Source organism: Malus domestica, chromosome 10 (genome assembly GCF_042453785.1).
Source record: "Malus domestica chromosome 10, GDT2T_hap1".
NCBI lineage: Eukaryota > Viridiplantae > Streptophyta > Magnoliopsida > Rosales > Rosaceae > Malus > Malus domestica.
This window is the reverse complement of record NC_091670.1, coordinates 5,491,414-5,563,502: the sequence shown is the minus strand read 5'-3', so window position 1 is coordinate 5,563,502 and position 72,089 is coordinate 5,491,414. Positions and strand designations below refer to the sequence as shown.

General features: G+C 38.7%; 2 protein-coding genes and 1 long non-coding RNA gene across 7 annotated transcripts; 1 reads left to right on the top strand and 2 right to left on the bottom strand.

Annotated features, from left to right (window-relative positions):
• The first annotated feature begins 24,009 nt into the window (after positions 1–24,009).
• On the top strand, positions 24,010–24,785 carry LOC103443942 (uncharacterized). The gene is made up of 2 exons (XM_017334475.3): positions 24,010–24,370; positions 24,576–24,785. The coding sequence occupies exons 1-2, from the start codon at positions 24,101–24,103 to the stop codon at positions 24,672–24,674; spliced, it is 369 nt and encodes a 122-aa protein (XP_017189964.2). The 5' UTR covers positions 24,010–24,100; the 3' UTR covers positions 24,675–24,785.
• A 7,840-nt stretch (positions 24,786–32,625) lies between these two features.
• On the bottom strand, positions 32,626–34,661 carry LOC114827250 (uncharacterized). 5 transcript variants are annotated; one of them, XR_011571716.1, is made up of 4 exons: positions 34,448–34,661; positions 33,901–34,313; positions 33,736–33,817; positions 32,626–32,881 (listed from the first exon to the last, which is right to left on the bottom strand). It is a non-coding gene; the product is annotated as an uncharacterized lncRNA (long non-coding RNA). The 5 variants fall into 5 exon arrangements; XR_011571715.1 differs by having other exon boundaries at positions 33,736–33,802; positions 34,448–34,660; XR_011571717.1 differs by having other exon boundaries at positions 33,969–34,313; positions 34,448–34,658.
• A 24,817-nt stretch (positions 34,662–59,478) lies between these two features.
• On the bottom strand, positions 59,479–65,578 carry LOC139188511 (uncharacterized). Its single transcript, XM_070806097.1, has 4 exons — positions 64,986–65,578; positions 64,664–64,823; positions 61,277–62,287; positions 59,479–59,508 (listed from the first exon to the last, which is right to left on the bottom strand). The coding sequence occupies exons 1-4, from the start codon at positions 65,576–65,578 to the stop codon at positions 59,479–59,481; spliced, it is 1,794 nt and encodes a 597-aa protein (XP_070662198.1).
• Positions 65,579–72,089: the final 6,511 nt, after the last annotated feature.

Below are 72,089 nucleotides of genomic sequence, written 5' to 3'. Positions count from 1 at the left end.
GAACAGTCTATGGTGAGATCTCAGCTGCCCTACACCTTCCTTGTGGCCAATCTCAAAGAAGTACCAGAACTCATTAATGGTCAAGCCAAGATAAAAAAAAACATGCTCAAGTTCGAGAATCTGACCATCGTACGAACTGCATTTAGAGAGCACTGAGCAGGCTCGCATTTCATGGAGTAGATCACCTCTTGGAAAAGACGCGGTATAGGAAAAGTGAATCCCAACACAAAGTAATACGGGTGAATTTGATAGCTCTCTTCCTAGCAGAAGCACTATTTCCACATGGTTCATGGCCACTATCATCTTTCACCTGCTTGACGTGAACCCCAGACGGAATCGCATGCTTGAACGCCTCAAGAAAATCTCGAAACAGCTCATCATAATTGATCTTGACATGCGTAGCCTTAAAGTAACCCACCTTGCCAGAAGAACCACATTGACGATAAAAATGTGGAGGATATTTGTCACTTTTGCGATTGGAGGAAGACATCTCAAAGTCTCTACAAAAAAAGGACGAAGGAAAAATACTTAAAAGGAGGCTAAAAAAAAAAAGCAAAAAGATTCATGCATATATATGCCCAAGGAAAGCAGATGCGGCCCAGGAGAAAGGGAAGCCCGTTCCCCCTTCCTCTTTTTCTTTCACGCCTCAGGAACCTAGTCGCAGGCCAAGCCCTACGGCCCAGGCCCAGCTCTCACTCTCCCTCGCGCCTTTCACGTGGCTAGCTCCACTCCAGCCCAGCATGGAGGAGGCCTACGCCTCCTTCCTTGTCTCCTTTAGCGCCCCCGCGCACTCCAAGCGGGCCTTGAGGTCTCTCAGCCAGTCCCCTTTGTTCTCTCTCTCCTGCAATTGAATGCCTGCACTTGTTGTGCCTAGCTTGGCCCCTGCTAAGCAAATTCAAAAGGGCTAGAGCCTCACGGCTCGCCTAGCTCAGCGCCTCTGCGCACCTACAACACCGTGGCCTTCTTGTCACATGCCACACACCACCTCAACTCTCGCCGAGCCAATTTATCAAGCCCTAAGGATCCCAAAAATTCAAGAAGAAAAAATTCAAATTTTTCTTACCTTGGCACGGCTCGGAGAAGAAGAATGACAACAAGAAACTACTCTTTGCAAGGGCAAGAAAAGAAGAACGCTAGGGGATGGGGAAGAAAAAATATCCTCCAGCTTCTCTTTCTTGTTGGAATAATGATTGTTCTCCAAGTTTATTTATTCCCCTGCTTAAGGCAGAATTAAATAGGTATTGGGGGCAATTATTTTCCTTTTCCTAGAAGAAATCTATCTCCCAATCAAGGAAGAAGATCAAGTTCAAATTGGGAAACAACTCTACAAGCCCAAGCAGCTTGGGATTTCTACACCTACTACCCTTTCCATGTGAGCAACACAATAGGTGTGGGGGGAATTTGTGGAGCCAAAAATAATCCCAAAAATTCTGGTGGCGACACGTGGACTTTTATTCAAGAAAGATAAGATTGCCCTTAATAAATGGGCATGCTTCTCAGATTCTCCCATGCGCAGCTCACATCCCTGAAGGACTCAGCAGCTGGACACCACTGCCCATAGCTCACCTGCCCATGGCAAAGAATTAAAGATAAGGATTAATTACCCAAATCCTATCTTTAATACATTCCTAATTAAAGATTGACTCCAAACAAGTAAGTAATCCTAATTTAAACAAATTAAGGATTATTACCCTATTATCTCTAGATATTATCTCCTATTAAATATTTTGGGAATATTTAGAGAATATTTTATCCATTAAACCCTATATGGCCGGCCCTAGCCCTATAAATACTCCATATTCTACCAATTTCTAAGAGCTTTTAACAACCCTAAAAAGCCTCAAAACACTTTACTCTCTCAGAGAAACTAACTTAGGCATCAGAGATCCGTTGACCTAACCCCCACCTCATGGATGCATGAGGCTTAGGTCTTTGATCAAAGGTGTTAATTGTTTTGCAGGTGCATTTTCATCAAGACTGAAGACGGTGGAAATTTGCATCCACAATACTGGTATGAAAGTAGTTGTATTGATGCTTACAATCCCGATATCCTTGTAGCTCATTCCTTGAAGCAGCAATACGAGCTCTTTTCAAGTGTTTCGGTGCATGAGAAGATAAAACAAGTTGCAGATTGCCCAGCTAAAACAACAGCAGCCCTTGTTGCAGATACTCCAGTTTCCGATGATCCACCGGCAAATCCAGAAGCTGCTTGCTCCTACTCCTCCCGTTGAAACAAACCCGGAAAGCTCGGTACGTCTTTCTCTCTCTCTCTCTCTCTCTCTCTCTCTCTCTCTCTCTTTCTCTCTCTCTCTCTCTCTCTCCTGTTCAAATATTGTTCTAATTAATTATGTATTATACACAGGAAGTTCCTATTGTTACAAGTAGGCTAGGCCTAATGGATTGACGAGCTGCAGCCTGCTACGTATAACCCCAGAGCCTGGTGGTAAGATTAACTAGACTTCCAGCTAGAGCTAGCTATATATTTGATATTCAAATGGATTGACGAGCTGCAGCCTGCTACATATAAATTAATCGATTACGTACTTAATAGAATATTAGAGAAATTATGTAGACAGTAGACATTATGTATCTATATATCTATCAACAATAAATTTTCTTTCTGCATTTGTCTTTCTTGATTTATGTACTCCTTCTTTTCGGAGGAGGATTCTCTCATCTCCTAATTTTTCTCTCCTTCTCTTCCCTCCTATTTGATCAGTTACGATTAAGCTACGTCAACATCTAAGACTGATTTTTTTATATTTTATTTTTTATGGAGTGATGCGTAAAATTACTTGACACACAAATTAAACCCTCTTTTTGACAATTGTAGTATAGATGTAAGTAGGGTATCGTTCTAGGCCGGGGATTAGGAGGGATTGCTAATCTATTAAATTAACTTAAAAATATTAAATAAGACTCAAGGACACAAAACTAGGCTAAAAACTCTAATAACTCGAAACACACTTAAAATGACTCAAAATAATGAAAACAATTAAATTAAACACTAGGAACTGAAATGGACGGAAATTAAATTAAAAGACTAACAATAAAGAAAACTAAATAAATAATATAATTTAATAATGGATGGGTGTTTGGTTTTGATGAAAAGTAAATTAAACTTAATTAAATTACAGAATTGACAAAAACATAAAATTAAGGTAAAATGATAAATGACGGACTAGCTAGAGGGTTCTTCTCCACACATGTTATACTTGCATACAAAATGATTTCCAGTTGTTCATTTAATAAATTGTGAATCTCAATACTCCAGATTAACCGTGAACAGCACTTTTTTAATCTTCAAGTTTTCCTTAAGTTATTGAATTGGACGGAAAAACGCATACAACAATTCAAAATATTCTTCAAAAGTCCCCTACGTGAAAAGCACAATAGCGATACAATCAAAGATCATTAAACTTTGTGAAAACTATAAGCATTGACGAGGCATTCGTAACTATGAAAAGCATGATACTCTTGCCAAGAATTTACTTAACGTGATTGTGACTAGCAACCTTTACTACTTGTGAAAATAAGTTCATAACGATTAGGTGAAATTCACTTATATTCTAGCATCAAATTCATGCATGTAAATTAAGCGTGCACTCTCAACCAACATACACAAATCAGTTTTTATACGAACGGATAAGTAAATTGAAATCACAACTTATGAAATCACAACCGAAGGTAATCAATTCATATTACAAATATATTCATGGTTTTGAATTAACCTCTAGCCAAAATAAAATTTAATTACACATTATTAAAACAGAAATAAAATATAGATTTAGAAAGATTTAACCGAGAGAGAGGAGAGTGCTTGCTGCTTCTGCCCTCGGTGCTGCCAAGAGCAGCGCACCCTTCTTTCGGTTTTGCTCCAGCTGCAAGGGCAGCCTTCTTCCCCAGCTGCGCTGGCAGCTCCCTCAAATCAAGTCTGCCCTCCCCTGACCTCTCTCCTCTCTGTTTCTCACGCTGCCCAAAGGGCAGCCCTCTGCCTTCCACCAATTCTTTCCTTCACGTTTGACCTCTCTGCTCCTTTATGCCGTCTCAATGCACTAACTCTTTCCTTTTTTTTATTTTTCTTCCAATCCGTGTCCTCCCGTAGCTGTCTCACAGCTGCCAAAGGCAGCCCACTCCTCTTCTTCTATTATTTTCCCTTTTTTTCCTTGCGACTGACTCCCATGTGGACTCCTGCTTTTTCTTTCTCTTCTTTTTTTTTTTTTTTTTTTTTTTTTTATCTTTTCCTTTATACTCTCTCCAGCTCACGCGTCATCTCCTTGTGCTGCAAAGGCAGCTTTTTACTTCTCTCCCTCTGACTTCTGTCTTTATTTCCTTATTCTTCTTGCTCTCTGCACTGCTGTCCACTTCCTCTTCTTTTCTTCTTTTAATCCGTCAGTGCCCCACCTCTCTGACCTACTCTCCCTCTTATTCTTCTTTCATCTATTTTTTATTCCTTTCCTTTTTTTTTATTCCTTTCTTTTCTTCTTCTCCATCCGTTCCTTTCTTTTCTTCTACAAAACAAAACCATCATGATGATGTTTCAAACATCATCATGACTTATCATTATTATATTTTTTTTTAATTTAATTTAAAAGCTGATCTACACAGACAGTTTTGACGAATTTATTACATAAAATTTCACTTGTTCTATTTTTATTTTCTTTGCATAACAAATCCTATAAACACAAAAATAACGTAAATAGCTCAAAAATATAAGGAACTAACTAAGAAAAGACGAGTGAATTCAAAGTAAAAATATATATAAATATGATCCGATCAAATACCCCCACACTTAACTTTTGCTAGTCCTCAAGCAAAACAAAGAAAACTAGAACAAGCAGTAACAAAAAAAAATATATATATATATATTAGCTTCCCCCTATGTGACCCTCATAGAATTTCATTCGAGAAAACAAATCATCAAGAACCATGGCTAGCACCAAACAAATTAATCCAAGTTCACCTTCCTTATTCAAATATTAGCAGTAATCTTTGAATCATCCTTGAAGTGTAGTGTGTGAGATAGCCATGCTAATGCAATTTCAAGTTTTTATTTTTAAAATCATCATATGCAAACTAGTGACCTTCTCACGGGATATGCACTCAATCACACATGTGTTTAGTTTTAATGTGTTTCGCTCAAAGAAACAAATGTGAAATTTCTACCATAAGCTTGCATAAAGATCACTTCTCCACAGTCATAATTGCAAAACTTAAATCAAGAGGACTTTTATTGGATGTAATGAGGCTTAGGGATAGGGTTATTGAAATGAAAGAATAGGAAAACACAAGTTCCAAGCTATATTGCAAGCAATTCTTTTGTTTAGATTTATAAGAACTCAATCTTTCCAGCGATTCTTCTAGCACCTCTAACCATACCCTTAACTGAAACTTGAAAAACTTTTTATTTTCTTAGTATACAATCTTTCTTTTTCTTTTCTCTTTTTTTTTTTTTTTTTTTTTTTTTTTTTTTTTTTTAATACAAACATGAAATACCCCCACACTTAATCTTTTGCTAAACATCTTCACAGTACTTCACAAACGTTTCTCATAAAACAATCTCACATTGCTCACTAGCTTGCTTGGAAAAGGTAAGGAAAAATGTTTCAGGTATAAGGGTAGACATATCTGGTGATAAGAAATAAAAGGCTCAACATACATGACTCAAATTGGCAATCTAATGATATCATTTTTCTTTGGGAAACATGGTTATTTGGGCCATAGTGGTAAACCTAATGCCTCTATCATTTCCAAGTTCATGCAATCAATGACAAACATTTCGAAAGATCGTTACGCAAGTTCTAGAGATGTATCTCACATAAGTTCATCACACATGAAAGAATAGGAGTGTATGAAAAATGCACACACTTTCAATAGGCTCAAAAACTCACATAGGATGTATATGGTCACTAAATTCACATATAAAGCTTTAAGTCATGCTTTAGTTTCACATTAACAAGGCTATGTGCATTTGGTTTTTCAAAGATGATCAAACATGTACAAAACTAACAAAAGAATTAGGAATTTCACAAAACACATGTTAACTAAGTTCTTGATGATCATGGTTCAAATTTGATCCAATTATATCATTGGGTAGGGAAACTAACAAAAAATCTAATTCAAAACAATAAGGGAAACAAGACAATATTTTTGGATTTTTTAAATTTTCCGAAATTTTTTTAATTTAATTTTTTTTTTTAAAAGAAAACAAAACTAATTAAGAACACAAAAAACAACAACACAGTTTTTTTTTTTTTTTTTTTTTTTAAAAGAAAACAAAACTAATTAAGAACACAAAAAAAAAAAAAAAAAAAAAACAACAACACAGAGACAAATGAAATTCTGGAGATTTCTACCCCCACACTTAAACTTGACATTGTCCCCAATGTCAGAAAACACTATAATGCAAATAAAAATAAAATAAATAAATAATAAGAAACAAAATAAAACAATTGGACTGAAAACTTCCCTAATTTGCAGTAAAATCAAGCGATGACCCCCAAGCTAAAATTCTGCAATCAACTTCAAGGGTGGAAATAACCAAAAGTTCCTGCAAAGAAAAGGAAAAATTCAGTTAAGTACGCAAGAAAATTAATTAAAAAAAATTGCAAACGAAAAATTGAAAATTACGATAAAAGATAATGAATAAAACTAATAAGTAATCATTGGTCGTGCTTGTTGACTTTCCACAGCTTTCCTCTTGAACAGGGTGACACTTAGCTTTTCACTTGCAAGTGATGATTTTATGCTATTGTACTGCAAGGCTTTGCTCTTTGGGAATGTTGCAGTTCCTTATTTGTTCTCCAAGCAGATGTGGCAGCTTCTCTTGTTCTTCATCTCAGACTCTTTCCGCTGGGATGATTGCGCAAGCTGCATTCTTCTTTGCTTGTTTCCTCTGCATGGCGGGCAGGCACGAGGGAGAGGTGTTGGTCTGTTTCTTTCTTCAATCTTTCCAAGTGCCCACCTCTTGCTCTCTTTCTCCTTGTCCCTAGCTGAGGATGAATCAGCACGTTGTCTCCACATGCTTCGAGGAATCATCATCACTTCCCTTATACGTGAGAGACGAAGCGGAAACATAAGATGATGAGTACTCGAGAGCAGGTGCTGGCTGGAGAAAGGACAGGGAGAAAGCATGATATGAGATACTCTTGCTTTCAACCTTCATGATATGAAATACTTTTGCTTTGAATGGGTTGTTCGCAGGAGTATCCCAAGGAATGAGGAACACAGAGTGACTCGAGAGGGTTCTTTGGGAATGCATTCTCGGAGATGAAGAAGTGCTGAGAGGGTGTGCCTTTGCTGTGGAAGGCGAAGGTAGAAACTTATAGGACTTGTCTTCACAACCGGAACTGTTCTCTCACTCATTGTCGGCAGCCGGTGGATGGATGAATAGTACAAATTACGCGCTTTCTGACAAAGCTGCCCGTAATTTCCGCAAAGCTGTGACGAGTGACAACACGTCTGGACAAATTTATCTTTTGAAATCCGGGGTTCGACTCGTGGGTTCTGAGCAAGCCCATAATTTCGAGAAATAAAACGCCTCTTTTGAGAAAAGAATCCGGCTTTTGAGAAAGGAAACTCCTCTTTTGAGAAAAGAATCAGGCGTTTTGAGAACGGAGCCCCGACTCTTCGATTTGCGAGAGGACGCCTCTTCAATTTCTGAGGAGCGCGTCTCCGATTTCTTCTTTTTATAGAGGCGCTAATTTTGTTCCACAACACACTTGAGCACCCTCCTGTAAACACTCCCTTCTTGCACTTGTTTAATCTTGATCATTCCGACTCTCTTCTTTCTTCACCACCTTCAGAAAATGGCAGGCCCTTCTGATCGACGTTTTGACTTGAACATTCGTGAAGAGGTAGCTCCGCCTTCACCAGACAATATATGGCGCCCATCCTTCATATCCCCCACCGGTCCCCTTACCGTGGGGGATTCGGTGATGAAAAATGACATGACTGCTGCGGTGGTGGCCCGGAACCTTGTCACCCCCAGAGATAACAGACTGCTCGCTAGGCGGTCTGATGAATTGGCGGTTAAGGAGTCTCTGGCTCTTAGCGTGCAGTGTGCGGGTTCTGTATCCAACATGGCCCAACGCCTATTTGCTCGAACCCGTCACGTTGAATCGTTGGTGGCTGAAATACAGAGTCTCAAAGAGGAGATTAGAGGACTCAAGCATGAAAATAAACAATTGCACAAGCTTGCACACAATTATGCCACCAGCATGAAGAGAAAGATTGACCAGATGCAGGACACCGATGGTCAAATTTTACTTGATCATCGGAGGTTTGTGGGTTTGTTCCAACCGCATCTGCCTTCGTCTTCTGGAGCGGCACCGCGTAGTGAAGCTCCAACTGATCAACCTCTGCTGCCTCCTCCTTCTGTGGCCCCGCCGACTGCTGAAGCCCCGCCTACTACCGAAGCACCACCCGACCAATGAATACTATTAGTTTACATTATTGTAAAATATTTGTACTTTTTTTTTTTTTTTTTTAAATTTTTTTTTTTTTTAAATTTTTAAATTTTTTTTATCATTAATTTTAAATTTTATCTTTTTTTTTTTTTTTTTTTTCTTTTTAAATGTAAATTAATGTAAAGAGACTTTGGTTAATCTTCCCCCACACTTAAACTAAATAACACAAACTCACAGAAATCAACCAAATAACACAACTAACTAAACAAAACAAAATGAAAGCAGTAAAGATAAGGGTGGAAGAATGCAAAGCTGATTGGGTTAGTGATTCCAAAGTTTCCCTTCGTTGAATGCTTGGGTTGCCTCCCAAGAAGCGCTTGATTTAACGTCTTTAGCCGGACGCATCTTTCCTTTAAATTTCCCTCGGCTCCATTTGAACCTAAAATCAAAGAAAGAAAAATAAATCAAATATCAAAAGTAAAATACACAAACACCAATATAAACATAAACAAAAACAAAAATAAAAGGATTAGCAAAGTTGCTAATCCCCGGCAACGGCGCCAAAATTTGATGCGTAAAATTACTTGACACACAAATTAAACCCTCTTTTTGACAATTGTAGTATAGATGTAAGTAGGGTATCGTTCTAGGCCGGGGATTAGGAGGGATTGCTAATCTATTAAATTAACTTAAAAATATTAAATAAGACTCAAGGACACAAAACTAGGCTAAAAACTCTAATAACTCGAAACACACTTAAAATGACTCAAAATAATGAAAACAATTAAATTAAACACTAGGAACTGAAATGGACGGAAATTAAATTAAAAGACTAACAATAAAGAAAACTAAATAAATAATATAATTTAATAATGGATGGGTGTTTGGTTTTGATGAAAAGTAAATTAAACTTAATTAAATTACAGAATTGACAAAAACATAAAATTAAGGTAAAATGATAAATGACGGACTAGCTAGAGGGTTCTTCTCCACACATGTTATACTTGCATACAAAATGATTTCCAGTTGTTCATTTAATAAATTGTGAATCTCAATACTCCAGATTAACCGTGAACAGCACTTTTTTAATCTTCAAGTTTTCCTTAAGTTATTGAATTGGACGGAAAAACGCATACAACAATTCAAAATATTCTTCAAAAGTCCCCTACGTGAAAAGCACAATAGCGATACAATCAAAGATCATTAAACTTTGTGAAAACTATAAGCATTGACGAGGCATTCGTAACTATGAAAAGCATGATACTCTTGCCAAGAATTTACTTAACGTGATTGTGACTAGCAACCTTTACTACTTGTGAAAATAAGTTCATAACGATTAGGTGAAATTCACTTATATTCTAGCATCAAATTCATGCATGTAAATTAAGCGTGCACTCTCAACCAACATACACAAATCAGTTTTTATACGAACGGATAAGTAAATTGAAATCACAACTTATGAAATCACAACCGAAGGTAATCAATTCATATTACAAATATATTCATGGTTTTGAATTAACCTCTAGCCAAAATAAAATTTAATTACACATTATTAAAACAGAAATAAAATATAGATTTAGAAAGATTTAACCGAGAGAGAGGAGAGTGCTTGCTGCTTCTGCCCTCGGTGCTGCCAAGAGCAGCGCACCCTTCTTTCGGTTTTGCTCCAGCTGCAAGGGCAGCCTTCTTCCCCAGCTGCAAGGGCAGCCTTCTTCCCCAGCTGCGCTGGCAGCTCCCTCAAATCAAGTCTGCCCTCCCCTGACCTCTCTCCTCTCTGTTTCTCACGCTGCCCAAAGGGCAGCCCTCTGCCTTCCACCAATTCTTTCCTTCACGTTTGACCTCTCTGCTCCTTTATGCCGTCTCAATGCACTAACTCTTTCCTTTTTTTTATTTTTCTTCCAATCCGTGTCCTCCCGTAGCTGTCTCACAGCTGCCAAAGGCAGCCCACTCCTCTTCTTCTATTATTTTCCCTTTTTTTCCTTGCGACTGACTCCCATGTGGACTCCTGCTTTTTCTTTCTCTTCTTTTTTTTTTTTTTTTTTTTTTTTTATCTTTTCCTTTATACTCTCTCCAGCTCACGCGTCATCTCCTTGTGCTGCAAAGGCAGCTTTTTACTTCTCTCCCTCTGACTTCTGTCTTTATTTCCTTATTCTTCTTGCTCTCTGCACTGCTGTCCACTTCCTCTTCTTTTCTTCTTTTAATCCGTCAGTGCCCCACCTCTCTGACCTACTCTCCCTCTTATTCTTCTTTCATCTATTTTTTATTCCTTTCCTTTTTTTTTATTCCTTTCTTTTCTTCTTCTCCATCCGTTCCTTTCTTTTCTTCTACAAAACAAAACCATCATGATGATGTTTCAAACATCATCATGACTTATCATTATTATATTTTTTTTTAATTTAATTTAAAAGCTGATCTACACAGACAGTTTTGACGAATTTATTACATAAAATTTCACTTGTTCTATTTTTATTTTCTTTGCATAACAAATCCTATAAACACAAAAATAACGTAAATAGCTCAAAAATATAAGGAACTAACTAAGAAAAGACGAGTGAATTCAAAGTAAAAATATATATAAATATGATCCGATCATGGAGACAATAAGATAAAAAGTAAAGTGTGTGAGAGAAGGGGAGGAAAAAAGATGATAATAGGAGAGATAATCTTACTCCCTTCATTTCATGTACTCGAGTAAGGAGTGCATTAATAAGTTTGAACAAGGCATCATTATGAAATGGGATGTGTTGATTTGTTTAGTTACAGAATAAAAGAAATTAAGGGAGGCTTGAGATTTAATATTAAATCATAATTATTTTCATTTTAAATATTAATGAAAAGTCACACAAGAAACTAGTATAGGGTTCATTTGGAAATACTTTTAAAATGACTAAAAGCGCTTTCAAAGATTTTTTTTTTTTTTTTTTTTTGTTCCAAAAGCATTTCCAAAAACGTTTTTTTTTACTAAAAATTGGTTTCATAAATATTTTCACGTTAAATGCTACTAGTTAGATCTCATTATTTTGTCACCCATACAGTTGCATATACATATCATGTGTAAAATAAAGTTGTGAACGAATATAGGAGTGCATGGCAACGTCCAACATTGGGAAAATATTATGAAGTAAAAAAATAAAAGGAGTCACTTAGTACTACGGTCGAGTGGTATTCCTCTTCACTTGTAAGTGAAGAGAAATTTGAACCTCATTATTGCAAGCTTATTTGAACCACATTATTGCAACTTATTGTGAGGCTAAACGCATCCCCCTCCCTATTAGTGTAGATAATATCGTTTGTTAAAAAAAAAAAAAAAAAAAAAGAGAGGGCAGAATTGTAAATCACAACTAAGATCTCAAGTGCTTACACATACGTACAGCAAAGAGTTTCAAGTTGTAAGCAAAACGGAACATGAAGTTTCAATTTAGGCTAATTACATTTCACTCTTTAAATTTTGGGTATATTTTAAAATGACAATGAGGTTTTTAATTTTTAATCTTTAATTTTGCACCCTAAATTATAAATTGTATCAACTTTTACTTTTGATCTGATTGATTGTTTGATCATTATTAATTTGATGGCATAGTGTGAGATTCATATATGGACAAACATATAAGCTACATTGCACTATATTGACAACGATAATTCATCAATCGGAGGATTGGACGTTCAAGGAGACAAAATGTCTAAATTGAAACAATTTCAAAACCTTCGGGTGCAATGTGAGAAAGTTAAAACTTCATGGCCCATTTTGAAAGCCAAATGAAACCTAAAGGATGTATAATATAGTTAGCTCTGGTGACGAATGCAGCAAGGGATAAAAGGGGTCACTTAACCCTTTGAGCGTTGAAATCTTGCCCATTGAAGCTGCATAGTGACATCTTAGAGTCCCCTAAAAGATGCCCTCCTCTTTGACAAAGTGACGCAATATGCTACCTCTTGCGAGTTGGCTACCATCTCATGCATGCTAGATGTTGTGCGATGCCTACCTCATTTACTTGAGCGAAAACAGAACCCCAATCCCTCTGATCTTCGGCCCTGCACGTCTGATAAACCCAAGAGTTTAGTATTCAAAGAGGAGGAGGTGGTTGTAGAGGTGGCAATTTCAGTATTCAAATAATTGGCGCATATTTCTTGCAAAGAAGTATCTTCTGAAGTTAAAATAATAATTTATTATTTGATTAACTCAACGTTCATAATTGATTATATTGATATTGATTTAATTTATTGGACAAGTTAGTTTTGTTCATATATATATATATATATATACCTGGATTGGTTATAAATAGGTAAAAGTTAGAGAGATAACCTTTACTAGTAACAAGAGCAAAGCAGGTGTAAATTATCATATTGTAACTATAACACAAGGGGATGACAAATAAAAGAGGGAGGGATAGATACTGATATTATTGATTTTTCTTGTTCTTTTTGTATATCTTGATAGTAGTTGGAGCGCTCTATTTATAGAGTAACTCCAAACAAATGTGTTATTACATTTTGAAATTTACAGCACACACCTTTTGAAAATACGATCTCCTTCATTTCCAAAGTCCACATTACTGTGTGGGTATTGAAAATATGTGTGGGCATTCATTAATCTGCCAAATATTTTCAACACTACCAATGTTTTCAACACTCCCCATTGGATGCCCACATATCAACATCAGTTGTCTCGTTAAAATCTTGCTTGGAAAAACCGAGTGGGAAAAAACCATAGCAAAGGAAAAAGAGTATAACTTTACCTGGATTGTTGATATAGTGTTAGGTATGCTTATGTTGCCTCGTTAAAACCTTGATAGGAAAAATCCTAATCGAAGGAAAAAGAGTACAACATGCATGTATCATGGATGCTCTCCTTGATATATATCTCTCCCTGATTCTGCATTCTCCAAATTTATCTGATTGGTAAGTTGACTTAATCTGATACTTTGCACTATCTTCTGAAACGTGCATTTTGGTAGAGATTTGGTGAACAAGTCTGCCAGATTTTCATTGGAACGGATTTGTCTGACTGCAATAACTTTAGCCTTCTGAAGCTCATGTGCACTGAAAAACTTTGGAGATATGTGTTTAGTTTTATCGCCCTTGATGAATCTTTCTTTCATTTGGGCAACACATGCTGCATTATCTTCATGTATGACAGTTGGAGTGTCTGTCTTTAAGGGTAGACCATATGAATTCCGAATATAATGGATCAATGATCTTAACCAAGAACATTCACGACTTGCTTCATGCAAAGCAAGTATTTCTGAATGATTTGAAGATGTAGCAACTAATGTTTGTTTTGTTGAGCGTCAAGAGATTGTTGTATCTCCATTCTTGAACACATATCCAATTGGTGAGCGGGCTTTATGGGGATCAGAGATAAAACTAGCATCTGCATATCCAACAAGGACCTGGTCATTTTTGGATTTCTTTTAGTAGAAGAGACTCATGTCTGCTGTCCCACGAAGGTATCGCAATACATCTTTGACTCCATTCCAATGACGAATTGTTGGATCTGAGCTATACCTTACTAACAAGTTGATTGAAAAAGCTCTATTTGGTCTAGTACATAGTGCTAAATACAATAAAGCACTTATTGCACTCAAATATGGTACTTCTGGACCAATGACCAGTTCATCATCTTCTTTTGGACGTAATGGATCTTTCTTAACGTCCAAAGAACGAACGACCATTGGCGTGCTTAATGGATAAGCCTTGTCTATGCCAAATCGCTTCAGGATTTTTTCAATATAAGTTGATTGGTGGACCAAAATTCCACTAGCATAATGCTTGATCTGCAGACCGAGACAATATTTTGTTTTTCCAAGGTCTTTCATTTCAAATTCGCTTTTCAGATATTCAACAGTTTTATTGAGTTCTTCAGGGGTTCCAGCTAGGTCCATATCATCGACATATACTGCCACTATAGCAAATGCAAAGTTGGATTTCTTAATGAACACAAAAGGGCAAATGACATTGTTGGTATACCCTTTTTTGATCAAATACTCACTGAGACGATTATACCACATTCATTCAGATTGTTTCAGCCCATACAATGATCGTCTTAATTTGATTGAGAGCATACCTCATGGTTTGTTATTTGTTTTAGGCAACTTAAGTCATTCTGGGACTTTCATATATATGTCAGTATCTAATTCTCCATATAGATACGCGGTGATGACATCCATAAGTCGCATGTCAAGTTTTTCTGAAACCACTAAAACTATTAAGTATCGGAACGTAATTGTGTCCATTACAAGAGAGTATTTCTCCTCATAATCAATTCCAGGTCTTTGCGAAAAGCCTTGTGCAATGAGTCGTGCTTTATATCTTGTAATCTCATTTTTCTCATTGCGTTTCTTTGTGAATATCCATTTGTACCCCACAGGGTTTACACCAGGCAGGGTTTGGACTACTGGTCCATAAACATTTCGCACTTTCTAAGGAATTTAATTTTGCCTGGATTGTATATTTCCACTTAGGCCAATCTTGTATCTGTTTGCATTCATCAACAGATCGGGGCTCAAGATCATCACTTAATATGATTTCAGTAGCTACTGAGAATGCGAACATGTCGTCGATGATTATTTCATTCTGATCCCACAATTCATTAGTACAAGCATAATTTATGGAGATTTCTTTGCTTTCATGTACCTCTGTTTCTTCAGGTACATGTGTCTCATCAAGGACATTTTCTTTTTCTGAAAGTACAGAATCATGAATTGTGGATTTGTCATTCATTTTCTCTTCTTGAATGATTTCATTTGGATTCAGTTATGCCCTTGTCTTTCTCTTTCGAGGGGCTGAATCTTTTGAATCTGGAGGTCTACCACGCTCTAAGCATGCACCAGATGAATCATTCGCTGCCACTTTATTTTGTCCAACAGGGACATCAATTCTTGCATGTGCATTTGCAGCTGGTATATGTGATTTTATCACTTTCATAGCATCATTAAATGCATTTGGCATTCGATTGGCAATACTTTGAAGATGAACGATCCTTTTTACTTCATTTTCACATTAAATGCTTTGAAGATCAAAATGAGATAAGGTGGGAACAACCCATATCAGCTCTTATCGTTCTTCTAGAACGGTCTTTTCTACCCTTAATGATGGGAAGATTATCTCATCAAAGTGACAATCAACAAAACGAGCTGTAAACATATCACATGTCAAGGGTTCCAAATATCTAATGATAGATGGTGAATCAAAACCCACATAAATTCCCAGTCTGCGTTGAGGTCCCATTTTAATGCGTTGTGGTGGTGTAATAGACACATAAACAGCACAACAAAAACTTGTAAATGTGAAATGTTTGGCTGATACCCAAACACGAGTGGCACTGAGAAGTATTGGTGGTTGGCTATAGGTCTCAATCGAACTAATGATGTAGCATGTAAGATGGTATGTCCCCATGCAGAAACTGGCAATTTTGTTTTCATGAACAAAGTGCGAGCTATTAACTGAAGCTGCTTGATCAATGCTTCTGCTAAACCATTTTGAGTATGGACATAAGGAACAGGGTGTTCAACATCAATGCCCAATGTCATGCAGTAATCATCAAAGGTTTGGGATGTAAATTCACCAGTGTTATCAAGTCGGATTGACTTAATGGGGTAATCTGGGAACTGTGCTTGCAACTTAATTATCTGAGCAAGAAGTCTTGCAAAAGCTACATTTCAAGTAGATAAGAGACAAACATGTGACCATCGAGTAGATGCATTAACCAAAACCATAAAATATCATAATGGTCCACAAGATGGTTGAATAGGCCCACAAATATCCCCTTGAATTCTTTGCATAAATGATTGGGATTCAGCATCAACCTTTAGTTGTGATGGTTTAATTACCAACTTCCCTTGAGAACAAGGCTTGCAAGGGTTATCATTTGAGATAGCAATGTGTCTGCTCAATAATGGATGTCCATTAGAGTTGGTAATGATTCTACGCATCATGGTCGATCCTGGGTGACCCAGACGTTCATGCCAAAACATGTAAACTTTTGAATCAATGAACTTTTGGTTCATGACAGTATGTGATTCAACTGTCTTTAAGTATGTATAATACAATCCACTTGTCAAACCATGCAACTTTTCTAAGATACGCTTCTGATTATCATTGGAGGTAATGCATATATACTCCACATTTTCTGCACTTTTTGTTTCAATGTGGTATCCATTTAAACGCATGTCTTTAAAACTTAACAAATTTCGAGTAGATCGAGTAGCGTACAATGCATTCTGTATGGACAATATTGTTCCATTTGGTAACATAATTTAGGCTTTCCCTAAGCCTTAAATTACATCTGATTGGCCTGATATTGTTGTTACCCTTACTTTTTTAAGCATCAATCTTGAGAAATACTTTTGATCTCGAAGTATTGTATGCGTGGTTGCGCTATCTGCAAGACAAATATCTTCGCCATTTCTCATGTTTTGAGAATGACCATAGTTTTTATCCATACTTTCTGAGTAAAGGGAATCATGGTTAAAAGCAATTTATAACAAGAAATTTAAATGCCACTTTTATTGAATTTGAAATGCTAGTTTTAAACTACAAGTTAGTACATTAAACATAAAAGATTCAGTCGGACCGGTATACTTCATTCCTCTTTTCCACAATGAAGTATGAGACATCTAGGTGGGTTGTGTTCAACTGCCCTGATAAGTCACACACTGGATCGTGTATATGCATTGGTTTAGCTTGGCCGAGAAAATTGATCTCGACACCCTTCTCCTTGATGAAGGCTTGATAAAGATCCAACAGATGTTTTGGGGTACGACAAGTACGTGCCCAGTGCCTATTGCCACCACACCTATGGCAGGCTTCTTCAGAGTTTTTGGGAACATTGTTCATATGATTTTTGCCTTTGTGGCGATTCACATTTTTGAATCTCGGGCCTGAATTATGCCTTGGAACCTTGTTGTGAAACTGGACACCATGATTCTTGCCTTTCCATTTCCACCGTCCTCTCCTATGGCCACATCCTCATTTATGATTATTGCCACTAGAAGATGTGGCGTTCACTTCGAGGGAAACAACATTCATTTCTGGGCATGGTGAAGATCTAATAGGTCGGGGCTAATGATTTTTCAGCAGGAGCTCATTGTGTTGTTCAGCAATCAGGAACACAGATATTAGTTGGTTGTATTCAGTGAAACCTCGCTCTCTATAATGATGCTGCAGGAGTACATTTGAGGCATGAAAGGTGCTGAAAGTCTTTTCTAGCATAACTTCCTCAGAATTGTACTCAGCCACTAACTTGAACTACTGGATCCTTAGGTGAGTCCACTCATAACGAGCTCTTTGAAGAATCACTATTTTCTGGTGATTGTATCTGTTTCTCAATGCCTTACAGAAAGCTAACGGATCTTCAACCGTTAGGTACTTGCTCTTTAGTTTTTCATCAAGGTGGTGACGGATGAAGATCATGGTTTTCGCCCGATCTTGAGAAGATGCATTGTTCTCCTCCTTGATTGTTTCTCCAAGATTCACTGCCTCCAAATGGATCTTGGCATCCACTATCCAGGTAAGGTAGTTTTTCCCAGTAATGTCTATGGCAACAAAATCAAGTTTTGCCAAGTTCGTCATTTTCTTTTCTGAAAGAAAACTGAGATGTATAAGAACTTTACAATAATATGTACTCTGGAGGTATGTAGTGTTAGAACTTTTGGTTCTTACAAATTTTTCATTTTGATTTTCAGGCCAAAATGATAAGCACTTGAAACTTCAGGCTCAAGATTTTCAGGATGAATGAGGAGGGCGATTATACTGCACCATTCTCATAACATAGGATGGGCGATTATTCCACACCACTCAAGTAGCAGGAAAATTTATATACGCAAAGCAGGATGGGCGATCATACCGCACCACCTAAAATTGCAATAAAATTAAACAGCAGACAGATTTAAATATGCAGGGTAGGGTGAGTGATTATACCACTCCACCTAAAACTTGTAGTAAAATTAGATCTGCAGTCCAAGATAGGCGATGATATCACACCATCTTGGATTGCAGTAAGATTAAATTTGCAGTTCAAGATGGGTGATTGTACCGCACCATCTTGGATTGCAGTAAAATTAACATAAATAAACACTGGGTTAGTAGTCAGGAGCTACACCAAACAAGAAATCAAAGATATAAGTAATTTTTAGGTTGAGAACTAGGAGCAGGCATGGTGCACACAGTTCTTCGCGAGGGTATATCCAGCAGTTGTGGTGGAGGAAAAAGAAGAATAGTAAAATCCTTAGAGGAAACATTTTTTTTCTTTCGGCGAAGAGAAATGAGAGAATGATTAGAGAGTCGTGCTGATAACGTGTTATAAATAGGTAAAAGTTAGAGAGATAACCTTTACTAGTGACAGGAGCGAAGCGGGTGTAAAGTATCATATTGTAACTATAACACAAGAGGATGCCAAAAAAGAGAGGGAGGGATAGATAATGATGTTATTGATCTTTCTTGTTCTTTTTGTATATCTGGATAGTAGTTGGAACACTCTATTTATAGAGTAACTCCAAACAAACGTATTATTACATTTTGAAATTTACAACACACAACTTTTGAAAATACGATCTCCTTCATTTCCAAAGTCCACATTACTGTGTGGGTATTGAAAATCTGTGTGAGCATTCATTAACCTGCCAAATATTTTCAACACTGCCAATGTTTTCAACATGATTTTTATTTTGAAACTTTTTCATACAACCTCTCAGAGATTAAAAATAAATAAATAAATAAAAAATCATGGATCCGCCACTGATTAGCTCTAATAATTTATAGAGGCTAACTTTCGAATATAAATTGTAAATTTTCGGTTTGAAGATCAATAACCAAAAGTAGGACCGAACTGTTCTATCAGGACACTTCTCTATTTAAGGGATTGTGGGCTTGAAGCTTTAAACCTAAAGGGCTCGTTCTCCAGCATTGACTTTATCTCCATTGCAGTCAATTCATGCATGCTAGAGAACCAGTCCTCTCTCCTCGTGCTTACATCTTTAAAACTTAGTTGAAATTTTGATCCTTCAATCCTTTAAAATATAGAACAATCTATAGGCTAAATTTCAAGTTTAGATGTCAGGTTCCATATCCCACTGTCACTGGTCGTATACTTTGTTCTTCCAGCGTGAAACTGTATTCCAGTCAATAGGTGAGCCTAATCTCAATGAAACGACAACATTACCCCACATGCATCATGCATGCATAAACTTACCAAGATATTGACCAAAACCCATAATTTTAATAGGAAAATTTCAAAACCAATCATCTGGTGCCAATGGTATACAACATTAAATAGGATATGCACCAAACTTAGTTGGCCAACTACTTCTGCAAGGTTTGTATGAATGTATATGGAAATTTGTTCTGCTTGTACTAGTTGGTTAATAGTATTTGACATTTACAGAAGTCCGCGACTACCTCTTAGATCGTTGTATAAAAAAAAATAATAGAGAGAGACAGAATCACGAGTATATTTAATGAGATACTGGGGGGAGCAGGGTAGAAGAAATTAAAGGATGATAAATAATAAAATGGAAGAGTACTCATCATCAACAACATTAAAAGAGAAGATATTGGATGTTTACAATAAGAAGCCATGCCGCAAGTTCTTTGAAGAAACAGTGAGGGCACTTTTCAAGTGTTTGGGTGTTGAGGCTTCTTCTTCACCTGCAGAAACCTCGGTGATTAATCTCCCCCTCTAATATATATATATATATATATATATATAAAGTATGTGTGCAATTAGGTAATACTCTCATGTTGTATATTTGCATGCAGCGCGGAATCGTATGTGCGGAAAACCCACCTTTAAGCACAGGGAGTGGTGGTCAAATTAATTGATCAACTCTTAATTACCACAAGCCTGCATGATACGGAGTATGGACAATCTGGAAGCCAGAGTTTTCAATCATGTTTGTCAAAAGTTTTATTTTTCACAAATTACAACAGTGAAGAGAACTAGTCCATTATACCATGTCTGTAATATAGATTCGACCATCAATGCAAAGAGATCTTACTTCTATATGAGAAATGATACAATAGGATCAAACATCTTCTTTTCATATAAAAAAATGCGAGTCATGTCACCAAATTTAATTTTTCTCTTATTCAAATAAATTAAAAGTTCTTTTGTGAGAAATATTTATATCAAACTACAAAATAATACAAACTAAAAAAAATTTAAAAGTTCCTCCTCCATTGCACATGCATGTGAACAGTTGCTAGTTAAATCAGTAAACTAAACCACATCAAAATAGACCGAGGTCCGACAACCGAAACGATACATGAAGAACGACGTCTGTCTGTTAACATATGCTTGAGCCAGATTTATAATAAGACTAAACTGGACAACAATCGATCCCAAAAACAAAGTTCATCTTCATGTAAGATGTTTCATGCATGATCCATGAGGTCCCCCTACAACTAAGGAGTTCCAAGTTCATATGTAGAACAGATTAGAAACATGATTGAAGATCAGCTCAACAAGTGCCAAAATAGAAAAATCTTGTGTAGAATCGGGCCCCAAGCTCGGAACCAGTCCATGGTATATATATGTCGTACCGAAGAGAACAACTAGACGAATGCAACCCACTTCTTTCCTATGACCTATAACCATCCTTAGATATTCCGATGCAAAATATGCAAAACAAGTGTTTTATGTTTTCTGATTATTTTTTTAATTATGTTAATTTCATTATTTGCTTCCGATTGGGGTGCCTAGTGGCTAGTGATGTTAGGGTTGTTTAATTAGGTATAAAAGGGCAACATTAGCGTTGCTTCTTGGATGATATTCATATTTTGTATCCAATAAGGGTTGAGGTATTTCCTTTGAGCTTGTTACGATGCCGTCAGTAAGCGTCTAGCTATACTGAAGAGGAAGCTCCTTGAGTATCTATACAGAAGCATATATTTTCCCACTCAAGTTCTAACCCAGCAACTCTCGAAATAAAAACCGCTCACCGTGAATGTTCTAACCCAGACATGTAAATTTTTGTAATTCCAACTTCCACGCTGAATTATTGTTCGGTAAAAATGAATTAATCATGTCTTAATCCATGGTATTTGAGAACACGTGTTCTTAAATTTGTGTTATATAAGTGAAATGTCGTAAGTTTTTTATCTAAATGATGAATGCAACAAATTAAAATGAGTACTCTAAGGTTTCGTTTAGTCTATAAAATTGGATTGTATTGGATTGAATAATTCGCGATGAAAAAATAAAAAATAGTTACGTTTACCTTGAAAGTAGAAGATGAATTACTTATTAAAGACACTTATCGTTTTCAATTCCCTACCCTCCCAAATGATAAAAGAAAAAGAACACATTTCCTTTATGTCTAATCCCTCCTATGTTCCCAATTGGGCCAATCCGATGACGTAACATACGTGGCCTACACACCGACGCAAATTAGTGGATTAATCAAAGAAAATCTCAGTTGAACATGAGATTAGGTGACAAAAGACAAGTAGATATGTCCGTACAGAGGTATATTCCTTTGACAACATACATAGTCCAAGAGTTAGTAGTGTCGCTGTTATGGCTATTTATAAATTTAATACCTAATACAGGGGTGCTAAAATGGCAGTTATGGTGTTGGCCGTCATTCAGAATGCAAAGGCTAAGTTATGGTGACAATGATCTTTCTTCTTTGCACTATACTACAGATTGAAAATGTTATCAGATGTCGAGTTTGGATGTTCAATTTGTCATTTATCAATTCACAATGATGATGATGTTTCGGATTAGAAGCTCTACCCCTTCCATTGATAATATAAGGTGCAACAGTATTAGTTTTCCTAGTTGCCTCTTATATTTCTAATGTCTGGTGGTATCTTTCTTTTTTACTTGGCTTAAAATTCTTAAGACTTGAAAGTCCCTCACCCGAACATAACTTTAGAGCATTAAAGATTTAAGTTGAGCAATCAAACATATTTTTCCTAAGAGTAAGTAAGTTTTATATAAACATATTGAACTAACTCCAAATGATTAATTTGGATACGACTATTCACTATGTTGAAAGCATATTGAAGGAATAAATAGATGACAACTTTCATATTTTGCCAAAGCTGAAGATTGTTCATGAGGAAAAGATATCCCTACTTTTTTTTGGGCAAAAAAAAAAAAATCCACAAAAATAGTAGGATTAAGGGACATTTTTCTTTCATGGTTAACCTTCAACTTGAACAAAATAAGGAAATTGTCATTCATTTTTTTTTCTTCCAAAAGTGGTGTGTTGTCATTGAAGTATTGGACTATCGAAGGGAAAAAAATAAATTAAAACAGGTAATTATCGTCAAATTCTAGGTTTGTTTTGGTCAAAAACTAATTAGCAGATCTACATGTTTGCAAAGGAAGTTAAATTACATTAATTGTTGTTAATCAAACGAAGCTTGAAATATTTGTCCCATTTATGAGAAGCAAGTTCTAATGCACTTGGATGGTATGCAAAAAATACCACAAAATGGTCAGAATTGAAAAGGATGGTACTATTTATGCACATATTTTATCCTTTACATACTTTTATTTTTTATTTTTGACCATTCAATGGAATAAATTGAACAAAATCAAAGTATATAAATTAACAAAAGAGTATGAAAAATGAAAAAATGAGTGTAAATAGCACCAACCAACTTAAAAATGATGGCACCCAATGGAGTCACTCCAGTGGCACATAGCTGCCCCTAAAAGCATCTCTTATAGAGTTGGCAAATGAATAGCCAAATTTTTTGTGATGATGCTCTAATAGAGTAGTCAATTTATAATAAGGAAAATTAATAAAAACAGTTTGAAAATTTTGAGTCTTAATGATAAGGACAAAATAAAGAGTAAAATAAATAGTATTATAATTGATTTTTTAGTGTAAAAATATGATTTTTTATTAAAATGAACAGTATTAAAAAATTTTCATTAAAATTCCTTTTATAATAAAGTATTGTATGTGAGAGGAAGAAGACAAAAAAAATAAAAATAATAGATAAGTAAATATCAAGGATGAAAGAAAATAATAAAATATAATTTTACTTACTTGGTTCTCGCAACATGACACGTCAACCATAATAGTACAATATTGCATTTAATATTTGCCTACATCATTGCAAATGCTCTAAACCGTATACAATGGAGATTTTTGAGATGGACTTGGATTGTCTGCCCTCCCATTTCGATGCTCTTTCTGTGCTCTTCTGTTTTGTGTGATCACGGTTAAACTACGTTAATATTTTATATTGTTTTTCTATAAAAATAATAAAACAAAAAGAAATAGTAATATAAAATGTTGACGTGACTTAACCGTGATCACACAAATAGAAGAGCACGAGAAAAATACCGAAATGAGAGGGCAGACAATCCAAGTCCTTTTGAGATAGACATGTTTGAACTGTAGATTGAGGGAAAAAACTATTTATGAAAACAATTCGATATTTTTATGTAACAAGTACATTGCTATTATTGTGTTTCGGGCCACTAAATACAAGCTATGTAAAGCGAATTCAAAGCTTTACCATCATCGCAGTCAACTTGTTGCATGTAAGGTTTTTTCGTGTAATTGAAGAGGAAAGAGAAGGGCAATTATGTACATTTATGAAAACATAAAAGAGGAGTTATTAAAGCGATATCCAGAGGGAGAGCAGAACCATTTAAGAGGGTAGTTAAAGTAGTAGGTGAAGCTGGTTCAAAGACTCACAGGAAGAAGAAGAAGACGAAGATATTTGTTGAAATGGAGTACTCACAGTCAAGCAAAGTATTAGCTGATGATGAGGAGGAGTTGATGGAGAAGAGAAGTTACCATATATTTCCATGCCACTTCCTTGAAGAAGCAGTCAGGGCTTTCTTCAAGTGTTTGGGTATTGAGACTAAATCTCAGGAGGACAACGAAAACCCCAAGAGAGCTACTCCTGCTTCAACCCCAGAACAGAATGATGCAGATCCATCACTTCCGACGACGGACGAAGATCCTCCATCTTCATCAGCTACAACAGGAACCACAGTTAGTCTCTCTTTCTCACGTACATATTCTTTAGACATGGTTGTTTGTATTTGTTTATTTTATTTGAAGGATTAACTCCAGAGCGGAATTTGAACTTGAGACCTCTTTCGACATTGAAGAGAGAAATACCACTACACCGGGTCTGAATTATACAGATCAAGTTATGGTAATGAACAAAATATGGTGTTTTTTTTTTTATGTGCAGGACGAAGTTGCTGCAGATACAAGGACAAATTTGAGCGCTCGTGCAAGACCAGGACTAAGCGTAGGGGGAGGTGGGAGAATTAATTCATCAAACAATTAACCTCAGTTCATCTTGTTTAAACACCCCCTCCATGTTCTGTGGAGATATCTATGGTTAACAAGTCTGTTAATTAAATATCTATGTATATAGGTAATCTCCTGCGTTTTTTTAGTTCTTTTTCCTCCCTTTTTTTTTTTGGTCTGTTTTTAATTTTGTATGAGATATTGCATCGTGTGATTGTGTTAAATGAAAGGAAACTCTTTCTGACAAAAATTCAACTTATGCTGTAGAGTGACATGCAAAAAAATAGTCTCAGAAAAGTTAATATGCACCGCCTTGCACGTTTCTGTTAGCAGTGGCATGCAGTGGTAGAGTCAGGAATTATCGCAGGAGGTGTGAAATTTTTTTTTCTTCAAATAAATGATATTATCTATACTAAGAGAGAAATGAATGGGCTAAACTTGATAATGAGCTAGTAATAATATGGTTTAAATTTGACTTTGACGAGAATCAAACCTAAGTTCTTTCACTTACAAGTGAAGCTAAATATCACTATATCATAGCACTTGTGGCGGGTTGGGGCGAACTTAAAAGAGTAAGGTTAAAAAAGATTAGCTAATATTTCATCAAACTCAATGTTCTCACTTTGTTAGGAACTACTCGGAATAGTCTAAGAGGACTACCTAAAATATTTAAAGGATGACCACTTGGAATATTTGGAGGAAGGTATAAGCATTGTTTGTTATAGTATCATTTCATTACGCAATTGTATACTATGAAAAAAAAAGTCTTAGATTCTTAATCCATACCAATATAATATAAATTATTCATTAAACAAAATTCAATTCAATTAATCAATATCAATGAGATAATCAAGAATTCAAATTTTACTTTAAATAACAAGTTTATTCATCAATAATTATAAGATTTCATATTCATATTCAATAATTAATAACCATATTGATTAATTACTCTATAATTCTGCGTCAAATAAACAAAATTTCAAATTAAATAAGCAATTAGGCGCATACGTTAAAGTTTTTCTTTTTCTTATTTTTTTGTCTTCCTGTCTCTGGAAGCCTCTCCTCTTGTCTCCTAATCTTTCTTTTTTCATCGCTCTCTCCCCTTTGCTCCCTCCAATTTTCTCATAGTCTCTCTCTCCTAATCTTTACGAAGTCTCTCGCCCTTTTCGCCATGACCATGACCAATAGCTGCTAATCACAGGGGTTTTGTACCCACTGGCTTCGTCAGGCCGAGGCTTCATTCTCCGGCCCATTCGTCCCACCGCCGCTGCCGGAGAGGGCCAACACAGGAGCTGGGTACCCATCTCAGCCCCTCTCAATTTTCCACCTTAGAAGTCCTCGTTGTTAAACTCGAGGATGAAACGGCGGTTCGCCGAGAGGCACGACTCAAACCACTAGGGCGCCGAGTCAGTCAATTAATGCCCGTGTGCTTAGTCTGGAGATATTTTTGTAATCGGCAATGAAAAATTTTATAACTTAAAAAATAAAATTTTATACCATTTACATAAAAACATGGAATATACTACAGTGTTCCTATTACAATGAAAAATTTCTCCTTATTCTGGCTGTGCTGAGCGCCCTTGTAGCCCGACTAATTGGGCTGGGGTGGAGAGAGCATTTTGTATTTTGGTGGAATGAATTTGCCCAATTGCCAAAGCAATTGGTTAGCGGTGGACTTGCAGTTAGTAGACTAGCAGTGGGTTAGAATATTAATTAAGGGTGTGATATTTACACATATTTTTTTATTTCTTTCACACTTTTTTAGTTTTCGGCATTCGGATCAAATAAATTGAAGAAGATCAACGGATAGAAATTAACAAATGGTGTGTGAGAAGTAAAAATTGATGTATGGATAGCACTTCCCAATTAATTAATTGTCAAAAAATTTTGGGTCATTTTCACTGCTAATGGTCAAAAAGTTTTTCTTAGCCTTTTGGGCCATTTTTTCACCTAAGTCACTTCTCGTGACTTTGAAGCAAGGCCATTGTTCGGAATCCAATAAGCCTCCGAAACCCGAAATTATTTGAAGGCCTAAAATTAGTGGCTAATTATCAATATAATTAATTAATTATTGCGCAATACTACATTTTATTAGTATTTTTTCATTTGTAAGTAAGAAGTTTTATATTTGATTTTCGTCAAAAATGAATTTAAACAACATTTGCGAGCTCATTGTGAGACTTACCGTTTGTTAAAAAAAATTAATTAAATAAGATTATGTAATTAATCTTATTAATTAATTTCATCATCCCCTTTCGAGTATTTATTATTTACAGCAAATATTTAACCTCCAAAATTGAAAATCTTAGGTTTTATTTAATCTTTTATATGGCCCAATACTGAAGTCAGTTGACCAAAAGCACCCTCAAAGTTAAAAACCAAACACCATAAGCAAATGAGCTTATTTGACCAAAAAAAAAAAAAAAGTTTGACAGAAAAAAAAAAGAAGAAAAGAAAAGCAAATGTGCTTCTTTTTTCTTGTTCTTTGTATTTTTAGGGTTTTGATTAGTTTACATATCCCAATCCGAGAAAGCACAAAGAAAGGATAGAGACCATGATGAATTTTTTTGGGGGCAACTTTTGTATATTCTTGTGTAATAGTATTTTTTATTTTTTATTTATTTATTTTTATCATGATCAGCATTGTAAATTTCATAAAACTACTTATGCATATTTTAAAGGGAGTTTTAACTAAAAGCCCACGATACTGTTCACTTTAACGAAAAACCATATTTTTACACTAAAAAGTCAATTCCGGTACTATTCACTTTACCCTTTATTTTGTCCTTATCATTAAAACTCAAAGTTTTCAAACCCTTTTCATTAGTTTTCCTTATTTTAAAAGGGGTGTGATATCCACACACTTCATTTTACTTCTTACACACCTTTTTAATTTTCAGCCATCGGATCAAATAAATTAAAAAAGATCAATGGACAGAAATTATCAAGGGTTGTGTGAGAAGTAAAATGGGGTGTGTGGATAGCAAACCCCTTTTAAAATAGTATTATTCAAAATGGAAATTGCCAGTACGAACTTATGGCATTGTGCAACTCCCTGGCCTCCTTGGATATGTTTTGAGGGAAATTGGGTCTATTTTAAGTGGATTATTGGCCATATTTCATTTTGGGTAAATTACATAGTAACCCTTCAGGTTTAAGGTCTATTACAAGCCCATACAACATGTTTAAAACATTTCACTTTCATACCTCACGTACTATTTTATTTCAAAATAATACATCCGTTAGATTTTCCATCCATTGATCCGTTAAGCGCTGACATGACTGCCACATTTGTCCCGCGTAGCTGCCAAATGTGTGCCACGTGGCAAAAATAATTTTTTTAATTTTTTTTTAAACCTGAATCTTCTTAAAAAAAAATCAAAAGCTAAAAGAAAACCCCCACCCCCGTAACCCCCCAAACCAAAAACACCCAGAAAAGTCCCCACCCCCTGCCCCAAACAAAATCAAACGCAAAAAGGACCCCACCCCACAAAATCGGATCTGGAAAGGACACCCTCCCTCCCTGACTACCCACCTAACCCAGAACCCAAAAACCTACAACAAGAAGAAGAAGAAGAAGAAAAAAAAAAAAAAAATTCCCAGAACCCTTCCCCCCCCCCCACCCTGCCGTGACCCGCGACCCACCTCCCTTCCCCCCGCCACGACCCGCAACCCGCCTCTTTTCCCCCCGCCACTAGGATCTTGTGATTTTCAGTGTGGGTGAGTTTTGAAAATACTTTTGAGTTTGAGATGATTTTTGGACTGGTTTTGTGGTAGATCCATCTAATCTCGGGTGGAATTTTTGGGGTGGGTGATGGGGGATTTTTTGGGGGGGCGGGGGGGGGGGGGTGATGGGGATGGGAGAAAGGGGTGGCTCGGGTGGGAAGAACTGGGGTTTTTTTTTTCTCCCTCTTTTCTTCTTTTTCTTGCTGGTTTTGGGGGTGGACGAACTGGGACTTTTTTTTTTCTCCCTCTTCTTCTTCTTGTTGTTGCAGGTTTTGGAGGGCTTCTTATTCTTCTTCTTCGACGAACTGGGGTGGGTGGGGTGGGGGGTACGGGGATTGGTTAATTAACCTTTTTTTTTTATAGAAGATTTAGGTTTAAAAAAAAAAATTTAATTTTTTTGCCACGTGGCAGACACGTGGTAGACACGTCAGCACTTAACGGATTAATGGATGAAAAATGTAACGGATTAATGGATGAAAAATGTAACGGATGTATTATTTTGAAATAAAATGGTATGTGATGTATGAAAGTGAAATGTTTTAAAGATGTTGTATGGGTTTGTGCAAGACGTCAAACCTGAGGGATTACTGTGTAATTTACTCTTTGATTTTTTTTTTTAAATATAAAAACTTGCATTTATGAATTCATGTTTTAAATTTGGCTAAAACGATAAAAACTTTGTAATTTCATCAAAGATGTTTGAGGTTATGCATAATCTATATGGTTTCTTGCTGGCATGTAATCAATTAAACTACATCCAATAATTTAGCGTTCAATGTACTTTCTTTTTGTTGAGAACTTACACCCTTATCTCAGTGTCCTAACATGAATGTCTGGAGACTACCCATTCTCTTAATTGAGCACACATAATGTATATTAATTTCTTTTTCCGATTATCAATGTGTTTTTGATAATCCTACGACTTAAAAACAAACTAAGATATGATAGGGAGAAAGTCTCTTGAATCTAACATTTTTAGATTACTTCAACATCGATGGACCCAATATTAAGGCATGTAACGATTAATGGGACGATCATTAATAGGGATTTTTCCCTCTGATTAAATTAGTAAATTAATAATTTGTATTATCCTAAATTTGCATCTTTATAATTGACTTTTTGGATATATATCCAACAATATATCCAAGAATCTCTCAAGTGAACCACAACCACTCAGAGCGTGGGACGTGGATTGATGATTATAGTTTCATAATGACGAAGTTACCCTAACAACGTGATCGCATAGTAGAATCTCACTCAACCTAATGAGCTAAGCAAACCAACCTAAGGAAGAAGGATGTCTAAAACTATGAGGCCCCGAGGCTCAAATCACTTGCCAAGCACTCTAGCATGATACTTGTCCCATAACCAGACACCACTCCCCTCCCAAGAGGAGTGGTCAACTGCACCATCGCAGCTCAGCCCTCGGGGCACTTGAGCAAGCAGGGGAAGCTCCACTGAGTCCTAGATAAGGTCAAACAATGTCCTACACAACTCCATGTTAAATACTACCTCTTACATGGAAAGTTCTCATGCCGAGTAACCACCAAGGGAAATACTCTTCCACTGGTCGAGGAGTGTCAGGAGACTGCATCCACATTTCAACATGCGTAGTAGATGACTGTTGGACTTCTCCTTTATAAATAGCTAGCCAAGTCATTGCCTACATTTGGTAGTTCAAAACTCTACAGACTTTTCAATTTTTCTAGAACTCTCTCCGCCTTAAGGCATTAGACTGATTAGAGGCCCTTTGGCAAACACCACATTAAGTTAGTCCATGAATTTCGATTTATCTTTTTGTAGGTTTCCTAGTCAATTTGCTTCAGCATAAATTTGCATCTACAATAAATACTATAAATTTTGTCGTCATTTACCCTTGAGATGTTTATAAGAAGTTTGTTTTGTGAAGATTTTGAATAAAAAAAAATGTAGGGCAATGAAATGTACTCTAAGCTTATTTCTTTAGAAAACAACTCACACGTTAGTACCAGACAAACAAAAGACTTCTACACCATAAAGAAATTTGGAGAAAGCATATCATATCATACCGATTCCATATTGCAAAAATCAACAAAAAGAATTCGCTTTGTAGTTGCACAGAAGAAAAAAGTTGCTTTTTTTTTAATTGTGTAGGGTTTTTAATTGATAAGGGAGAGGTTGTTCATTTGTGCCGTTGTATGTTGATGGGAGAAAATGAAAAGCAAATTCTAACAAGGATTTCTTTCAAAAGAAAAAGAACACAGGGTTGGACTTTTAAAGACGTACGTGTCCAAATTGCGGGGGTAGGTACCTTCAATAAATTTTAGGGTGGTGATAACATAACACTTTTGAAAATCAACCCGCAATTAAGTTAATTCTCCATCTAATTTACGTGTTTTTCTTTAAATTTAGAAATTTTAACTTCATGGCAAGTATTGGGCAAGGGAATAAATAGAGAAGTGAACATGTTCAGGTGATGTAGTACATTTTTTGTACTACACAAACGTGGTACACTATAAAACACAATCCTTCTCACTATCCTTCCATGACCAAGCAGATGATGCTCCCTTTGTCGTAAGATCAGCTCCACAGGTGCTCCCACTGCCTGGGCATTTGGGTTTAATTGCCGCTAACTCAACAAAATCATCTCCAGGGTTCAAAATATGGCAGTAACTGAAGCAAGGGCAGCAGCCCGTTGGACTGCCTAGACAAGAACTGCCGGGCCTTGAGCCTGCTGGCTAGGGATGACAAGGCTGAGACGTCAGGCAGCAGAAGGTGCCATCCCCATGACAGTTGAATTTCTGATGGTAAAAAAGTTGAAAATAATGTTGTTGTGATGTGTGGCACAATTTGGCTAATCTGCTTTGATTTTTTTTTGGAACTCAACGGTCAAAATTAATCAAATGCTAAAAAATCTCAAAAAATTACAAAAAGTACCCCATTTTTTTTTATAAATACCAAACAATCTTCTTCATTTTCCACACCACAACTCAATTATTATTAATATATTTCAAATCTAATTAACATGTATTATTTGACACTTAAGTAATTAAAAGTTATATATTCTCTTCTATTGGTGTCTGATGCTATAATATTATAAGCTGGATGATGTGGATATACTGCGAAGGTATTGTCAAAGTTCATCATTTGGTAAAATTTCTACATCAAAAAGCTTCATTAAATTCAGATTAGTATATGGGAGATTACATACTTTTTTGTGGTTCAACTGCAACATGCATAGGGAGTTCATAATTGTTTGCATCTGGTTCCATGTGCATGCATATTTTATTGCAAAAAAGTCATTCATGTAGACATGTAGAAAAGCATTTGTATATAAAATTAAGGAAGTTTTAATGAAAAAGGTTTGGATTAAGTTCATATTAATAAAAAAAAATTTACTAACTTTATTTAATGTAAAGATCATGAAATTTAAAGAAAAAGGACAAAATTAAAGCCTCACAAGTAATTGGAGAAATAAAAAAAAAATTGGAGAAATAAAAAAAAAATCTGTTATTTTTGTTTTCCGTCCATCAAGAAGAAGAAGAGAGTGAGAAAGGTTGATGAAGAGAGAGAAAATATTATTTTATATTTAAAAAAGTTAATAAAGAGAGAGAAAATATTATTTTATATTATTTTAAGGAGAATTGATGGAGATAGAAGAAATTCACATGGACGGATGGAGATCCCCTTATACTTGATTTTTGAGTCTAGATAATATACTGTGAGTTATTTTACTGTAGTCTTAAAAATAGTATTTATTTTGTTTTTTTTTAGAAATAATATAGGTTATTTTGGTTCGTTTTTTAGATATAGTGTTGGGTAACTTTGCTGTAGTTTAAAAAATAATGTGAGTAATTTTGCCATAGTTTAAAAAATAGCGTGGTAATTTTGCTGTAATTTCAGAAATAATGTGAGTAATTTTGTTGTAATTTCATAAATAGTGTGATAATTTGCTGTAGTTTTAGAAATAATGTAAGTACTTTTGCTGTAGTTTAAAAAATAGTGGTAATTTTGCTATAATTTCATAAATAGTGTGGTAATTTGCTATAGCTTCAGAAATAATGTGAGAAATTTTGTTGTAGTTTCATAAATAGTGTGGTAATTTTTCTGTAGTTTCATAAATAATGTGGTAATTTTGCTATAGTTTCAAAAATAGTGTGAGTACTTTTGATGTAGTTTTGTAAATAGTGTGGTAATTTTGTTGTAGTTTAAAAAATAAGTGAGTAATTTTTGTTGTAGTTTCATAAATGGTGTGGTAATTTGCTGTAGTTCCAGAAATAATGTGAGTAATTTTGCTGTAGTTTCATAAATAGTGTCGTAATTTTGTTGTAGTTTCATAAATAGTGTGGTTGACACATCCCGTCCCGAAAGAGGGCATGTTGGCCGTCACGTGAGAGTGACGTAACCATTTACACAGTTCGGAAGCTTTAAAGAATACAATTACTAAGATATAACATCCGAGGGTGAATCCTACTTTTGTGAATTCTGTCAGAACACCGTTGGATTCCTTGTGGCCACCAAAGCTCTGCTAACTTGAACCTGGAGGGGCGCAAAACAAAGATGAGTGGGTCAGCAAAACAAAGCTTTTCGAAAACCTTTCATTTAAAACATTTCTAACCTCTCGTCGTAAAACCTGTATACTTTCCCAGAAAAAAAAAGATATAAACATATATATATCATCAAAAGCTCAAATCACAATCCTTCAACGCTTTTCAGAAAGAATATACCATGCCATGCCATATGCCAAAATATAATATGAAAGCATCAATATAAATCAGGTGAAATAATAAATCAACTGGAGACCCTACAGTGGTCCTGTACGGTTGATTCTATAGCTCAATATCCCATACAGCCGGAGTCACCAACTGTGACTTGTACGGCCCTGTCGGAGTTACCAACTGTCACATGTACGGCACTACACTGCACATAAGTCGGAACTACCTATAGTAGTCTGTACGACTAAGATGGTGAAATAATACGCTCTAGTGCTTTTCTCATCAATCATCTGTGTACATAATCTAAGGTCACCTACCAGTTGGAACCCCTCTAATGGTTTGTACGACTGGCATGTCGGAACCACCTCTAGTGGTCTGTACGACATCCACCTACTTGGATCCAAGGCGAGCGTGCGGTGTGGTGAATAATATAAGCACTAACACCTAGGGTGCAGGTTATGAGCTTCCAATGCAATTCACATAAAATAAATCGTATGAATAATGTAAAAACTCACCTGTGCGTTAACAGCGTCAATTCACATATATATGCATCAATTATCAATTCAAATATCTCATTGATTGCATGCATGGCATTTTAAAACATATTTTCATATAATTGCATTTTCTGGGAAAAAACAGTAGTATATAGGTAATACGAAAACAAAATTGCCCACTCACTGATAAGTCGATGGGTCGTAACCCCCATGACGTCCCTGGATGCGCTCGTCCTCGAGATAGGTGTCACCTATATGCGAAACAACTATAAAAACGTTAATTTAAACACATAACCAACAATTCGAAATAACTTCTCATACGATGCTCAATTTGGGTATATGAAGATACCACATCGACCTACTCGACGTCACGGACGTCAAGGAATTTTTAGAAAAATTTTTAGGCTTGCCACGCACCCTCACGCGCCGTGGGTGGCACGGACCTACGCGTCCCCACGTGCGTCTTCTTCCTCAGCCAGTCGCCAGACTGGTTTTTCCGGTGGCCAGATTCCGGCGAATTTTGTAATTGCTTGGTCTCCTTCGTTTCTCAACCGTTTTCTTCGAATTTTATGTCAATTTGAAGCCCTCAACATGTAGAATCACGATGGACTAGTTTCAAGGTCTAAAATTCACTAGATTTTACCTGGGGAAACACGATAATTCGGCAAAAAGTGAAACTTCGTTCTATGGCTCCTCGACGTCCAAAATACCTCAACGTTGCACTTCGAGCATCATGAGGACGTTCTAAAGCTCACTATAGCCCTGAAATTCAAAGAAAACCCTCCGTTTAAAAGTTGATGAATAGTGACCAACTCGGGGATTCGATTTTCCGGGGTTTTCTCACGTTAAACTTCAACCAAAATCATGCCAAATGACTAAGGAAAGAGACTTGTTACCTTTCTGAACCTCAAAATGGCGTGAAACCTCGACGATCAAATCGGTGCTACAGTGCTTCGACGGAACCCTCGTGGTTTCTGGGTTTATCGAAGATAATTCAACCAACCAAGGGTATGGTTGAATTCGTATTCTTGCAAGAAATATGATGGGGGGTCTTGGGAGCTTGATCCGTGAAGGAATGGGGTCAACGGACTACGTCCATACGATTTGTAGAGAAAGGGAGAGTTCGAAGGGAGGAGAGAGAGAGACACGGGGAAGGGAAAAGGAAGGAGGGCTTGTATGTGTGGTCCAACATCAATCCTCACCATCCATTCTCATCTTAGTTCCCTAACCACACAAACAATCCAACATAAGATAATTCCAAAATTTATAAAGTTTAAGTCTAAATAATGTCACATACACACATACCTTAATACCCGTCAAGGGTAATCCCGTCATTTCACGTTCCCGATATAAAAATCTCGGGACGGGCTGTGACAGTGGTAGTTTTGCTGTAGTTTCATAAATAGTGTTTGAATTTGCTTTGGTTTCAGAAATAATGTGAGAAATTTTGTTGTAGTTTCAGAAATAATGTGGTAATTTGTTGTAGTTTCAGAAAAACCAATACTTCATTTGATAAAGCTCAAAAAGCCAAATAACACTAAACCACACATTAATTTTTAACTTAGAAAACAAAACTCATATATCCAAATTTAGTAACACCACAAATTCTAATATCAGAAAACCCAGTTCATGTCCATCACTGGAAACAAAACTCAGAGTACATGAAGCTTTCTGAGTTCAACATCAACACTCCTTGCAACCCTGAAGGCGTTCATTGCCGATAACCAATCTAATGTGCAGAGCAACCTTCACACAACAATTCTCTGATGCCTCCATTGAATTGCAATCAATCACAAAAAAAAAGAAAAAAAAGAAGCAATTTGAAGCGAAAAAAAGAAAGAAGAGGTTTTGCAAATGAAAACAACCATCATGATTTGCTGCAATATGATGACCATAAACATTGTCTTGTAAAGTACCCAGCTAACGGGGCACTATGGGGACGGATTTGGTTCCAAGAAAGAGAAAAGTAAGTTCACTGCAATCACAAAATAAGCATCTATCAAAACTAGACAAGATTTTACACATCAAATTCCTTATTTAAGATTAAAATTTGATCAGGAATACCTCCTCTTCATTCACCAGTCTGTAATATAACATCAATTTCACAAGTAAAAACTTCATAAGCAATGAAGGGAACCGAAAGATCATGAGGAAAAAAAAAACATTTACTCAAATAATCAAAAGCAAAACTCAAAATATAAAATTCTCAAACATTTTGGCGAGAAACTTATGAGTAATAAAAATTGTCAAAACTAATTCTTATTTAAGATGAAATAATACTTGAAGGCTTGTTTGCTTTCAGAATCCTCAGGAGATTTTCCAACAATATAACGCAATAATTGCTCCACCTGGGCTCTATCCCGTAAACTGAGAACATAAACTTACACAAGGGGATCAATTATTCATCCACAATCAAGTTCCCTATTATACAAGATTTTATCTACGTATAATTCCTCCAAAATTCCCAAAAACTGTAAGGAAGGACAACAAATTCTGGTATTAAATTTAATATATATACAAGAGGGAACTTTGATAATATCAGTAGCAGTTAGGGGTGAGCACTTGAAACCTAAAATCGAAACTGAAACACAAATCAAACCGAACCGCACCGAACGGTTTGGTTTTGCTGTTTTGAAATGGTTTCGGTTTGAAACCGAACCCCAGTGAAAGAAAACGGTTTGGTTTTGGTTTCAGCATTTTGAAACCGAACCAAAACCGAACCGCATCATAAAAAATAAAATATTTAATTAAATATCCATATTAGGTGTTGTGTTATAATTGATTGTTTGTTAAAGTCTATACATTTAGTATGGACTCGACCATGCTAGAAATTCATCTTTATCCTAGTCTTCGACTCTCGGTCACTCATCCAAGCATTTCCAATCATTTTTTCTATCCTAACTCTCATATGTTCTTCACACCTTACACAAACAAAATCTTCAAATCAATTTGTCTCCCACTCACTGCACAACAACTTTGATTCTTGGAGGCTAAACCCCCCACCCCCAAACAATGAACCACTGTAAGCTTGGGTAACCGTAACCAACGCAGGTGAATGTGATATATTCCATAAGTGGTGGCACACCCATATCTAAATCTTCCAACAGGGCCATGAAAAATAGTGAACGAGCTTTAAGGTCTGGCCACTAAGTGTTTCACGTGGAAGACATCAGGGGAGGTAAGTATTAAAAGCCTAACTGGGATCCAATATGTTTCTACCCTGAGGAAGAAAAATGTATCATCTACCCTCACAACGACCCATTGATTGTGGAAGCTCACATAGCCAACTTTGAAGTACGACGAATCTTGGTAGACATGGGGGCTTCGGTCAATATCATATTTACTGAAGCTTTCAGGGCACTTAATGTAGCTGAACACTTGCTCGATCGCTTGATTTCCCCTCTAATAAGCTTATCCGGTGATAGCATGCAACCTTTGGGGAGCATACACTTACCTTTCACCATTGGTACATGCCCTTACACAGCTACCATTACCACTAACTTCCTGGTGGTTGATTGCCCAACGGCATACAATGTCATCTTCGGATGCACATGCATCAATGATCTCAAGGCCATGGTATCCACACATATGTTGTTGATGAAATTTCCAACCCTCTATGGAAATGGTTACATCATATGAGATCAACTTAGTGCACGATCATGTTACAACACTTCAGTCAAGCAACAACACCTGCCTGTGCCCAAGGAAACCCTTTCTATACATGACCAAGTCATAAAGACCAGCCCAGACGAAGCCAGCTTGGATCTTCACGGTGGCAACAGTCAACCCGACGATCCTCGAGATGACTCTTTCACCTAGCAAGCACAACCCGCTGAAGAGTTGGAGAAGGTCTCTATTTCAAAAGATTATCTGGATCGCATGGTGAAGATTGACACCACCTTGTCACACCCATTCGGTTGGCATTGATCTCTTTTTTGCAAGAGAACACTGAGGTCTTTGCCTGGTCATACGAGGACATGCCAGGCATCTCTCCCGATATCATCTGTCATCGCTTAAGTATTGACCCTAACCAAGCCAGTGAGACAGAAACGAAGATCTTATGCCGCTGAACGGTACAAGTCAATGAAGGCAGAAGTTGAAAAAATCAAAGGCATAGGTTTCGTCTGCGAAGTCAATTATCCAACGTGGGTAGCAAATGTGATCCTTGTTAAGAAGAATCCGACCATGGAAAGTCTCCTGCTCTAAAAAGTCTTGTGGAGAATGTGTGTCGATTACACCAACCTAAACAAAAGATGTTCGAAGTATAGCTTTCCTCTTTCTCGCATAGACAGACTTATAGACTCTACGGCAAGGTGTGAATTTCTGAGCTTCATGGATGCTTACTCAGGATACAACCAAATCCTCATGAACCCTCCAGACCAAGAACACACAGCCTTCATTACTGACAGGCGACTATATTGCTATAAAGTCATGCCCTTCAGCCTAAAGAATGCAGGAGCAACTTATCAGAGACTGGTCAATTCAGTGTTTGCCGAAGAAGAGCATGGAAGTTTACGTTGATGATATGCTAGTCAAGAGCAAACATGCTGACCAACACATCACCAACCTATCTGAAACTTTCACCATTCTGAAGAGGTATCGAATGAGGTTGAACCCCAACAAATGTGCCTTCGGCGTAGGCGGCGTAGGCTCTGGTAAATTCTTAGCTTTATGATAAGCCAACGAGGCATTGAGGCTAATCCCGATTATGGTAATGTCGAACGACCTATCTATTACGCTAGCAAAGCCTTACAAGATGCAGAGACACGATACTCCAACATTGAGAAATTGGCTCTAGCATTATTCATGTTTGCTCGAAAACTTCGCTCTTACTTCCAAGCACACTCCATCATCGTGCTTACCAATCATCCTCTTCGACAGATACTCCAAAGTCCTGACACTTCCGGGCGAATTATCAAATGGGCGATAACATTGGGTGAGTTTGACATCTCATACCAACCAAAGCCAGCTGAGAATGGCCAAGCAGTGGTAGACTTCACGCCGATTTCACATATCCTGTTGACGTTGTTTCTACGCCTAAAGAAGTGGTTTCATTACCCTCGGAAGCTCAGAAAATAGAACCAACAGCCCCAGCATGGAGTCTATATGTTGATGGCTTGTCCAACCAATAGGGTTGTGGAGCAGGACTAGTCCTTACGACCCCTGTTAAAATGGCGATGGAGTATGCTCTTCGTTTCAAATTCAAGGCGTTGAACAATGAGGTCGAATATGAAGCCCTTCTAGCAGGCTTACGTTTGGCCAAACACCTTGGGGTTAAACGAATTGATATCTTCATTGACTCCCAATTAGTGGTTAACTAGGTCACCAACCACTTTGACACTAAGGATAGCTCCATGGCAGCATATCTGGCACAAACACAATTGTTGCTCAAGCACTTCAACTACCAGATCACCCAAATTCCTCGAGCGGCAAACAATCATGCAGATGCTTTGGCTCGCCCCACCTTAGCGGTGGAAGAAATGTACAACCCGTAGTCCCCTTCATGCCACCAACCAGGTGATGAAATGTACAACCCGTACTCTAATATCATTTCGCAACTTGCCACTCATGCCACCAACCAGGTGAAGAAGGAACTCATCTTTAAGCCACCAACCAGGTGATGAAATGTACAACCCGTACTCTAATATCATTTGGCAACTTGCCATTCATTCCACCAACCAGGTGAAGAAGGAACTCATCCTCATGCCACCAACCGGGTGATGAAATGTGATGAAAGGTGATGAAAGCAAGTGATGAAAGCAACTTACCATTTATTCCACCCACCAGAAGACGAGTGGTACAAGTTGTACATGTGAACTCCTAGCATTCACAAATAATCAGAAACCTTCAAGCTTGACAACTCAACTAGGGGAGTACTTATGCCCAACAAGAGTTATAGTCACCAACAAAGTCCTATTGCAAGCCAACAACAACTTCAGTGCATGGCATACGAAGATCAAGCTATTCAACCTTTTTGCATCTGCTTCAGACATTTCTCCTCTGTAACAATGCAAACACTACAACTCGTAGAAAGCTTCACACATTCTTGATCAAGATAGTGTAAAGCAAAACCAATTTATGGTGCCAACAAAAGCTTCATCAATGGAGGGCAACCACAATTCTCAAAAGCTTCACACACTCTTGATCAAGATAGTGTGAATCAAAACCAATTTATGGTGCCAACAAGAGGTTCATCAATGGAGGGCAACCACAATTCTCAAAAGCTTCACACACTCTTGATCAAGACAGTGTGAAGCAAAACCAATTTATGGTGCCAATAAGAGCTTCATCAAAGGAGTTCAACCATAATTCTCAAAAGCTTTACACACTCTTGATCAAGACAGTGTGAAGCAAAACAAATTTATAGTGCCAACAAGAGCTTCATCAAAGGAGTTCAACCACAATTCTCAAAAGCTTCACACACTCTTGATCAAGACAGTGTGAAACAAAACCAATTTATGATGCCAATAAGAGCTTCATCAATAGAGTTCAACCACAATTCTTAAAAGCTTCACACACTCTTGATCAAGACAGTGTGAAGCAAAACCAATTTATGGTACCAACAAGAGCTTCATCAAAGGAGTTCAACCACAATTCTCAAAAGTTTCACACACTCTCGATCAAGACAGTGTGAAGCAAAATCAATTTATGGTGCCAACAAGAGCTTCATCAATGGAGGGGAACCACAATTCTCAAAAGCTTCACACACTCTTGATTAAGACAATGTGAAGCAAAACCAATTTATGGTGCCAATAAGAGCTTCATCAAAGGAGTTCAACCACAATTCTCAAAAGCTTCACACACTCTTGATCAAGACAGTGTGAAGCAAACCAATTTATGGTGCCAACAAAAGCTTCATCAATGAAGGGCAACTACAAGTCGTAGAAAGCTTCACACACTCTTGATCAAGATTGTTCGAAGCAAATTCAATTTATATGGTTCATCCAAACCTTCGACTACTATAAGGTGTGGCTTGTATCACAATCTCTTGCTCAACAGTGTGGAAGAAAATTTTGTATATGTTGTCTCTCCCACATTTTCAAATTTCTAGTTTCCCAAAAAAAAAAATTGGGAAATTCAACAAAATTCTAGTTTTCCAAAAAAAAAAGAAAAAAAAAAAGGGGAAATTCAACAAAGCTTCATCAATGGAGGACAACTACAAATTCTCAAAAGCTTCACACTATCTTAATCAAGATAGTGTGAAGCAAAATCAATTCATGGTACCCAACAAAGCTTCACCTATAAAGCTTAATATATATATATATATATATATATATATTCTGAAATTTGAAAATTCAAAAATTCGAAAATTCGAAAATTCAGAAATTCGAAAATTCGAAAATTTGAAAATTCAAAAAAAAAAAAAATTGTCTAGCCCTCCTCTTCTTTTGGCTTAACAACTTTCATAACATATATATATATGAATGAGGAGTTTTGCGCTACCACTTAGAAAGGAAAATAGTGAAGTTTTGTTACTTTGGAAACTTGGCTACTAGCAAGACACCTCCTTCGTCAACTCCCTTGACATTGCCTTTGTAGAAGGGAGGGGCTATCCAACACTCCTTTTACTTCTCATACATTCTTTTTAATTTCCGGCTTTTGGATCGAATAAATTGAAGAAGATCAAAGGACAAAAATTAACAAATAATGTTTAGAAGGTAAAATAGGTATGTGGATAGCACCATCTTTGTAGAAAAAAAATATAAGTTAAAGAGAGACGACTATCTTTTCTCGTTAATTAAAGAGGAAAAAAAAAAAGCTATTTGCCAGTAGAGGAATGATAGCAAATCTTCATAATTAAAGATTAATTATGTAACAAATTAACTATATTGAAAATTTCTTACTTAAAACACTAAAATTTTGACATCGTTAATTGAAGGATTGCATAATTTCTGATTTGGTTGATTTTTTACAAAATTAATTTTTAAAGTGTAATCTAGAATGTAAAGAATCGGATCATCAAGCAACATTAAAAATGCAAAGAAAAGCAGAAACTAGAAGGTTGCTAGCATCCTATTTTGAAACCCATTGTAATGACCTCATCTCGTCTCACACCACTCCGATGGTCCACCACTTTCGGGTTTCTTACACAGGAATTTCTCCAAAACATGGGCCGTAGTGGTCCGACCTCAAATCAGGGGATGGTGGGTTATGACAAATTTTGAGTTTAAACCGAACGAGTCAGGTGGTGGATTTCCGGACCTAAGACTTTCTCCTCTCCTGGGCACTGGAATATAATTGTAATCGCTGCAACTTTTCAAGAAAGACAAAATCACAAAAACCCGATTCTTTGTACTTGGAAACCCAAATGAAAATGCAAAATCCCATGTTCTAGATTTTTAGCGTTGAGAGCATATGGAGGTGATGACAAGCATGCATATATCTATATTATTAAAATTTGAATTTTCTAACACCTGGTTTACGAATAGCTGTAAAACATCATGGTAGTACTTGGTTAGTGTGATTTCGATCTACCTAAACTGCTTTAGAAAAGAGTTAGCTAGCCAGTGACCAATTCTCCCATTTAATTTTAGAGCATCTTAAACCTTTTTTTTTTCTTTTCTTAAATATACATGTAATTATCTCTTCATTGAAGAACAATATATAGGATACTGATACATCTTTAGACATCCACATGCAAAATGCAGTTCAAATTTTCCAGAGGTAAAAACTCATACGGATAGCCAATCTTATGCCTCTATGGTCTGTCATGATTGTTCGTTTGTCTTTTTATTTTGTAGAACTGCATGCAAATTTTGGGGTCTTCGGGTAGTGCTTGACGAGCCAAATATAGATCTAGTTACGAAAAACAATATTGATGTAAGAGAAATTTTATTTGAACCCGCATAACTTTTTTTTACATTCAACTACTTATTCTCTACATCCAAGTATTTTAAATTAAAGAATTACACTACAAAAAAATGGTCTAAGAACACAATTGATTGGTGCCCCTTTCAATTTCATTGAGCACATATATGTATTTGTGCTTTTTAAGTTTCATTGAGCACGAAATTATCTCAAATGTGCATTTTGAACAAAAAGACACATTAAATGGTGTCTACAAAAAGGTGTATTGTGCCTATTGAAATTTGAATACTAAAGTTTGTGTTACTTTTTATGGAAATTAGTAATTATAATTTTTTATTAATTTCCAAATCTGAACACAATTATAGTTTAATATTAATTTTATTGATCAACACCCTACAATCCTACTAAGTATTAGAGCAACTCCAGCATTGCAAAGGCCCCCTAGGGCTATTCACTATTGAATCTACCCAGTGAACAGTATTTCCCTTAATTAACAATAACTGCCTTTTGCATCTCCACTTCTAAAACTGAATAGCCCTGGCAATAGGCAATAAAATATTAATATTTTTAATATTATAAAATATTAATATTTTTTAGATTTTAACCACTAAGCAAATCCGTCCTCCTTGCTCATCGTTTTCGCAGCCTGTAAATTGGTGATGTCGGATAGCTTCTTCCTCATTATGCCATCCAAAGACAATCTCTTGGCCATTTTCTCACAATTGGGCATTCAAGAAATGCAATTCCAACATTAAAAATAGTGATCTTTTTTTTGGGGGGAGGGGGAAGCACTTCAAGTGCAAACAACCCAAAATTCGAATTGGAAAATCTAAACGAACAAGCGACTTCGGAGATGACGAGGTCATCAGAGATAAAGCTCGTGCAGTCGAAAATCGAGGTCGAGGAGGATGGAGTTCAAATGGAGGGCGACATCAATGAGCTTGGTCTGATTGGTGAATCAGGTGACGGAGCTCGTGGTTCTCCGATTGAGGTTCAAATATGAGGCCTCTTCACGATTCTGAGTAAGGGGTGATGAGAGAGAGGACAACAGTAAAAAGCAGGGAGAGGAAGCGAGCAGCGAGGAGGAGAGAAGCAGGAAGCAAGCCCTAACGTCAACGTGCATCATCTCCACCTTGGGCTCTTAGGGCAGCAATTTATGCTGGTCCTATCGCTCGGGCCCCCTCCGGCGCTAAAGCCTGCATAGGATGGACTTGATCACCCTAGCAATTGGGCACTGTACAATCCATTGTCCATCGGGTTAAGCCCTCGCTAGACTTGCTCTTAGAAGCAGCTTTCACCCACACACTACTCAGCCTTACTCTCTTTCCCTTTTCTTTTCTCTTCCACTCTACTTCCCTCAAATTCTTTCTCTCACCTTTCTTTCTCTCTCTCTTTTTCTTTCTCTCTCTCTCTCTTTCTCTCTCTCCAACCCTTATTTCTCTCTCTACCTTCTCCAAACAAATCGTGAAGGCTCTTGAGCTACATCATCGCCAAAATCCCCTAGCAGAAACCCCCTGCACGCGATGGAAGAAAATTTGGGAAGATCAAGTTTGGTAGGGAGGGATCAGGGAATGGGCTGGGTCGGGTTTGAGAAGATCGGTGGATGTAGAGCTTGAATTGGAAATCGCATTGGGATCCAAGTCCGATATGGAGGGATCATAAGAAGGAGATGCATCATGTTAGAAGGTGTTGGTGAGGGAAGGGCAGGCAGTGGCGAAGCCACGTGAGGGCAGAAGTGGCAGCCGCCCCTTCCTTCACCGGAAAACACGGTTGGAGCGTTGGTTCAACCCCTCCCCAACAGCAATGGAACAAACGAATATCAAGGTGATCTTATTGAAGCCTACGAATAAAATCACATATCGTAAGTGGAAGGTGTGTGAAGAGAAGAATGAGAGGAATGCGGTGACCTGGGGGGGCAGTATGGAGATGGCAAAGACGATGTCATTTCTAAGGAACAAATACTGGGTGCTGAGGCACAGAAACAACATTTCAAATGAGAGAGGCATCATTGTTTCTTCCATGGTTGTTTTTTCTCCTTCCCCCTTCAATTTTCCTTAATTACTTGTTTAGCCCTGCAGTTTTGAGTATTTTGAATTCAACACAGGAAAATGATACCCGCCCAGAATATCAATTGGCGCCCGAAGGTGTAAGTCAGGCACAATCAGCTGGACAATCATTCCAAAATGTATTATTTAATAGCTTTAGGATTTTAATTTTTTTGTGTTTGTTTTGAGTGCAATTTATTTCACATTTCAAAAAGTTTGCATCTTTTAAGTATGCAAAATTATTGAATAATTAGGAATATGTGAGTTATAGTTTGAAAACTGGTAGGTTGGAAGATTTAACCAAAAACCAGAATGTTAATGGAAACGACGAAATGGGAGTAAGTAGTTTGTAATATGCAGGTGCTTCAGGAAAACAACATAACACTTAATAATGTTCGGATTTCCTACTCTCCGTTTTCGAGAACAACTCACACAGCTCAATTTGTTGCATCTGTCTTAAACATGCCATTTGAGGGGGGGGTATCTTGTTGCATCTTCTACAGCTCAATTTGTTGCATCTTGTCTTGAACATTCAATTTGTTGTATCTGTCTTGAATAGTCCCTGAAAATCAACTAAAGGAACGATATCTTGGTTGATTTCTGACTGAGATAAGCTTGTTTGATTGATTATGCTATTTTAGATTTCAAACCAGTGATCTTTTCCCATGGTTGCTTTTTCTGGACAGGCGATGGAAAATCTTCACGAACGTTTCTTTGGTCCTTCGTATGAGCTTTTGTCACATGATAAAGTAAGTCCGCTGGTGTTTGTGTGGTTTTTTCTACTCATTAAAGTGGCAGATTAAAGGCTCTGTCTATATTGTTAGGTTTATAGGTGGTGCTAACTTATAATCATCTGTTGCTGATGCTGAGGCTGTAGTAATTTTGTTTTCCCTTTTTCTGATAGTATCACGAAATATAGGCTCTTGATGAGAAAGATCTACTCATGAGGCTGGCAGAAGGAGGAGATAGCGTTGATGATGTTGCATGCAGACTTGCAGAAGCAATGAAAATTATGGAGTCACAATTTCAAAGGTAAGTGTTTAAATATGCGTTTGGTATTCCTAATCGTGGTCATGTTTGCAATACATCTATCTTAATTTCTAGAATCATCTTAATTCTTATGTTATACATTGCATATCATCAGGCACTTTGGAATTGCAGAGACATGAAATAAAATGTGTAGATGTGGCTATGAAACTTAAAAGTTCTATTTCCAAATCACTTCTACTTGGAAGAAAAAAGACACATCCATCGGTGTTTAAGAATTTCAAAATTAAGGATGAAAAACTTGCAACTGTCTCAGTTTGTTTGCAGTTCTTGATGGATCACTCAATTCAATTTCTCAATTGGGTTTTTTTTTTGTTAGTTGTACAAGACCGTCGGTCTATCCAGCTGCCCCCCAAAATCCCAGCAACACCTCCTTCAACGTTTTCATGATATGAAACGATTGTTACTAAAAGGAGTTGGTTGCTTACATGGTGCTTATATATGTATGAATCGATTATAGAACTATTTGGTTTGATTTTGTAATTTTGAATTTATGTTTTATTTTTTATTTTTTATATTTAACCTTGTAAACACGGAAATTCCTGCGATGAATTAGACAAGAACACATGTACAAAATAATATTTGTATTAATGATTTAAGGGTTACAATCTCTTCTACAAATTTAGCCTCTGATTCGATCTTCGTAGTGTGTAAATTTGTGGATTGGCTGCTGATCCAAAGGGCCATCGGGGCTTGATCTTTAGGATGAACAGTGGTGTACGGATCTTCAAGGGGCTTTTGGGCTTGATCTTGAAGAATAGTGGATGAATTTATTGATGTTCTTGATCCAAAGGGCCGTCGGTGGCTTGATCTTAGGATGAACGGTGATGAACGATGAACACTTTCTTCAAGGGTCGTCGGGGTTAGATCCTGAATTGGTGGAAGTTCTTCAAGGGCCGTTGGGGCTTGATCTTGAAGGAGAATTTGACGAAGAACAAATAGAGCTTTCTTGATCCTTCGGGATTTGCTTGGGAGCTTTGGAGTTTCAAAGCTTCAAGGTTTTTGTGTGATGTGAATTGGCTATGAATTGGTGTCCTTAAAATGAATGATTTGGCTTCCTATTTATAGAATTCCAAAACTTGGTTTTTGGATTTAAATAATCAGATGAAATAAATCATTTCTACCAAGTGTTGACACGTGTCATGTTTGATGACTTTTCTGATGATTTTTTATTTTTTGTTGAGTCACATGCTATGTGTAAAATTTATGTGACACGTGAACGTTGAAATTTTAATTATTGATCAACATTTATTTCACTGAAATTTCGATGTCTACAAACCTATTGGGCACAATAACAAAATTGTGCAAACATGGCTTGGAAAAGTCATCTGACATAGGTGTTAGAACAAAGGCATAAAAACCCCTGATTGGTGCTTACCTGTTTTAGCACAAAACACCTTATTGTGCTCAATGACCAAAGGCAACACCCCATAGAGGGCACACATGATGTTTTAGTTGCTGCACTATTGCTATTGCCCTATGTGCACATATGGTGGTGTCCTAAGGCCTCATAGGGCACATTTAACTTTTTGTGTGCAATGGTCATTTTTCTTGTAGTGCTAATATCTCTTTAAACCCAAATTTACTATCTAAATCACCTTCACAAACCCAATTTATAATAAAATCCCAAATTAGATAATTTGGTAAAGTTTCTTCTTTATGGGAATAAAAGCTTTATGGAGTTCGACTTCTAAGGACAAGTTGAATAATTTGGTGAATTTTCTACTTGTTTATGAATCTTCCATATTATTGGGGTTCACATAACTTGAACAATGCATATTGCGAATTGGACGTGTAATCCTCTTGACTAGCATCCTTTACTACACTAGGAGAAATGCTACGGACATTAGAAGTGACGAGTATCAGATAAAACCTTCGATTAGTATTTCATTGACTCCTCGTAACTCTTCTCGCTATGCACCCCAAATTGAGAGCAGCTGGGTAGTTTTACAAAATTAAATATAACATTTTTTTTTAAGTGGAAGACATCATATGCATATTCCTAAAAAAATATTAAACAATATCAATACAAGGCTGAAGAACTCTCTAGTTCAATAGTCTCATCTCATCGCCCCGACTTATCATGCTAATGGTATAATTAGTTCCATCCCAAAGGGTTTTACAGTTCGTGTGTTCTGCCCATAAAACAATATATATTGCAAAGTACATCACTTTAACAGAACCAAATAAGTAAGAACTCAACATTATACACTACAATTTTGTTCTCTTACTTAGAAAATGCAGAAAGTTGAAAGAAAAAAAATAATAAAAATTTAACCTCAACCTATTTAGCTATCAATTAGGGTTCTGAATGAGATCCATAGCTCTGTAACTAAGAAGAACAAAGAATGGCAAGAGAAGCTCCCTATTGTTGTTCTCAAAGCTGAAGACATCGTTGACTCTAAAGGCAATTTGGTGCTGAACTATCCGATTAGAGAACAAGCTTTAAAATTATTGGGTGGGTTTATTAACAAATTTTAGTTTTATTGTTAATTTCATTTTATACTTGATGGTAATTATGCAATAGGATAAAATAGACAATTCACATTTAAAATTTAAGCTAAGTGCAGAAAAAATTATATAGGTTTAAATAAAATTTCTCTTATTTAATTGTTATGCGGATACTAATAAATATATAAATAAAAAGAGGTTTAGCATCTGAAGAATTGACTCGCAATACGAAAAACAATATTGATCAAAATTTTGCACATAAAACGCACGTTTTTGCATGAGCTATGTGATCTGTTCGGAGTTTTAAAATACTCTCTTATTGGCTAACGAGCCAGATTTCATGTCCATTTCTATATACACACAAACACACATATATGAACGAACAGGGTTTTGATACCTGTTTATTAAAAAATGAGAGTATAAATGTATATATATGATCAATTAGGTTTGAGAGTATGCCACTGTCAGAGGACAGAGCCTTATATAAATGGATGGTTTGGTGTACATGATTGGATTAGAATGAATATATAATTACCTATTTTCAAGGTATATTGAAAGTAGAGAAGTGAAAGATGTGAAAGATTTTTTATTTGGAGGAGATTAGAAGAGGTCTATGAAGTAAATTCATCCTTCTAATCCTGCTGTCTTAAGGAGAATTGGAATAAATAAGTATTTTTTCATGAGTAATTCATCTTTTATCCTTTATGTGTGTAAACACGGAAATTCCTGAAACGAAAGAGACAAGAACACGTGTACAAAATAATATTTGTATTAATGATTTAGGGGTTACAATCTCTTCTACAAATTTATCCTCTGATTCTATCTTTGAAACGTGTGGATGTAGTGTTGTTGATCCAAGGGCTGTCGAGGCTTGATCTTGGACGAACAGTTGATGAATGATGAACACCTTCTTCAAGGGCCGTCGGGGCTTGATCTTGAATGGGTGGAAGTTCTTCAAGGGGCGTTGGAGCTTGATCTTGAAGGAGGATTTCACGAAGAACAGATAGGGCTTTCTTGATCCTTCGGGATTTGCTTGAGAGCTTCAGAGTTTCGAGGCTTCAAGGCTTTGGTGTGGTGTGATTTCTCTTCCAATTTGGGAGTAGAGAAAGTGTATCTAAAATCCTCCTTTGATTCTTTGATGGAGGAGCCTATTTATAGGCTTTGAGAATGAACCACCACCATCCATTTGTTTTGGTGTATGTTGTAGGTGAATTGGTGGATTGTTGTAGGTGAATTTGGGTTGAGGTTGTAGGTGAATTTGGATGGATTGTTGTAGGTGAATTTGGGTGGAGGTTGTAGGTGAATTTGGATGGATTGTTGTAGGTGAATTTGGGTGGAGGTTGTAGGTGAATTTGGATGGAGGTTGTAGGTGAATTTGGATGAAGGTTGTAGTTTTAACACAATGGTCAACATTTATTTCACTAAAATTTCAATGTTTACAAATGTAATCTTAATGCAAGCGCTAACATTTATGCCACCAAAATTTCAATGTCTACAAATGCCCCCACTTCAAGACGCGTTGTATACATGTGCTTGTTACATGTAGAAGATGCGTTTTGAAGTCCCTTAATGCAGTTGTCGATCCAAGGGCCGCTGAGGCTTGATCTTGAACCGGTCTGGGAGTTTCTTCAAGTGCCGTTAAGGCTTGTTCTTGAATTTTGTTTGAAGTTTCTTCAAGGGCCGTTGAGGCTTGATCTTGGATAAAATTGGACTACAAGGAGCTTCGTGTAGAAGACGATCCTTGGCTTTGATGATGGATGAATCGACACGTATTTTGTTGTGCTTGTTGACTTTCCACAGCTTTGATCTTGAACTAGGCTGAAGGAGTTTTCTGGTTTCCTCCAAAGGACTTTCCACATACTTCATTTTGAACTGGATTTGACTCAAGGATGGTGGACACTTGATCTTGAGTCAGGGTTGTTAAAGCTTGATCTCGAACTTAAACGTGACCACGAGCAGTTTCAGGACATGCATGCTTTGAAAGATCAAGGAAGTTCGCAGCCTTTTCATATGAACCCTGAGCAAGTTTGGTCAACAGTATGATCTTCAAGATTGATGGGCTCTTCTTCCAGTTGGTGACTTGATCTTTAAGGATTATCGAGACTTTGCTCTTTGGTGACGGTGCCAACGAAAGGTTGTTAAAGCTTCTCGAGCCTTTTGGTTAGAGCAACGGTGTCCAGTTTGGATCTTTACTTGAACTCGTCCGTCTGGATTATGCAGCTATGCAGGGAAGGGCTTCGTGCTTCATGATTTGTTCCAGCTTGTTATGTTGCATTCTTCTCTACTTGTTTCTCTTGCATAGCTGAAGTTGTGTGCAACCTATTTGCCTTTAAATGGTTCTTCGGAGCACCACCTCTCAGCGACTCACTCACGCTTGGCAGCTTCAGTGCAAAGAGCCGATGTCAACAGATCCACACTCCTGAAGCATTTGCTGAGGGAATTCGAAACATATCAGCAGTTGAAGATGAGCACTCGAGAGCAACGCCAGGTAGGTAACCAGGCAAAGGTTGCAGGCAATCAGTTCTTGATCGGATGTTTAATTTCAGGTTCCGACTGATTGCTTCCCTTCTCCTTGTTCTGCAGGCAAGAGCAAGGGCATGGGAAATGATGGGGGGAAAGCATGATATGAGATACCTTTGCTTTCGACCCCAGTGATATGAGATACTTTTGCTTTTGAAGAAGTAGTGGACGATCAGCACATGCATTCGTCGCGCTTGTCTCCATATGCTTCGATGCATCATCTTCATCTGCATCATCTTCACCTGCATCATCTGTTTTCCAGGCAGACGTGGTAGACGAAGAGGAAGCAGAAGATGTCGAAGATGAGTATTCGAGAGCACGGCTAGGTGAGCAATCAGGGAAGGTTCCAATCAGTCGGTTCCTTACCAGGAGCTTGAGTGGAGGTTCCGACATATTGCTTTCTTCATCCTTGTCTTCGCAGTGAAGAGGGAGGACAAAGAAAAGGATAAGGAGAAAGCATGCTATGAGATACTCTTGCTCTCAACCCTAGTGATATGAGATACCTTTGCTCTAGCGTGGCTTGGTTGAAGAGGCGCTTCCAGGGAGGAAGAAAACTGAGTTTTGGTTGAAAATGCCTTCGGCAAGGAAGAGGAGTCAGGCTGGATGTGTTTTCAGGAAGGAAGAAGACTGAGTTTTGGTTGAAAATGCCTTCGGCAAGGAAGAGAAGTCAGGCTGGATGTGTTTTCAGGAAGGAAGAAAACTGAGTTTTGGTTGCAGATGCCTTCGGCAAGGAAGAGGGGTCAGGCTGGATGTGTTTTCAGGGAGGAGGAAAACTGAGTTTTGGTATAGGATGGGGTCGAATTATATGGTGAGCTCTCAACATCAAGTGGTAGGGTGAGCGTGGCCTTGTCACCCACGCTTGTCGGCAGAAGTGCGGTAGTTGGCATAATGGACCTTACGCGTTTTCAACTTTGTCAGTGATATCTGACAAAGTTGCACGTGATAGCCGAAAGTTGAGATTGTGTCTGAAAAGTGTCGACGGACTTTACGCAGGAAAATCCGGGTTTTGAAATTCGGAGAGTGGTGTCTCTTCGATTTACGAACGAATGGTTGTGCTGCCTCTCATTTTTAAGAGGTGTCAATTGTATTCAACACGCACAATTTGAAGATTGCCTGCCCGTGAAAAATTATCTCTGCTACTCTTTGCTTCATCCAACCTTTTTCTTTTAGTATTTTTTGAAAATGGCTTCCCCTTTTAACATTTGCTTAGATTTGAGTCTTAGCAGTGACACAGGTGCACCGCGTCAGGGTAATGTATGGCGCCCGTCTTTTTTTTCTTCTAATGGCCCTCTTACAGTTGAGGACTCTGTGATGAGGGATGCAACCACGGCTACGGTTGTAGCTAGAAACCTCATCACTCCTAAAGATAATAGGATACTTTCACGACGGTCCGATGAGTTAGCTGTTCAAGAGTCCCAGGCTCTCAGTGTCCAGTGTGCGAACTCTGTTTCCAACATGGGCCAACGCTTACTTGCTCGAACTCGCCAGGTTGAATCATTGACAGCCGAGGTGGCGGCTCTTAGTCAAGAGATTAGGCAGCTCAAGCGTGAGAATAGAGAGTTGCATGTGCTTGCAAATAGTTATTCGACGAGCATGAAGAGGAAGCTTGATCAGCTGACGGACTCCGAAGGTCGAATTCAAAGTGACCATCGGAAGTTTGTGGATGTATTCCGGAGGCACTTTTTGCCTTCGTCATCTGGAATTCGACCAAGTATTGAGGCTCCGAATAAGCTATCTTCAGTGCCTCCCTCCTTTAGGGTTCCACCGAGTACCAAGGCTCCAAGTACTGAGGCTTCACACAAGTGACATTCGTGAAGGCTTTTTCTACTTTCTTTCTCTTTCTTTCTTTTTTTTTTTTTTTTTTTTTTTTTTTTTTTTTTGTAATTTCTCGGAGATATTAATGGACATGCCTTATTTTATTCCGTGCATCTACTCGGACGAACGTGTGGGAGTTAGAGTGTTGGGACTTATAATGTGCATGGCACGTATATACACCCACACAACAATTATTTTTTTTCAAGTAATGATGCCCATTTTGAAACCTTTATTTTCTTTGCCCTCCGCATGATGCTGATATATAATTCCCTTTTTTTTTTTTTTTTTTTTTTTTTTTTTTTTTTTTCAAAATGGCGCCATGCACCAAGATTTCACTATTTGTATACATATGTTTTGATGGGTGTTGCCTGACGCACCAAACACCTTTCATCATTTTTTCTTTTTATTTTTTTATTTTTTATTATATATACTTAAGATACTAGGAACATGATTCTTCAAAGGGGAAGCGAAGTGGAGAGCATGGGTCTTCCTTGTTGCATCGTATTCTTCTCCGTACCATTTTTTTATTTGCACAGTCACCGCAACATTTTTCTATGTGTTCTTCTCTGCACACGGATCACTGTTTGAACAGCTGCTATACTACATTCTGCTCTGCACTCTTCTCTTCACGCGGATCACTGTTTGCACAGCTACTGTACTGCATTATTCTCTACACTCATCTTCACGCAGATCACTGTTTGCGACAGTCACCGTGCTGCATTATTCTCTGCACTCATCTTCACGCAGATCACTGTTTGCGACAGTCACCGTGCTGCATTATTCTCTGCACTCCTCTTCACGCGGATCACTGTTTGCGACAGTCACTGTACTGCATTCTTCTCTGTACCCCTCTCTTCACGTGGATCATTGTTCGCGACAGTCACCATTATTTGCACAATCACCGCACTTCTTTTACTCCTCTGAGTCTCTTCTGCATATATATACATATGTATACTTATACATGGGATCGCACCGTCACTGCACAACCATCGCACAACCACTGTATTTGCTTGCTATCTTGCATCCCGATTGCCTTGTTTTGTAATCCTGCGCTACTGTTGATTACACACACTGCTTCCTCGCCGCACTGCGTTCTCCGTGTTTGTTGCCTTCTAAATTTGGTGCTAGACAAAACCGCAAGAGTGAGTTGCTTTGGACGGGGAGAAGAGAAAGCAGTCATCCAGTAAGTTCCTTCACGCAGCCTTTACTTTGTGAGGTATTTATTTTAAACCGAGCACGATTTTGACATGTACACGTTCATATGTATACATATATAGGCGTTGATTGTCCTGTCACCATCACTGGGCGCATATTGTTTATATTTATACATGGAAGTTGGATGTTCCATCTAGTCGTTTCATCACCCTCGCTGCACTGCATTTTTTTTTTTTTTTTTTTTTTTTTTTTTTTTTTTGTGTCCGTTGAACTCAGACATGTTGCTGCAGCTGTTCTTTTGAAGGAATAAAGCAGATCAAGGTCTTGCTCATCCATGGCCTCGACATCCCCCATCGGCTCCCGAGTACTTGTCGACCATGCTCTGGGACTGCACGAAGAAGAGGGAGAAGAGAAGAGGGTAGTCGCGTGCAAATCCCCTGGTGAAGCCTTTCTGTGGTGAGCCTTCTTTAAGCTGAAGATGGCTTTGATTCTCTGGGCTGCATGCCTTCATATATATATATATATATATATATATATATATATATATATATATATATTCCTTGACTTTGATGTTTCTGGGTCGTGCACGCATTCGTGTATATATGTATATATATATGGAACCTGGTTATCCATCACGGTTTGCGTACATATATATAACAGGTGGTTGTCTCTTCGTTCTGCATGCGCATGTACGGTTTGATATATATATATATTGCAGGTTGTTGTCCCTTCGTTCTGCATGCATATGTACATGTGTGGAAGTTGATTTGTCCCGTCATTATCACTGTGTACGCATATATGTTTTATATATGGGATTTCGTTGCTGTGCCTTATACACACACACAGAAACTTTGACTTTCATTTCACATACATACATACACACAGACTTTGTTTGCATGGCTTTGTCATGTGTATATATACACACACACGTTCACACACTGACCTTGCTTTTGTTCCATCACCGCACGCGCACATATATGAAGATTGCTGATTTGTCTCATCACACCAGCCGTGCACACGTACACACATACGTATATATGTAATGTGTCCATATATATATATAATATGGGTGTACTTGTTGTTTTGACAAAGGTTCTTTTGCCCGTGGTTGCAGTTAGTGGCGGGGTGAGCAGGACGTGGGTGTTCTTGTACAAGAGACTGCAACGAAGTTTTGCCGTGTAGTGTCTTTTGATTACAGTTTTCCCTCGGTGGTGCGCTGCCGTGTGGGGCTGTACAAGAGACTGCAACTAAGTTTTGCCGTGTAGTGCCTTTTGATCACAGTTTTCCCTCGGTGGTGCGCTGCCGTGTGGAGCTGTGCAAGAGACTGCAGCGGGGCTCCGCCGCGAGTTTGCGTAGCATTTTGGTTTCCTCTGCCACTGCAGCGTGCTTTGAAGGACCGCCCTGTAGCTGCCTTCTTTGCCGCCCTGCTCAAGTTTTGTGGCTGACTTTTTTGTTGCAGTCATGGTGTTTCTCAAGTGTTTTAAAAACAACACTATCACCATTCTTGCAAAGGAAGGCGATTCACAGGATAGTGGAACGACGTTAAAGCTTTATGCGCCACTTACCGGCCCCAAGGCGCTTGCCCTTCCCGCAAAAGACAATTCCATGCATATTAAGTCGTGGTCTTCTGAAGTACCTTGGGATGTGGTAGACTCTGTTCGACTGAATGCAAAGAAAAAGGCATGCACATCGATGAGTCTTATCTTGAACCATTCGCACCATGTTCGTGACAATCATTCAGTTTCGTTTGAGCTTCTTGGCGATCGTATCCGTAGCGGAGCTATGGCTTGGAGTAGCACCTTGTCGACTACTGGAGGAGCCGCCTTTGTTGAGTTTTATTGGGAATGGCTTGAAGATGTCTTGAGCCGTTCTAAAGATATGCTTACCAACACGGGACTTTATCATGCTGTATATGCATCTCTGTTCAGTTATGACCGACATCCTTCCGTCATTCGTGCATTCTTCGAGCATTGGTGTTCAGCGACCAACACACTTCATACGGCTCGAGGGGAGATGTCGATCTCGCTTTGGGATCTCCATAAGATAGGAGGCTTGCCAATCCAGGGACAATTTTACGATGAGGTTGTTCCTAGTGTGGAAGAGTTTTCTTATCGCAACAGCCGAGGATTACCTGCAAGCTGCCGTTATTTGTTTGGGGCATACCATAAGCTTTTCCAAGAGGCCCCAGGTAAGTCAGGCGTGAAGATCTCTTCATGGATCCAATTTTGGTATTGGGATGCCATGAAGTACAAGAGGCCTTCGAAGAAAAGCGGTCGTAACAAGACAACCAGGCCTAAGGGGGACTCGGACCCGTCGGGTGTCATTGGTCCAGCTGTTCGTCGTACTTCTGCTGAGTTGAAGGCATTCGAGGATTGTGGCGTGGCGTCAGAGCACTTAGAAGAATCTTACTTAGCCGCTCTCTTAGCTTGTTGGCTCTGTAAGTTTGTTTTCCCCAAGGATGATGTCAACTTCATTCGTCCCGGAGTCTTCAAAGTTGCTAGCAAGATGGCTGTAGGCGAATCTTTTAGTCTTGCTATTCCAGTTTTAGCCAATATTTACGACGGCTTGAATGTTATTTCGAACTTGGCAAGCACTGAAGATCGTGCTGCGGTGCTCCCTTACCACTATGTGTATGGTTGGTTGGGTGAGTATTTTGGCACTCATTTTTCTTCGTCAACTTTAGACAAGTCAGGTCCTTCTTCTCCGTCTTCAGTCAAGTTGGGGCCTTTAATGACGAAGTATTCTGGTGTGCTTTCTGCGAGGAGTCTTGATGATTCGCAGGCTCAAACACTGTTTAGAAGTTGTGAAGGTTTAAAAATGGACCGCCTGGCGAGAGTTGGCTCAGTACGGCGAGGCATCATGGATGATTCGCATCTTCGCTCTTCAGATTTGTCTTATCTCATAAGTCTTCGCTCAGCGTATGTTTCTTTGCGGCAAGAAAACCGATGCGTCGTTCAGCCGTACAATCCTCACCGTTTTAGCAGGCAATTTGGTTTTGTCCAAAATGTGCCGGGCAGGCTGAAGGAAAAGGCCCAATCAGAATCCTTGCAAGCCGTGTATATGCATTGGGAGTCTTGTACCCGTGCATTTACGAATGCTTATATCACCCTGCCAGCCAAGGACGAGTTCAGGGGTAATCCAGTGACTCGTGTTTACGCGCATTGGTGGTCAAAGGTACATCATGAGGATTTGGGGATGGCAAGTGGTAATAATTCTTCCCATTCACGCCACGATGCGTTGAAAGAAGGCAGTTTTGCGACTCCTATGCAGCTGGTACCTTTTGATTGTGTGAGTGCAACTCCCTTGCAAGACAGACCTGTGGCTTTAGTCCGTCAACGTTTGTGCTCATCTCCTCACCATTTGGATGCTTCTGAAGAGGCGGGTGACGAGGTTGATTCGTATGAAGATGGACTTGTTTTGCGGCAGCGCCAACAAGTTTTAAACAAACGACCACTTGAAGTTGCTCAGGTTGACAGCGATGTCAATTTTCGTCATAAAAAGAAAGAAGTGTTTAGGCCTCCCCAATCCGATGGTCGTGTGTCTCTAGAGAAAGATGTATGCATTTCTTTCTCTCTCATGACTTCTTATTCTTATTTCAGCTTTTGCTTCTAACACCTCTCTTCGTCTTCTTTAGGTTGGGCCTTCTTGTCCTTTTGATTTGGCCGCCGCGGGTGTTCACTCCTATATGGATATGCTACTTGGAGGCAATCTGCTTACAGACGGGGAGATTGGGGATCCGCCCGGTGAAGAGCTCGTTCAAAATTCGCCCAATCTTCCAAGCCTGCCGTGTGTAGGTGAAGGCGTACAAGAGTCCATCATACGTCCAGCACCTTTGCCAGCTAGTTCTGCGATCTCTTTGAGAGGGCCGAACCTTAATGGTACCGAGCAATTTATCCATCGCCTCAAACTTCGTGCTGCCTTGGATGTCAAAAGCCATATTGAGAGTAGGATTTCGAAGTGTTCGCTGGAAGACCTTTCATTGCTCGAAGAAGATTTGTCGAAGCTTGTTTCTACGATTGACAACCTTAATGTTGATTCTTCGTCTTTGAGGAACAAGATTGCCGAACTTATGGCCGCCTCCACTGAGTATTCTTCCTTGCGCGCTATTTCCTTGAAGAAATTGAGCCCAGATGATCGAGCTCAACAGCTTGCAGCGATAGACTTGTCCTTGGCCCGAGTCCGGTCTTCTCAGCAAGTTGCTTCGGGAGATTATCAAGTCACAGAGGCTTCTTTAGCTTCCGTCCAGGTGCGTCTGGATGCGTTGGTACGAGAGCGAGAGCAGTTGGGAACCCAAGCATCACAACTTGAAAAAGTTCTTGCAGAACAGAGAGCTACACTTTCTCAGCACCATGAGGAGATCTCACGTCTAGAACAAGAGAAAGGCCTGGCTATGGATTTGCCCACCTTGTCTCCGACCGAGGTGGAGACTTTGAAGACTTTGGAAGGCTTGCTTCAAGATCGCCTCCGTAGTTTTAGGGACATATCTTTCCAGTAATATTTTCTGTTTTTTTTTTTTTTTTTTTTTTTTTTTTTTTTTTTTTTTTTTTTTTAAAGAAATGAAGTATTCGCCTTCTTGCATTTGCTCTTTATTCTTCAAAGTATTTGTGTTTTTGTTGATGATGTGACTGTACTTGAAGTTTTTTGAAGTTTCAAGTTGCCTACGTACCCCCGGTTGATGAGGGATCAAGTCACAACGTAGTTCAAATGAGCGATGAATTTATTTATTTATTTATTTTTTTTTTATAGTGATTTTGATGATGATTTTGCCGTACACAGTTTATGCTCTTGCGGGCCAGGAGCTTTGTGCCGTGTGCAGTTTAGGCTCATGCAGGCAAGGAGTCTGGTCGTCGCTTTTTAGGGGTAGTAACGCTTCAAGAATCTGCCATTGATGGGACCGATCTTCAAGCCGTCCTCTGCCATGATTAAGTAGGCGCCGCTTATGTAGACCTCTTGTATTACGTACGGTCCATCCCACTTTGATGTGAACTTGCTTTTTGTCTTGTGAGTTGTGATGATAGGCCTTCGTAATGCAAGGACGAGATCTCCAGTTTGGAAAGACCTTGGGCGGACCTTCTTGTTGAATGCCTTGGATAGCCGTGCTTGGTAGCATTCCAGGTGTTGTTGAGCTTCGAGCCTTCTTTCGTCAAGTGATTCCAACTCTTGAAGGCGCAACTTTGCATTCTCTTCATCAGTCAAACCTTCTTGTATAGCCATCCTAAGTGAGGGGATTTGACTTTCTAGCGGTAAAACAGCTTCCACGCCATATACGAGAGAATAAGGGGTAGCTTGGGTAGGAGTCCTATGCGTCGTCCTATATGCCCAAAGTGCTTCGCTTATTCTTTCATGCCAGTCCCTCTTTGTTCGGCCGATCACCTTCTTTAAGAGGTTGCACAATGTTTTGTTGAATGCTTCCGCTAGACCGTTGGCCGGAGCATGATACATGGAAGACTTATGCTGCTTGAACTTGTATTTCTCACAGAGCTCGTCTACAAGTCGGTTGGAGAACTGTTTTCCATTGTCCGTGATAATGTAACGAGGCACACCATATCTGTGGATGATATGTTCTTTGATGAAACGGACAACAGTTTCCTTTTTTACTTCCCTTAGGGGTATGGCTTCAGCCCACTTGGAAAAGTAATCTGTTGCAGCTAGGATGTAGGCTTCTCCTGCAGATGACTTTGGAGTAATTGGTCCCACGACGTCCAGTCCCCATGCATCGAATGGCCACGAAGCAGTTGTAGGGTGTAATGGTTCAGGTGGTTGATGTATGAAGTTGGCGTGGAATTGGCAAGCTTGGCACCTTTTGGCATGTTCCAGGCAATCCTTCACCATACTTGGCCAGTAGTAACCCATTCTTTTGAGCTGGAAATGTAGCTTTGGTCCAGATTGATGCGCCCCGCACACGCCTGAGTGCGCTTCTTCCATGGCTTGATTGGCTTCTTCCTCACCTAGGCATCTCAGAAGTACTCCTTCGAAAGAGCGCCGGTAGAGTGTTTCTTTGTAGTAGAGGAAGCGAGGTGCTCGTCGACGTATTTCAGAGCGGTGTCTAGGATCATTTGGAAGTTTTCCATACTCTAAGTAGTCAATCAATGGTTGTCTCCATTCTTTAACATCGACTGGAAGTACCGAGATGACATTTGTATCATCTAGTAGCATTTCGGTGGTGAGGGGGATGACCCATCTTTGGCAAACTGGCACGTCTGCCGCTTCGTCTTCTCCTAGTGTCATACTCGAGGCTAGGTTAGCGAGAGCGTCTGCCATTTGATTTTCTTTTCTCGGCACATGTTCTAGTGTTACGGCCTCGAACTTTTGTAGCAGCTGAGTTGCCAGTCGGAAGTACGGGACGAGATCGTCTTTTCTCACCTCATATTCAGTCAAGAGTTGACTAATTATGAGCTTGGAGTCGCCATATACCTCGAGGGTTGTGATTTCCATGTTGATCGCCATTTGGAGCCCGATGATTAGTGCTTGGTACTCAGCGACGTTGTTGGAGCACAATTCGCTTAGTTGGAATGAATAAGGTAGTATTTGCCTTTGTGGCGACATGAATACTACTCCTGCCCCCGCTCCGTCTGCTCGTGCAGATCCGTCGAAGAACATCGTCCATCTCGGGAATATGTCAATGTAGAATACCTCCTCGTCAGGCAAGTCGTCTGAGATTTTCCAATCGGCTGGGATTGGATGATCGGCAAGGAAGTCTGCTAATGCTTGTCCCTTGACGGCTTTAGCTGGGACGTAAATGATCTCGTATTGATTGAGAATCAACGCCCATTTAGCTAGTCGCCCTGTCAAAACTGGCTTGGACATGACGTATTTAACCGGGTCAGCTTTAGCAACCAAGTGGATGGTGTAAGCATGCATGTAATGTCTGAGCTTCTGGATGGCAAACACCAAGGCAAGGCACATTTTTTCTATTGGGGAGTAGTTCAACTCAGCGCCGGTGAGTGTTCGACTCAGGTAGTAAAGCGCTCCTTCTTTCTAGAATTCGTTTTCTTGTGCCAAGAGTGCTCCCACTGAACTTTCCTGAGCGGCGATGTACAATATGAGTGGTTTCCCGGGCACAGGCGCCCCCAGGACAGGTGGACTTGATAAATATTTTTTTATGCTTTCAAAAGCGTTGTGGCACGCTTCGTCCCATACGAACGGGACATCCTTTTTCATGAGTCGACTAAACGGTTGACAACGCCCTGCAAGGTTGGAGATGAAGCGTCTGATGAAGGCTAGTCGTCCTTGTAGACTTTTCAGCTCGTGCAGGTTTCTTGGCTCGGGCATGTTTTGAATGGCCTTGATCTTTGATTGGTCCACTTCAATGCCACGGTGCTTGACAACGAAGCCGAGAAACTTTCCAGAGGTGACGCCAAATGCACATTTTAACGGGTTCATCTTGAGGTTGTATTTTCGCAGCCTTTCGAACACTACTCGCAAATCCTTCAAGTGATCTGATCTTTTCTTTGTTTTGACCACCACATCGTCTACATAACATTCTACGTTTTTGTGTAGCATGTCATTGAAGATTTTCTGCATTGCTCGCTGATATGTGGCTCCAGCGTTCTTTAGACCAAAGGGCATCACCTTGTAGCAGTAGATACCTTTTGGAGTGCGGAATGCTGTTAGTTCCTCATCTTCGAGAGCCATACGAATTTGATTGTATCCAGAAGAGCCGTCCATAAATGACAGTGCCTCATGGCCAGTGGTTGCGTCCACCATGATTTCGATGATCGGCAAGGGAAAGTCATCTTTTGGGCAAGCGTCATTGAGGTCCCGAAAGTCTACACAAACACGTATTTGTCCAGATTTCTTAAGGACGATGACGATGTTGGAGATCCACTTGGGGTATTGCACCTCTCGAATGAAGCCTGCTTCGATTAGCTTGTCAATCTCTACCTCGATTTGTGGAATGAGCTCGGATCGATAGCGCCTTTGAGTTTGCTTTATTGGTCTCGTTCCAGGCTTAACTGCAAGATGATGTACAGCGATGACAGGGTCAAGGCCGGGCATTTCCTTGTAAGTCCAAGCAAAGACGTCTTTGTACTCTGATAACAGTTGGTAATACTCATCTACCTCGTCTGCACTTAGCAGCGCACTCACGAAGATAGGTTTCTGCTCCTCTTTTGTGCCTAAGTTGAGTTCCTTGAGATCATCGACTGTGGATTGCCCCCCATCCTCCAGTTGTGGTGGCGCAGCAGTGACACCTTCTTCGGGGATCTCATCTTCTTCGCTTTCTTGGATCGTGATGTGGAAGACATCTTGGAATTCCTCTTCGGTGTCGTCCTCTTGGGCTGGTCGGCATGAAGATTGTCCAGTGTGGATGATGGTGCGCCTTCTTACTTTTAGTGGTCCATTTGTGTCCACCTCCAAGATTGCTTGGCGCTTCATCCTTGAAGGAATTGAGCTTCGAATATCACATTTTTCTGCTATCATGACGAGCTTTTCTTCCTTTGACGTGGTCTTCCTATTTCTAGAAAACTTCTTGTTGTCTTCAAGTCTTTCCAAAGCTGACTGACGAGGAAGAGAGCTAGTCGTGTTGCTTTGCTTCTTAGGTTTTGACAACATTTCAAAAACAGAGCTTTGGGATGCTAGCATGTTAAGTCTCTTGAAGACGGAGGTTCGGTTTTGACCACCAATGCGGTTAAATGCTGACATTCTGGGTTTTGAACGATTCATCCTATCGAAGACTGACGTCCAATGGGTGGATTTAGGCTCATCATGATCTTGTTCAATACTCACGCTGATGTGTTGAGTGCTAGCATTTTTCGCTTTGCTTGAAATCTTCACAGGTGCGTTTGGTGTGAAGCCTAGTCCAGCTTTGTTGTTATCAACTCCGTAACCGTGTTTCTTCAACTTCCTTTGAGTCTCGGTGAGGTCACGTTCCTTATTGTTAACGGTGTTTGAAACCTTCTTTCCATGATTCGAAGAAGAAGCAAAGTCGTAGCCAGCTTTCGACATGAGTTTATAGGCGTTTGGATCAAAACCTTCTTCGGTCCTCTGGGTTGGGAGAAAGCTTGGTTCCACCCCCTTTGGTAGAGCTTTTATGAAGCCTTGTGGTAGTCTTGCGACCTTAGTGCCGCCTAGCTGTGTCAGAGGTAAAACTGCATTCGTCTTGAGCAACTTTACATTATCCATATACCTCTGTGCATCGGCTTTGTTTGCTCCAGTTTCGAACGGGGATTGACCATTCTTTCTTCTCGACATCGGGATGTATCGGAAGACGGGTGTGTTTGGTCCATTTGAGGGCGTCTTACTCTCCTTTGTTGTTGCACGTTTAGCCAGCTCATTATCGTTCTTGCTTGAAGACGGCGTAACTTCTTCTTCTTGCTTCTTGGGCATGGCTTGTCGTTCCTGCTTTTTAGGTGTTGCTTTGCCCGTGGATTTGATCTCTTTTGGAAGAGCTTCGGGCACCATGTCTTCATCCATGTAGAACTTGGCGTCTGCGAAATGTGATTCGGCTTCAGTGAATGGTTTGGTGTCGCCATAGATCACCTTCACTCCTTCTCGGTAGAATTTTAAGCATTGGTGAAGGGTGGACGGTACTACTCCATTCGCATGGATCCAAGGCCTTCCTAAGAGTAAGCCGTAGGAAGTTCTTGCATCAATCACGTGGAATATCGTGCTCGACTTGAGTTCGCCAATAGTCATCTCCACTCGGATCATGCCCATCGCTCTTTGTCCTCCTTGATTAAAACCTTGGATTAGTAGACGACTTAGGGACAGTTCATCCGCCTTGATGCCGATTGTAATCATTGTCGACTTTGGCATGATGTTTATGGCTGATCCACCATCCACAAGCATGCGGTTGACTTTGTGCCCCTTTACATACCCAGAGACGAAAAGAGGACGGTTGTGAGGCTTGGATCCTAGCAGCAAGTCTTCATCGGTGAAATGGATTGCGTCCTCGATGGCACAACATGTGGCACATTCATGTGGCCGAGGCTTCAAGCCTTCGTTCTTGCTTTCTTGCACCTCGTGTTCATTGGGACTTTCCAAAACAGCTGCTAATGCTATTCGCATCTTCTTTGGTAATCGTAACGCTTCCTCAATGTTAAAGTGTGTTGGCAGACCTTCTTCGAGCGTGAAAGTTTTTTCTCCCTCAGTGGTGATATCTTTGCCTTTTGAAGGTTCTTCCATTTCTACTCCGACCATATGGCATGCAGCGATAGTGCATTGTTGGAAGAAGTCATTCGGGAAGTACTCGTACAAGGAGACAGGAATGCGTGGCTCTTGCTCCATAGGTTCCCCAGCATACGTTGGCTTATCGACTTTTACGTTTCTTTTAGGCTTCCTACTGTTGCGGCGACGGTGTTTTCTCACTTGTTCCACCTTTGGTCTTGTGGCTTGTGGTTTTGGTTTCCTTGTTTTTTTGTAGGTCACCAATGTCCATCCTTCATCATCATCGGTATACGCATCTTGTTCGTTTGCCCCCGGCGATGGTTGTGTAGAAGGCGCCGTGTAGCTTGCACATTGATAGGAATGGTTGGGTGTCGTTTGGAGAGGCACGGGATCGAAGGATCCGAACGCCACTGTAGTAGTATGTGTTGCGGCTGTGTCCTCAAGGTCTAGCTCGATTCTCCCTTGTTGCGCTAGCTTCATAATGAGTTCTTTGAGGACGAAGCATTTGCCCACATGATGGCTTACGATACGATGGTACTTGCAGTACCTAGGATCGTTCGTTCGATTCATTTCTTCAGGGCGCTTGCACTCTGGTAACTCAATTACCTTCTTTTCCAGCAAGTCATCTAACATTGCATCCACGTCTGAGTCAGGAAAAGGGTACGTCTTTTGCTCCAACTCTCTCAAGGTGTTTTTATACTTGTCTTGGGTGCGAGGAGGCTCACTTCTTTTTGTCTCCTTTGCCTTGGTCTTGGAGGAAATCTTGATAGGTGCAGAGGTGGTCTTGATAGGCGCGGATGGGGTTTTGATGGGGGTAGTGTTGACAGTAAAAGTTTCCTTTGCAGGCTTTTTTCCGGTCTTGTCCACACTCGGGGCGAACACCTTATCCTTCTTGAAGTGGGTGATCGGCTCATTCTTTCCGTGATTGGCGATACTCAGCTCCATGTCGTGGGAGCGCGTTGCCAGCTCCTCAAACGTTCTTGGTTTTATGCCTTGGAGAATGTAATGTAACCCCCAGTGCATGCCTTGAACACACATCTCAATGGCAGAGGTTTCAGAGAGCCGATCTTTGCAATCCAGACTTAATGAACGCCATCTATTGATGTAGTCGACGACGGGTTCCTCCTTCCACTGTTTCGTACTGGTCAGCTCCAGCATGCTTACGGTGCGGCGCGTGCTGTAGAAACGGTTGAGGAATTCCTTTTCTAGCTGATCCCAACTGCTGATAGACTCGGGCTCGAGGTCGGTGTACCAGTCAAAGGCGTTGCTTTTCAGCGAGCGCACGAACTGCTTGACGAGGTAGTCTCCCTCTGTTCCAGCATTGCTGCAGGTTTCAATGAAGTGGGCGATATGTTGCTTCGGGTTCCCCTTTCCATCGAACTGCATAAACTTTGGTGGTTGATAGCCCTTTGGCATCTTCAAAGCGTCAATCTTCTTGGAGTAGGGCTTTGAGTATAGTACGGAATCATGTGAGCTTCCTTCATACTGCGCCTTGATGGTGTTGGCGATCATCTCCTGCAGCTGCTGGATAGAGAGAGACCCCATGAGTGTCGCCGCTTGGTCTAGCTTCAGCGTCTCTTCGACGTTCTCCACTGGAGGTTCCTCATCCTCGTCGTTTTCCTTCTTTACCAGATTATCCCCTTGCCTGGCTTTCTCATCGGGCTTTGCATCTAGTTGGTTAACAAGTGCTGCGATTTGCAGGTCTTTTTCCTCCACAGTCCTTGTGAGCTTTGCGATTGCTTCGTTCATCTGAGCCAGCTGCTCCTCAATTGAAGTTGTTCCAGTAACCATGACTTGCATAGCTATGCCGCTGCTCGAGTCGGCATCGGAAAGTAAGGATTCAGAGTACTTCCTCTGGCTTTCCTCTCTTGGCGCCCTGAGCGAGGCCAGGGTGATCACCGGTTCGAACCTCGGGTGCTCTTGTGCCTTCGGCGGAGTTGATGAAGGGGCGAAAGAGGCGGCGGAAAGAGCTTTTGCCTTACTTCGAGTTATGATGCCTGAAGTGATGCCCCCTGTCGTGATGACGCTCTTGTTTCTTGCATTGGCAGCGAGAACAACTTGGGCCTTCCTTGACGCCATTTGTGCTTGTTGCGGATTCAAAGATAGAGATGAGAGGTAGAGACTGTCCCACCGAGCGTGCCAAATTTGTAAACACGGAAATTCCTGAAACGAAAGAGACAAAAACACGTGTACAAAATAATATTTGTATTAATGATTTAGGGGTTACAATCTCTTCTACAAATTTATCCTCTGATTCTATCTTTGAAACGTGTGGATGTAGTGTTGTTGATCCAAGGGCTGTCGAGGCTTGATCTTGGACGAACAGTTGATGAATGATGAACACCTTCTTCAAGGGCCGTCGGGGCTTGATCTTGAATGGGTGGAAGTTCTTCAAGGGGCGTTGGAGCTTGATCTTGAAGGAGGATTTCACGAAGAACAGATAGGGCTTTCTTGATCCTTCGGGATTTGCTTGAGAGCTTCAGAGTTTCGAGGCTTCAAGGCTTTGGTGTGGTGTGATTTCTCTTCCAATTTGGGAGTAGAGAAAGTGTATCTAAAATCCTCCTTTGATTCTTTGATGGAGGAGCCTATTTATAGGCTTTGAGAATGAACCACCACCATCCATTTGTTTTGGTGTATGTTGTAGGTGAATTGGTGGATTGTTGTAGGTGAATTTGGGTTGAGGTTGTAGGTGAATTTGGATGGATTGTTGTAGGTGAATTTGGGTGGAGGTTGTAGGTGAATTTGGATGGATTGTTGTAGGTGAATTTGGGTGGAGGTTGTAGGTGAATTTGGATGGAGGTTGTAGGTGAATTTGGATGAAGGTTGTAGTTTTAACACAATGGTCAACATTTATTTCACTAAAATTTCAATGTTTACAAATGTAATCTTAATGCAAGCGCTAACATTTATGCCACCAAAATTTCAATGTCTACAATGTGGTCATAATTTTGTTATTTCACTATTTAACCTACCTTTAATTTACTAAGTTTATATTACAATGTGTACCGAACGAGCTCAAACGGTTCAACGCACAACAATTTGAAACCAAGTGACTGATTTTATATTGAAAATATTATCATTATCAGCTTCTTTTTTTTCAGCTGATGTGGGATGCCTGTCTTTTTTCTATGACTCTGTGCAGGCTCTAGATGCTGCTAATTTACGTCAGCGCACTCCATTCAGTTGTTTTCTATTTAATGCTACTAAGTTTCTTTCGAACCGGAGCAACTAAAGATTTGCAAGGCCAATTGTTAGATAGGCCACGGCCTAGCTACGCAAGATTATATCCAGGAAGAGGTCTTACTTTTTCATTCTGATTGAGCATATCACGATCATCCACTGTTTATGATTAAGTTTCAACCATATTACATAAAACAAAATTGGCAAGCCTTTGGCTTCGTCCAAGTTTTGAGAGTTAGTTGGTATACATTAAGATTTGATTAGGTCAAGGGTTTCCCTCCCTAGCTGGCATTGTAACTGAAAAACAATAGGAAATTGACAAACTACCATGCATGACATAAAGTAACTAGCTAGCATAGGAACACAATTTTGACTTCTGCTTAGGGAGAGGAATAACAGGCAATACAAATTGGATCACTGGTGTTCTTAGTCAAATTCAGATGGACTTAATGAAGGATGTCGGTGCACTTTATATGAATTTTCCCTTGGATCTGCTCTCAAATTATTCAACACGTATTTGACAATTAGCAGCTACATTTAGATTATAAATTGTGCAATTTCAATCATTATCTGCTGAATATATAAAGTCCTGCCACATCTGCCAATGCTCCTTAATTCTAAAAACAACGTCAAATATGTTGGAAAGAAATCTTGATTTAAATTAGAATCTCTAGTTTCAAGAGGTTAGATTAGACAAGATTTCCTTGTAATTGATTTGTAATGAGTTTGCTGTTATTTCCTTTCCATAGTTGTATAGTTGACTAATAGAAAAATTATGTATAAAAGATCGTATAATCCAGTATCAATGAAATCATTCTTGCATAACATATTCAAAACTTCAATTTAATCCATAAAAATATGAGTTTTAGAATTTTAACCTTGTGTAAGATTAAAATCCAATTTTCGTCCCTGATGCATTTAATCACCTAATTTATTAACTATAATTTGATGTTTTATTTCTCTTTTTCTTCCTATTTTTAATTAATACATTAAATTTTCGTTTCACTTCTTTCATCATAATATATTTTGATGTCTACATTTAGGTAAACTAATTTTGTTATATAATATATTCCGATGCAATCTATATGTTCTTCATTTAGGTACATTAACTAATTTGATATATTTAGGTATATCCATTGATACAAATATATAGGTACATTAATTCAATACAATACATTTTGGTACACACATTTCAGTATTGACATTTAGTTACATTAATTTAATATACTACATTCTCGTACGTACATTTTGGTACATACATTTCGGGCTTGAAATTTAGGTACCTTAATTCGAAATAATACATTTCGGTACCAACATTTAAGTTCATTATAATATATTTCGGTACAAACATTTCAGTACAAAGGAGTCAATTTTATATATTTCGGTATAGTCATTTCTATACACTTATGTATTTACATATTATTGTGTCACCAATTTCTTCTAATAATTTCTTATTTATGTCCATTTATAATAGAAAGAACTAATATGTGCATATTAATAAAATTAAAATTTTAATGTGGAGACATTAAATCAAAATGCACATTAAATAACAAAAATAGATTATAAATTTTAATAAAAGTACACTTCAAAGGATTAAATTAAATATGTAATCTAGCACCAGATTTTTTTTATTTTTATTTTTAAATTTTAAACTTTTGCAAGGCCCAAGTTCAAACTATTCCCTAATTTTGCTCTGCCTCACTTCCGATAGATTTCCTCGAGCCTATACAGCACGTTTTTTCTCTTTCATATCTTTTTCTTACATTTGTCTCGTCAATTTCAGCCTGGCACTACACCCAAAAAAAAAAAAAATCTTAGAGATGAAAAATATTCGTCTCGACTTAGTCGGGCAAATATGTTAGGATCTATCCCTGATTTTACAATATTTTATTTCATATAAGAGTGAAGTGATGAAAATGCCCCTAGAGGCGAGATTGTTGACTTTCGTTGACCGTCATTTTGTGACGCATGTGAGCTACTATTTTACCATATTTGTGTAGTACTTGTTATTATGAACGCGTGGGCGCAAGTGAAGGCTTCTTTAGTAATTTTGCATTTTAGAGTTTTGTTCCTTGATTATTTTAATAATTTATGGTTGGATATTTTATTATTTTAATAATTTTTGAAGCATGTGGGGCCCACATATCACTTAACTCTCCTCTCATCTCTTGCCACGTGTCCCTTCTCTCTTAACTCTCAAACATTCTCAGATTCTTTCTTCCTTCAGTCTCTCGTCCCTCTCTCTATTAGCACTCTCAAACTCCCTCCCTCACCGTGAGCTTGTCGGACCACCACCACCCACCATCCTTTCTAGTGAGCAACTTAGAGCACCTAAACTTCTCTAGCCACTCGAGTTATGAAAACCCAAGCTTATCCTAGGCCAAGGTTTCTTTCTTTCTCTATCTCTTTGCACAATGGCACCATCACTATTCAAGACTTTCAACTACAATTTCTCACCGTCCCCAGCGAAGGTAAGCCTCGGAAACCCACAAGATCTTCGTATATCATGTTTTGTTGTACGATTAGGGTAAGTTTAAGGAGTTTTGGTGACGTTTGCACGCTGAAAACACTTTGGGTAGCTTTTCCAAGACTTTTTTACGGAACTCGAGAGTTTTGCAGGTTTTTCCGGCCGTCCCCGATCACTGCTTGACCTCTTGATGGTATATTCATATCCCTCATGTTCTAAGCTTCAATTCCATATATTATATAATGAAAATGGTTGAGATTTGGACCCAAAACGAAGCCCTGAAAATTCGGTGTTTTGCTTCGCGTAACCGGCAACCCCGATCGAGTCAACCTGACTCGACTCGATAGCCCAAACTCGAATCCAACCTAAGATCCGGCTCGTTGACCCGGACTAAACTAGAATCCGACCTATTTCCGTTTTAATATTTCGAGTGAATATTCCCTTGGAATATTCTGTTAACTTCCAGTTAACTTTAACAAAATATTTTGTCCTCAGACAGAATATTCCGTGAAAGTTAACTGTTGACCGTTAGTTGACTTTTTCGAAATTTTCTCAAAAACCCTCCAAGGCTAATTTCTATGCCCCGAGTTCGCTTTTGGCATTCATTTAGTGAAATTTCAAAGTTTTAACGTAGTTGACTGCTTTGATGTCTCGGTTGACTTTTTGGTTGACCATTGACTTTCCTATTCACTTTTTACAAAATTTACCCGGGACCCTTCTTAGCGTATTTTGAGCCTTGATTCCAAATCTATACTCTGTTTACCCAAATTTAATCGTTTTAGTTGAGTTTTATTAATGGGTCCCAATATTATGCTTAGTTGTGATTACTATCGCAGACTCCGACTTTCCTAATTCGAACGGCTGCAACCTTCCAAGTATCTGTGAGTGGGTCTTTTCTTTTATATAATATTTATACTTATTGAGTTTCCATATATATAATTATTATTGAATTTTCTATGTGATGCCATAATTAAATTAACGTTTATAAGAAATGTCGTATTGTTGGGAAATTATGAAATAATCCTACGGAATGCACATGTAAGCGGACTATAAGGGGATGCCTTAATTAGATTGACGACTATGAATAGTGTTATGTTGACTAGAATTATCGAATTACTGTGGCATGACCTTTATCTTCTCCTCGTGTGCTACACTGGTGTTTGTACTCACTCGGGCAAGGGCCAGTCTTCACGTGTATGCTCACATCACAAGGTACCCTAGCTTTGGATCCATCATATGTGCCAGTTTTGTCCTAGATTGCTATAGGCAATTAGGACTCGTATGTGATGTGCATAGCACCATTCTTCATGTGATTCTAGTACTAGAGTGTAAATCATTTCTTTACACTCAGTTATGTTCATGTTAGAATACCTCTGCATGAACTCATGTGCTAGCATATGTCAATAAGCACTCGATATGATATGTTCGTTTATGCGAGATATTGCGATTACCGGATGTTATGTGTTTATTTACGAATTATTATGAACTATTGCATTCTAGAGTTATTATTGTTTACGGTAAGTATTTTCATACTATCAGTAGTATGCTATTTTTGGAAACTACATTTGTTTTACGGTGAGGGTTATTTCCTTTTTCGAAAAAGGTTTTACAAAGTTTTATTTTGAGGCACATTTATCCTTGTTTTTCGCCCTTCCAGGTTTTAGTGGCAGAGCTTCTGTGTTGACGAGGACTCTTGGCAAATGTTGGTATAGGAGATTACTTTTGATGGTATAATTCTCATTATACTTTTATTGTACTTTACTTATGCTTTGACCTCACGTGTGAAATGGATTCAATCTCGCTCACATGTGCACTCTTGCATTTAGGCACTTTTAGGTTTAAATTTACTCATATTTTCCACATCACTACACTTTATGGCTTTGTCACCGTCCTGGTGTCGGCCAACACAACTCTATTCAGAGTCCAGGTGGACATTCCGGGTCTGGGTGTGTCAAAATATTTCCTAAACGATTTTCTTTGTCGGGTAAAAGTTTCCCATCTTCACGCCAAAAGTTTACCCGAAGAATGAGTTTCTACCCCACGAAATCCTTCCATCGCGTAAATATTTTCAGTCAACCCAATATGTTAACCTTGTTCGCCCTACCAACTGAAATATTTGTCGGGTAAAGTCCTTTTCACAGACAAAATGCCACCAGTTGTGTAAACTTTAATTTGTAAGGCAAGCCGTATTCTCTAGTAGTGATGGGTAACGACCAAAGCTCAGTTGAGGGCTTTTTTTCACTCATATCCTCCTCCCCAATGGAGACAAAAATGCTACCTATTGCAGATTGCTTTAAAGACACCCAATTTCAAAAAAATAAAAATAAAAACTCCATCATAAACAAGGGGACTACCCTGTCCACTATTCCTCAAGCCATGTTAACACACCCTAACCTGGAATGTCCACCTGGACTCCGAATCGAATCGTTCTAGTTGGACACCAGGAGGGTGACGAAGCCATGAGATGTAGTGATGTGGAAAATGTGAATCAATTTAAACCTAAAAGTGCCTAAATATGAGAGTGCGCTTATGAGCGGGAATGAACCCATTTCACACGTGATGTCAGAGTATAAGTAAAGTATAGTAAGGTAGGATGAGAATTATACCATCAAAGGTAACCACCTATACCGAAATTTACCAAGAATCCTTGTCAACACAAAAGCTTAGCTACTAAACCTGGAAGGGCGAAAAACAAGGGTGAGTGGGCCTAAAAATAAAGTTTTGTAAAAACCTTTTTCGAAAACATAATAAGCCCTAACTGTAAAAGAAGTATAGTTTCCAAAATATACATACTACGCATAGTATGAAAATACTTACCGTAGCCTGCAATATCTCAAAACTTCAATACGTCACAAATTCGTAAGTAAGCATATAACTTCTAGTAATCACAATATCTCATAGAAATAAATAAATCACATCGAGTGCTCATTGAAACATGCTGAC

What these genes read in the sequence shown, in the direction of transcription:
- LOC103443942 (XM_017334475.3), top strand. Translation starts at nt 24,101, where the DNA reads ATGGAGTACTCACAGTCAAGCAAAGTATTAGCTGATGATGAGGAGGAG. An exon ending in CAGCTACAACAGGAACCACA is followed by an intron (nt 24,371 to 24,575) that starts GTTAGTCTCTCT and finishes TTTTATGTGCAG; the next exon opens with GACGAAGTTGCTGCAGATAC.
- LOC139188511 (XM_070806097.1), bottom strand. Translation starts at nt 65,578, where the DNA reads ATGGCGTCAAGGAAGGCCCAAGTTGTTCTCGCTGCCAATGCAAGAAAC. An exon ending in TCTACAGCACGCGCCGCACC is followed by an intron (nt 62,288 to 64,663) that starts GTAAGCATGCTG and finishes CATGGAAAGAAG; the next exon opens with GTTTCAAACACCGTTAACAA. An exon ending in AGCTCATTCCACAAATCGAG is followed by an intron (nt 59,509 to 61,276) that starts GTAGAGATTGAC and finishes CGGTACTTCCAG; the next exon opens with TCGATGTTAAAGAATGGAGA.